This window comes from Schistocerca americana, chromosome 8, assembly GCF_021461395.2.
Source record: "Schistocerca americana isolate TAMUIC-IGC-003095 chromosome 8, iqSchAmer2.1, whole genome shotgun sequence".
Taxonomy (NCBI): domain Eukaryota; kingdom Metazoa; phylum Arthropoda; class Insecta; order Orthoptera; family Acrididae; genus Schistocerca; species Schistocerca americana.
The window spans coordinates 185330162-185391109 of record NC_060126.1 but is presented as its reverse complement, the minus strand read 5'-3'; the positions used below and the strand labels follow the sequence as shown (position 1 = coordinate 185391109).

General features: G+C 39.9%; 1 protein-coding gene across 3 annotated transcripts; it reads left to right on the top strand.

Annotated features, from left to right (window-relative positions):
• The first annotated feature begins 2247 nt into the window (after positions 1-2247).
• Positions 2248-57140, top strand: LOC124544774 (translation initiation factor eIF-2B subunit gamma). 3 transcript variants are annotated; one of them, XM_047123454.1, is made up of 10 exons: positions 2248-2266; positions 4182-4352; positions 6211-6365; positions 11669-11831; positions 24853-25048; positions 31404-31525; positions 33399-33592; positions 33750-33973; positions 56369-56472; positions 56563-57140. In XM_047123454.1, exons 2-10 carry the CDS (start codon positions 4196-4198, stop codon positions 56613-56615), a joined length of 1368 nt encoding a protein of 455 aa, XP_046979410.1. In that variant the 5' UTR covers positions 2248-2266; positions 4182-4195; the 3' UTR covers positions 56616-57140. The 3 variants fall into 3 exon arrangements, with proteins under 3 accessions (XP_046979410.1, XP_046979409.1, XP_046979408.1); XM_047123453.1 differs by lacking the exon at positions 2248-2266 and adding an exon at positions 2601-2737; XM_047123452.1 differs by lacking the exon at positions 2248-2266 and adding an exon at positions 2698-2835.
• The last annotated feature ends 3808 nt before the right edge of the window (positions 57141-60948 follow it).

The window sequence follows — 60948 nt, the reverse complement described above, 5'->3', positions numbered from 1 at the left end:
TTCCTGAAGCATTGGCTTGAAGAGAAATTTCCAAAAGAGTGAGGAGTGGAAAAATGGTTTGGTGGTAAAGCTCCCAAAAAAGGGATATTTGTCAGACTGTAACAACTGGCGTGATATTACGTTGTCGTCAGTGACTATTAAGGTCCTCACCAGTATTATTTTAAACAGAATTAAAAAGTATCTTGAAAATCTGCCGGTTTTAGGGCACAGCGCGGTTGTGTTTATCTTATTAACACTCTTAAGATCATTTTAGAGCAAAGCAAAGAATTCCAAGCAACCCTGTACCTGACATTCATTGATTTTCAAAAGGCCTTCGATTCTGCGAAACAAAAACTGATCTGGCAGGTGTTGCAGAAGTATGGTAAACCACAGCAACATCATAAAAGATCTATATGATGACTACAAATGTTGCGTACTCCACAAGGGAAATATGACAGAGCCCATAAAACTAACAACTGAAGTCTGGCAGGGTTGCATTTATCACCAACACTTTTCTACTTGTTGTAGACTCAGTTATGAGAATAGTCACAGTAGACAGGAGACAAGGAATTCAATGGGGGATCCATGAACGTCTGGAGGATTTAGATTTCGCAGATGACATAGTTTTATTAGCTCAAAAGCTGACTGATATGCAAGCTAAATTAAACTTGTTGAAAGAAGAGGGAGAGACTGTTGGCCTCAAGATAAAAATAGGCAAAACAAAGGAAATGAGAGTAAATTCGGGGAACATGGAGGTGCCACTATTACACTATTAATAGGGGAGCAGCAGGTGGAGACTGTCAACTCATTCCTGCATCTGGGTAGTATAGTGACGAAAGATGTTGGAGCTGGACATGACGTGAAAAACCGCATTAAAAAGGCAAATGCTGTCTTCATACAATTGTATCGAGTATCGTAAAATTTAAATATCAAGTACAAAACAAAAATCCGTGTTTTTAATAAAAATGTGAAGGCTGTCCTTCTGTACGTCAGTGAAAGCTGGAAAATGGATAAAAAGATAACATCCCGGTAATAAAGCTTCATAAATAGATGTCATTGATGCATGATGAATATTTGGTGGCCAGAAAAAATATGTAATGAGGAGCTCTGGCAAATAACAAACCAGGTACCTATAGAAGACCAGATACGAGAGAGAAAGTGGCGGTGGTTGGGCACACATTGAGAAACCCAGAGGGAGCCATCGAGAAAAAAAGCATTGGAATGTAATCCCCAGGGAACAAGGAAGAGAGAAGGACCCAGGGGCATATGGAAGACGACAGTGAAAGGGGAAGCAAAAAGTGTTGGAAAGACCTGGGCAGAACTGAGGCAAATGACCAAAGACAAAGGCGGATGGTGTGTTCTCCTGGATGCCCTATGCCCCCATAGGGGCCAAAGGAATTAAGTGAAGTAAATTATATATGAGATTCTGATTTTCACAGAGGAAGGGAGAAAGGTTGGGTTTAGCGTCCCGTCGACATCGAGGTAATTAGGGACAAAGCACAATCACGGATTGTGTCAAGGATGGGCAAGGAAATATGCTGTGGCCTTTCAAAGGAACCATCCCAGCATACGTGTGGAATGATACAGGGAAATTATGGAAAAACTAAATCTGGATGGGTGGACATGAATTTGAAACATTGTCTTCCAGAACGCGACGTGCAATGCACTAATGACTACGCCACCTCACTTGGCACAAATTTTTGAGGGCAACTGCTTATCTGCATCAGTAGGAGACTGGACATAGGGCAGTGACGTTATATATTCACAGACTAAAACTATACAAGGAACTCCGCGCTATATGGGCATGAAATTTATAAACATAACCTGGAAGGACAAGTGCGATCCAAATCTAAAAAATACTGAAGAAGACATAGAAAAATGTTTGAAAAATAATTGCCATTATAGTGTCGAAAATTTCTTGAGTGACGAGTATATAACATGGCATTATCTTTAAAAAAGTAGTAGTATTGTGATCATGGATTCTTTTTTAAATGATAACAATGTAAAATAACACCTACTTATCTGAAGAGGCAACAACATATATATTGTGTAGCCTTAGACTGATGACCTCAACTATTAAGCCCCATAGTGCTCAGAGCCATTTTTTTTCTTGTAACCTTAGATCAAGTTTATTAGTCTGTATTAAGTTTTAGGATTTGCAAGTCGCTTGTTTCACGATCTTTGATTGTAGGAGCCATTTTATGTGATAATAACAGTTTGATTTGATTTGAATCACCTAGTGCTCCGCACAGGCATCAAAACCGCTCCTCTCCTGAAGATATCTTCGGTAGATACGGCTGTAACTTAGTGTTACATAGCAGATCGCAAAAGACCATAGCATAATAGCCCGAAGTATTTTCGTAACTTTAACCTTTCTGTCTGTTAAAGTACGCAGTTATTCAAATAGTCTATGATATTTCCTGCTTCTTATATTAATATGTATCTTAACTGTCACAAACGCTTGAACGTTTACCTTCAAGATATGATCTATAGAAAATTTTAAAAATGTTAGACTGAATGAACGAGGTACGATAAAAAAATGAAGTTGAATGGCGCCAGCATCAACTACATGCGTGTCAAATGACAAAAGGGTCTGATAATCGATTATGGAACAAAATATCGATTGTTTGTGCCGGTTTGTTTATATTCGTTTGTAGCAGAAGAGCAGTAGCATATGTTGATGTTTACGTTAAATCTAGGGTTCGTCTTCTGAGGAAAAAAATCACAGTTTTCTTCACACTGTGGTTGAATTTACGCTGTGAGTTCTCGCGAGATTGTGTTGTTTCGATTTTATTGGGGTTTTTGATTTTCATGAGCATCTGTTCATTGTTTAATCCGTACAATAACGTGCAGCTGGTGAGAAGATTACGATTAAATATCTTTGAAAATCATACACAATTAAAATTTACGAAAAGATTTCAGAGTACAAATACACGTGTAATTCTTCACAATTCTTTTTATTAAGACTGAGTATTCTCAGAATTAATTTGGCAAATTTCTCACAATTTATTATATTTTGTACATAGTTTCATGTTAATATATTTAAAAAAAATTGTGGCATATATCCAGTGTGCTGTATCGCATATCTAAGTGGTCGTACTTTTATAGTAATGAGCAGTTCACGTGCACATTGTATCTGTGCTCTAATTTTCTTTCACTAAAAGTAGAAAGAGTTAATACTTTAACTCATCACCTCTTTGCTTTGAGGCTGACATTGTTCTATGCCGTTGTAGCTTGTATATGTCCAGCTGATTTCTTCTGCTACATAGACAATGTTTGTGCATTGAATGAGTTGACACATAAGATAATTCTTTTTGAGAGTATGCAAGCTGTTGTTTAGCTGCAAAGAATATTACTGATAGAGCAGAGATATAAATGTAGATATTCTGTTTTGCGTTTGTTGTTCCAGTATTTCCTTATTCATTCATATTTGCCGTATCATCACAGCTTTGATTACCTACCACCATGCTCTGAAAGTAGGGGCAGCCTACCAAGATCCTTCCTGCCCCTATTACAATGTCCTAAACATCCTAGTCCATCCCTATGCCACTCTCAGTCCCGAGCACTTGCCACAGGGATCATATCCCTGTGGAAGATCCAGGTGCTTTGTCAAATCCACCCAACCAACACTTACTATTCCAGTTCTCTCACAGGTTGGTTCTACCCCAACAGAGGCCAGGCCATCTGTGAAATCAGCCATGTCATATACTAGATCTGCAGTAGTCATTACACAATTTTCTATATTGGTATGATCACCAACCAGCTGTCCACCAGAATGGACAGCCACTGTCAAATTGTGGACAAGAGCAAAGTAGATCATACTGTGGCACAACACGCAGCTGAACGTAACATGCTTTATTTCAATGGCTGCTTCACTACCCACTCTCCTTTCTCACAAAATGTCTCTGTTAACCCACCAGTTATACATGTAAACAATACTCTGGTGGATCACCAGAGCTACTTAACCTATATTCTATGTAATTAATTCAATGCTTCTCTCATTTAAAGAAATGATTTGGTGAAAAGATAATATATATTGAGTAACAAAACCTTAATGAAATAGTCGCTGCAGTAGCAAGTATGCTTAAAATTTTAGTGTTTGTAGTAGCATCATGTAATTTCCGGCAATCTCAATGTGTTGCAGTATCGGGAGACACTTTTTTGTCATGAAAAGATTGAATTATTTTATTATATCTTCTCAGGAAACTAGAACAACATGATACCTCAAGAATTTCAAGTAGTCTTGCTTGCTGGGGGCAAAGGTTCTCGGATGACTGAGCTCACAGCCAGCAAACCTAAATGCCTTTTACCAATTGGCAATCGGCCTATGATATATTACCCACTGCGCATGCTAGAGAAAGCTGGTTTCAAAGGTAATGTATGTTTTCATACTTTCACGTTGCATGTTCACTGTCAAATAACCATGAGGTTGAGGAAAAATCAACATCAGTTATCCATATGTTATCATTAATCATTAGTTGCAGCAGACACATTTTACTTTGGTTCACCAAGGTGAAGCTAATCGTCTTTCACGTAATATGTACACCATGCAGACAGTGTTACTTTTTTTAAGCTGCAGACCACAGTTGATTAAAATTAGTAAACATGCAGCAGATGCATTATTTCATGCTCATCAAACAAGTCTTGGAAATTACCTTTGAAAGGCAAAATTAATAGTAAAGAAAAAATTGTTACTGCTTTTGGAACGATTAGTTTTTTTTCTCAATGAGGTAACAGGGAAAGGTTGGGGAATGTTAAAAAGGAGGGCCAGGTCATGAAGGCCCCAACAAAAGAGTCACACCTGTTGTGAACACGAGGGGACATAAGAGTCAAAGATTGTGTATTGGTAAGCACTGTACCAGCTTCAGTCTGGAGATGATAGCAAATTGAAAAATAAAGATGGATAGAGAAAGAGAAATAAATACTGACACAGGGGGGAAAGTAGATAAAACAGGAATTACAAAAACAACTGATTAAATAAATATAAAATAGTAATAATAACAAAAGGAATGAGAGGACTGCATATTGACGGATGTTTAACTCCAGGAGTGAAGCAGGCTGTGAGGATATGTTGGAAAACACGTTTCCATCATTGGAGTTGAGGGAAACTAGTATTGGGAGGAAGCATCCAAACAGTCCATGCAGTATAGGAGGCATAGAGGTGTTTTGTGTCATACTGCATAGAATTAATTGGGTACTGAGTGTCTATAAAACCAACATATTTCTATGTCCATTCATATGCTTAATCAGTTTGTAGGTGGTCATTCTTGTAAATTGCTGTGCAGTGAGCACATTTTAGTTGTCAAACAATGTGAGTAGTTTCACAGTTTGCTATACTTTTTATATTGTAGTATTTACCAATGGTCGGACTGAAGTAAGTGTTTGTGAGTGGGTCCATGAGGCAGGTTACACACTGGAAAAAATTGCAAAATTGAGAACCTAGGGGTAGGGATAATAGACTGGGAATTTCATATGGTTTGAAGAGAATGGTATAGAGGTTAGGAAGGCTACAGTGAATGGTGTGGGGAGAATATCGAAGAGAGAGGATCTTATTTCAGGGCATTATAATTCATTGTCACAGCAGAGTAATATATTGAGACGTTTAAGGTCTGGGTGGTTCTGTGTGACCAGTGGGGGATGGTGCTTCTGCCTTTTTTGAAAGTGGAACTAGAGAGAATGAGATGAGGTTGCTGCCTTGGAGATCTGGATATAGACAAGATGTGTGGGCTAGCTTTATGAAAAGAAAACATGGCAAATGTAGATGGTGTAGATGCTAAGTGGCTTGGTGGAGGAGCAGTTGTGTTTGCCTTGGTGCATATGCTTAGGAAAGGAAGTGTTTGATGTGAAAGGAGTCATAGCTGTCAGAGTGGAGAGTTGTTTATTGGTCGGCTATATATGAAATGACTGGAAGTGGACATAGAAATGGAGCTGATGATAAGAGGGGTTTTAACAAAAGTCAGATTCCTCATCATTTCTTTCACCTGAAGATTGGTATGAACCGTAAAACAACACCCATCTACATACTTCATATGTATAAAACATTATGAAACACAAATGTTCACTGCACATTTAATGTCCTAATAAGTGGTTATGTAGAGTTTTGGTGAAGTGGTAGGTTCTGCCAATGTTCAATATTATTGTTATTTATTTTTCATTCTTGACTTAACATTGTATTGCAGCTGATCTGTGGACTTAACATTGTATTGTAGCTGATCTGTGGGAATTTTTCAGAGGTTATTATTGTGGTACTAGAAACTGTGCGCCAGGAAGTTCAGACAGCAGTAGATCAGTGCGGTTTGAAGATCCACCTTGATTGGGTGGGAATACCAGCTAATGAAGACTGGGGCACTGCTGAATCTTTGCGACATGTTAGTGAGAAGGTGAAGGTAAGCCACATAACAGTAAAGTAAAAATTAACATTTGCTATAATTCTGTTTCTCCAGTTTCAGTGCCATGAAGCTGGTGGCACAGTGATGAGACATTTGACTTTCCAGGATAGCACTTCAGATCCCCATCCAACCATACGAATTTTCCGTACTTTCCCAAAATCGCTTAATGCAAATGTCAGGATGATCCCAGCTGGTTTCCATCCCCACCATTCCCCAATCTGAACTAGTGCTCCATCTCTAATGATCTCATCATTGGCAGGTTATTAAATTGTAATCATCCTTTTTTTCCAGCCAGAAACTGCATTATTTTTGCTCACTGCAGTTGTGGCATATCAAACATATATTGATCAACCAAAATGTTATCATCACTGCCCACCATGAGATTGAATGCCACAGGGTGGTGTTGCAGTCACATGACACATTAAGGTCATATCAAGATACACCCTCATCCTAGCGAATGGCTGCTCAAAACATGCATTGTGCTTCACATTCAGGCCAGTGGGAGCAGTATTGTGCTGTGGCGGCATCTTCTTGCAGGATAACTGTTCATGCTGCAATACCAGAACCATGCTACAATGATTTGAGGACCATTCTTGTGAACTGAAGTTGATGTCTTTGCTTGCCAAATCTGCATGGTCTAAACCCAGTGGAACACACCAGAATGCCAATTGTGTGACCTGAGTGTTAACATCTGGTATCACATACCGCAGGAAACCTACCAAGGATTGGTTGAATCCATGCCAGGCAGATTCTCTGCTGTATTGCTTTCCAAAATGTCAATCAACATGCCATTACACAAGTAGTTTTATTTGGCTGATCTGTATATGTAATTATGCCAATGTAATGTTTCTTGAGAAAGAATAACCAGGCATGATCACAAACCTTGTGACAGCAAAAAGGAAAATGCCAACAATGTAGAGATGAAGATGGAAAAGAAAATAAAGCCATTTGTGATAGGAAAGTAGGGAACACATAAAAGATCCAGTTTGAACACTTGTCTTAGTAACCCAGTTACCACCATTACACCAGTCCTGTCATTTGCCATGCTTGTCCAGAGGGAAGGCAACTTGTGAAAAAATGCATCTCATTTATGAACTGCTATGCATCTACATCTACATGGTTACTCTGTAATTCACACTTAAGTGCCTGGCAGAGGGTTCATTGAACCATTTCACACTACTTCTCTACCATTCCACTCTTGTATGGCGCGTGGGAAAAAGGAACACCTAAATCTTTCTGTTCGAGCTCTGATTTCTCTCATTTTATTATTATGATGATCATTTCTCCCTAAGTAGGTGGGTGTCAACAAAATATTTTCGCATTCGGAAGGGAAAGTTGGTGATTGAAATTTTGTAAATAGATATCGCCACGAAGAAAATTGCCTTTGTTTCAGTGACTGCCAACCCAACTTGCGTATCATATCAGTGACACTCTCACCCCTATTGCACAATAACATGAAACGAGCTGCTCTTCTTTGCACTTTTTTGATGTCCTCCATCAATCGTACATCTACATCTACATGACTACTCTGCAATTCACATTTAAGTGCTTGGCAGAGGGTTCATCGAACCACAATCATACTATCTCTCTACCATTCCACTCCCGAACAGCGCGCAGGAAAAACGAACACCTAAACCTTTCTGTTCGAGCTCTGATTTCTCTTATTTTATTTTGATGATCATTCCTACCTATGTAGGTTGGGCTCAACAAAATATTTTTGCATTCGGAAGAGAAAGTTGGTGACTGAAATTTCGTAAATAGATCTCGCCGCGATGAAAAACGTCTTTGCTTTAATGACTTCCATCCCAACTCGCGTATCGTATCTGCCACACTCTCTCCCCTATTACGTGATAATACAAAACAAGCTGCCCTTTTTTGCACCCTTTCGATGTCCTCCGTCAATCCCACCTGGTAAGGATCCCACACCGTGGAACAATATTCTAACAGAGGACGAACGAGTGTAGTGTAAGCTGTCTCTTTAGTGGACTTGTTGGATCTTCTAAGTGTCCTGCCAATGAAACGCAACCTTTGGCTCGCCTTCCCCACAATATTATCTATGTGGTCTTTCCAACTGAAGTTGTTCGTAATTTTAACACCCAGGTACTTAGTTGAATTGACAGCCTTGAGAATTGTACTATTTATCGAGTAATCGAATTCCAACGGATTTCTTTTGGAACTCGTGTGGATCACCTCACATTTTTCGTTATTTAGTGTCAACTGCCACCTGCCACACCATACAGCAATCTTTTCTAAATCGCTTTGCAACTGATACTGGTCTTCGGATGACCTTACTAGACGGTAAATTACAGCATCATCTGTGAACAACCTAAGAGAACTGCTCAGATTGTCACCCAGGTCATTTATATACATCAGGAACAGCAGAGGTCCCAGGACGCTTCCCTGGGGAACACCTGGTATCACTTCAGTTTTACTCAATGATTTGCCATCTATTACTACTAATTTCGACCTTCCTGACAGGAAATCACGAATCCAGTGGCACAACTGAGACGATACCCCATAAGCCCACAGCTTGATTAGAAGTCACTTGTGAGAAACGGTGTCAAAAGCTTTCCGGAAATCTAGAAATACGGAATCAACTTGAGATCCCCTGTCGATAGCGGCCATTGCTTCGTGCGAATAAAGAGCTAGCTGCTTTGCACAAGAATGATGTTTTCTGAAACCATGCTGATTACGTATCAATAGATCGTTCCCTTCGAGGTGATTCATAATGTTTGAATACAGTATATGCTCCAAAACCCTACTGCAAACCGACGTCAATGATATAGGTCTGTAGTTCTATGGATTACTCCTACTACCCTTCTTAAACACTGGTGCGACCTGCGCAGTTTTCCAGTCTGTAGGTACAGATCTATCGGTGAGTGAGCGGTTGTATATGATTGCTAAGTAGGGAGCTATTGTATCAGCGTAATCTGAAAGGAACCTAATCGGTATACATTGTGGACCTGAAGACTTGCCCGTATCAAGCGATTTGAGTTGCTTCGCAACCCCTAAGGGATCTACTTCTAAGAAACGCATGCTAGCAGCTGTTCATGTTTCAAATTCTGGAATATTCCATTCGTCTTCCCTGGTGAAGGAATTTCGGAAAACTGCATTCAATAATTCTGCTTTAGCGGCACAGTCGTCGGTAACAGTACCATCGGCACTGCGCAACGAAGGTATTGACTGTGTCTTGCTGCTTGTGTGCTTTACATATGACCAGAATTTCTTAGGATTTTCTACCGAATTTCCAACAGAGGACGGACAAGTGTAATGTAGGCTGTCTCTTTAGTGGGTTTGTCGCATCTTCTAACTGTTCTGCCAACAAAGCACAGTCTTTGTTTCGCCTTCCCCCACAATATTATCTACATGGTCTTTGCAGTTTAAGTTGCTCGTAATTGTAATTCCAAGTTATTTAGTCAAATTGACAGCCTTTGGATTTATGGGATTTATCGTATACCCAAAATTTATCAGATTTCTTTCAGTACCTATGTGGATGACCTCGCGCTTTTCTTTGTTTAGTGCCAATTGCCACTTTTCGCACCATACAGAAATTCTCTCTAGATCATTTTGTAATTGGAATTGATCGTCTGATGATTTTACTAGATGATAAATTACAGCGTCATCTGTAAACAATCTAAGGGGGCTGCTCATATTATCACCTAGATCATTTACATAAATCAGAAACAGCAGAGTGCCTATGACACTACCTTGCAGAATGCCAGATATCACTTCTTTTCTACTCGATGATTTGCCATCTATCACTATGAACTGTGACCTCTCTGAGAGGAAATCACGAATCCAATCACACAACTGAGACGATACTCCAAATGCACACAATTTGATTAATAGTCGCTTGTGAGAAACGGTATCAAAAGTCTTCTGGAAATCTAGTAATATGAAATCGATCTGAGATCCCTTGTCGACAGCACTCATTACTTCATGGGAATAAAGAGCTAGCTGTGTTGCACAACAACGATATTTTCTGAGTCCGTGTTGATTATTCATAATGTTCGAGTACAGTATGCGCTCCCAAATCCTACTGCAAATTGAGGTCAGTGATATGGGTCTGTAATTCAGTGGGGTACTCCTATTTCCGTTCTTGACTATTGGTGTGACCTGTGCTACCTTCCAGTCTTTAGGACCAGACCTTCCGTCAAGTGAGCGGTTGTATATGATTGCAGCCACTGTGCATCTTCGTAAGTGAGCATGATGATTATCAGAACTGGTCACATGGTTTAAATGTTGTTATCACACTGTACCGATGACACTGTCCACTGTCTAGCATCCGTTTACAAAGCAGGGTGCACAGCTCAGTGGAACATGCTAAAACTGTTTCAAAGATTGTTTCATCTATGTCATAGCTTTGCTTCCCCTCACCCCACCCCATTTTCTTGTCCAGTTCACAACCATGGTGCAGGGAGGAACTGAGCCATCAACACATCCCAAAGTAATGCTGCACTTATGGCCCTGTTCTCTATTGGACCCTGTCCACATATTAAGTGAGGTAGCACAGTATTTAAGGAATAAGACTTGCATGTGTAATGAGCAGCATTAAAATCCCCATCAAATTTTATGATTTCTGTCGTTCTGTAAATCAAGGAAGGCAGTTGTTGGGATCGTTCCTTTGAAAATGACCCTGTCAATTTCCTTCAGTATCCTTGTCTAACAATCTGAACTTGTTCTCCATCTGTATTGACCTTTTCATTGATGGAGCATTGCACACTGATCTTTTTCCTTCCTATTGTGTCATCTGTGTCTGCCACATTTTCATTCCTCTCATATTTTATATGACTTTATTTTTGTTCTTGCCTTGCCACGTACTTAAAATTTTGGTAACAAAACTGGGCAGAAGGGGGTGAGAGTACAATTCTGAAAACCCATCTCATCCTGTGAAGAACTGCACATGGAAAGAAGTGCTGATAACAAAGCATTTTGGAAGATATGATGAAAAATGGAAAAATAAATTCTGTGCTCTGCAGTAAATTGCTTGTAGGTATGTCTTTCAACCATGACTTTGAGAGCATCTGTAATATTGTTGATATCCATGAATACATAAATTAGTATACATTATTTTTTGTTTGTCAGCTGCTTTGAGAAAAGTTTAATGTGTTTAATTTCTTGGTGTAAAAACCCTGTGAGTGACTATTTGTTCTGGGCGCTTTAATTACAGCAGAAATTCAACTACTTAAGTATAATAAATGAAAATATTCCATGAAAAATAAAAGAATTGTTATTTTTATTCATATCCAAATACAACTAAGCTTCTTCATTTTTAATCTGTTTTCATTTTCTTGTTGCAGTCAGACATCATTGTCATGAGCTCTGATCTGGTCACAGACTTCAACCTTGAGAATGTGCTGGATGTTTTTAGAAAACATCAGGCTTCTATTGCCAGTGTGTTTTTCCAGTCACCTCCCGATGTTGGAGCACTACAGACTGGTCCGAAACAGAAATACAGGCCAGGTATATGACACTTGTATATATAACAACAAGGCACTGAAGGAGCCTGTCCACTCTTTTGGAGTCCCTGGAATGAATGTCAGTCATTAAGCAATGTGATGTGGTATAGTAGAGTAATATTAAAGAAAAAAGTGATCTACCAGCTTGCTTTTATGTATAAAGAGCCATGTAGTTCCCACACTTCTCCTTTGTGCATGTTTAAAGATTATGCACCTCACAAGATTGTGATGCATGTACAGGCATCTCAAGCATAGAGAAAAGTTTATAATCAAAAAGCTATATATGTTCTTGTGAAAGAACTGATACTTTTGCTCGTCCTATCTGGTGGCACATGGCCAATTAGAGATATAATTCTTTGAGTATTATCACAGTGAAGTTAAATCTTTGGACAAAATGGGTAAGGCGGCATGTTCTTCATTTGTTATAATTAACATAAACATTTATTTCCAGCTTCATATAATTGCTGTCCCAGATAAGACCTGATTTGATTATAAAATGTTATTTCTGTAATTATTCTCAATGACCATGAATTTCTTTTAATAATTTACATCTTTGAAGTGAAGGGATTGTAATGAAATGTTTACACATTGCTTTATATTATAACACATTTTTACTTTTAACACTCAGAATTATACACATACCTTTTTCTAAGCTGAGAATACTCTTCGAACAACTAAAAATGAGTGGTATTTTACAATGGTTGCTTTAACAGTGCATCCAAAGAGTTCATTAGATTTTGTAAATAAACATGATGACCTTGCGCACCATTATCTGAAATATCTGCAGTGTTCTTACACCATCAGCTTTACAGCAGTTGATGTCATTAGGCTCACCTGAAAATGTGCTAGGGGAAGGATGTGTTACAATTTTTGTTTCCTACATCTACATAATGCTCTGAAAGCCGCCATACAGTGCATGATAGAGGGTAGCCTGCACCACTGTTAGCCATTCTCTTTCCTGTTCCATTTGCAAATGGAGTGAGGAAAAACAACATGTCATTATCAGAATGAGATTTTCACTCTGCAGCGGAGTGTGCGCTGATTTGAAACTTCCTGGCAGATTAAAACTGTGTGCCCGACCGAGACTCGAACTCGGGATCTTTGCCTTTCGCGGGCAAGTGCTCTACCATCTGAGCTACCAAAGCACGACTCACGCCCGGTACTCACAGCTTTACTTCTGCCAGTATCTCGTCTCCTACCTTCCAAACTTTACAGAAGCTCTCCTGCGAACCTTGCAGAACTAGCACTCCTGAAAGAAAGGATACTGCGGAGACATGGCTTAGCCATATTATTATGCTTCCATACGAGCTCTAATTTCTCTTATCTTGTCTTCAGACACTCTGACACAAGTGCCAATTCTCTAGATTTACTCAGTAGTGTTTCAAGAAAAGAACATCTTCTTCCCTTCAGGGATTCCCACTGGAGTCCACAGATCATTCTGTTAAACTTGCGTGTTCATTGAACCTGTCAGTAACAAATCTAGCAGCATGCTTCTGAAGTGCTTCAATATCTTCCTTTAATTGGACCTGGTGGTGATCCCGAACACTCAAGCAGTGCCCAAGAATGGGTTGCGCAAGTGTTCTGTACACAGATTCACTAAATTTTCCTTGAATTCTTCAAAAAGTCCACCATTTGCTTTCCCTGCAACTGACTTTCATGTGGACACTCACTTTCAGCAATATGTCTGTATGTTTAATTGATGTGATTGTGTCAAGAAACACAGCACTAATACTGAATTCGAGCATTGCAGGATTGTTTTTCCGACTCATCTTCATTACCTTACATTTTTTCACATTTAGGGCAAGCTGTCATTCATCACACAAAACAGAAATTCTATCCAAGTCATCCTGTATCCTCCTAAAGTGACTCTAAGACTACACTTTCCTAAACACTACAGCATCATTGAAAAATACTTGCAGAGGACTGCTCACCCCATCAGTTGGATCAATTATGTTTGTCTGTCCCTGTGGCACTCCTGAAAATACCTTTATCTCCATTTAACATGTGCTCTCCAGGACAATGTACTGAGTTCTATTAATGAAAAATTCTTTGAGGCCTCTCATATTTGAGAACCTGTTCCAGATATTTGGACCTTTGTTAACATTCAGCAGAGTGTCACTGTGTTAAATACATTTTGGAAATATAGGAATATGGAATCTGCCTGTTGTCCTCCATTCATGGTTCATAGGATATCGCTTGAGAAAAGAGTAAGCTGGGTTTTGTGGGACCGATGCTTTCTAAGTACTTGTTGATGTGTGGATAGAAGCTTTTCCCTTTCAAGGAAATTTATTATATTCTAATTTATAATATGCTAAAGGATTCTGCAGAAAATCAAGATTAAGAATTTTAGTCTGTAATTTTTCTGGTCTGGTCTTTTGCCGTGCACTTTTTTCCATCTCTGCTGGCCTTCCCACTGAGCAAGGGGGGAATGGGGGAAACTCTTATAAAATCTACCATTCAGCAATTGCTTCAGTATCTGCTTTTATAGAAAGCAAATGAGACAGTGTATTTTGGCTTCAGTGTGTTATAAATCTTGAGGTACAGACACCATAATAATAGTGTGTGTTCTGCTCAACCTCCCTGATTTCAAAGACCCAGGAAAAAAGCCACAGTGAATATGCCAATGAAAAATGCATCACATCATAGAGCATCTCAAAGAATTTATATTCCCATATCAGAAGTGCCAAGTATCGTCGCCAGAGTGCAGTATGGTCGCATGAAGTGAAAATAGTGACTCCATAGCAGCGTGAGCAAGCAGTAGTGTGGTTTGCAGAAACAAAATTGCCGATTACTGTTCAAAGAAATTATCATAGTGTGTATGAATGTGATCCAGCTGATGTGAAAACAATTAAGGAATGGTATAGGAAATTTCTGGCAACAGAAAGTGTTCTGAAACATTCTGGTGGCGCACGTTATGGAGTTTCAGAAGAGATGGTGGAGGGCATCAGACAAACATTTCTCAGAAGCCCATGTAAGTCAATTTGTCAAGCATCTAGGCAACTTGATGTTCCTCGATCAACATTGCTTTATATAGTCCACCAGTGTCTCCATATGTGTGCTTACGAAGTGCAAATTCTGCAACATCTGAAGCTTAACGACAAAACATGCTGACAACAATTTGCTGCGAATATGCTGCAGCGTATTGATATGGATGCCAGCTTCCTGGAAAGATGTTTATTCTCAGATGAGGCAACCTTTCATCTATCAGGAAGGGTTAATATGCATAATGTTTGGATTTGGGGTTCGCAAAATCCGCACATTGTTACTGAACATGTTCGTGATGGCCCTAAACTAAACGTCTGGTGCGGGCTAATGCACGACAGGATTGTTGAATGTTTCAGAGCACTTCCTGTTGCCAGAAACTTCCTACACCATTCCTTAATTGTTTTCACTTTCACATCAAGTGGATCACATTCATACACACAACGATAATTTCTTTGCACAGTAATCGGCAATTATGTTTGTGCAAACCACACTACTGCTTGTGTGTGCTGCTGTGGAGTTGCCTTTTCACTTCATTCGACCATACTGCACTCTGGCGACGATGCTTGGCTCTTCTGACACGGGAATATAAATTCTTTGAGATGCTTTATGATGTGGTGCATTTTTCATTGTCGTATCTACTGTGTGTGTGTGTGTGTGTGTGTGGTTTTTTTTTTTTTTTTTTTTTTACATTAACAGTGGCGTTGTACTGTGGTATTTTGTTTAACAGCAGAGAATTTGTATAATGTCATGCATTGTAGAAGTCTACTGATGGTGTTTGTATCCAGAAGGAATTGTTTCAGACTTGATAGGGAAATCTTCTGTTAATCTTTCATTACGTTGCTCTGCAGTGGAGATAATGGACGAGTGCACCTCCATGTTTTTTATTTCTGTACTGGAATAGGCCATGACAAGGAGTGCTGGTGTGTAGGGAAAAAGAGATCCAAAGTCATCGAATAGTGTCATATAAGACAGTTTGCGGTTTGTGTATGTTACTTGCTACAAAACAGACAGTTTTTTCAACATTTTTTTCTGTGGTGGTAGAAAGTAGGAGAGAGAAAGAGGGAGGGGGGGGGGGGGAGAGAGAGAGAGAGAGAGAGAGAGAGAGAGAGAGAGAGAGAGAGGGATTAATGAAGTAACAAAGCCTTGAGCCTTTACGGAAAATTTACTCTTATGCGGATCTAAGAAGGAAGAGGTAGGGTAAAGTGTTTGTACTGTTAGGAAAAACAGTCAAAATAAGAAGTGACAAATTACTCAAACCTGCATATAAAAGAGTTGTTTGACCAAAGGAATGAAGAGAGGCAACCACATCCATACAGCTGAGACATTTTGCAGTGGATAAGCACATGAGCCAGAAATTAGATGTGAGCACATACACACTACTGCATTCTCCTGGCATTGCACCCAGAATGAGATGAAACTTTTACTTAGATGTATGGAGGGGATAAGGACTTAGGATTGGAAAAATATAGGAATACTATGCCAGAGAAAGCTCATCCCAGTTATGAGCTGAGGTAAATGTGTGGTTCACGGAGACCGAAAAAAAAGGCATATTTTATTTTTTGTTTCCTTTTTGTATCAAATTCTTTAAACTGGTGTCCACATTTATTTATTTGTCTACCTGCTGTTTTCTTTTAATTTTCTGTCTTGGTTTTAAAATAGGCTGCATGTTACACATAATGTTGTGTATATGAGTATAAAGCATCATACATTAACATAAAATTCAAAATGTGTTTATGTATCTCAGCATTATATTGTTTGGTGAGGTAAATGAAATCTGTAAGAGGGAAGAGGAAATGGCAGAGAGGGATTAGCAGTTACATGGTAAGAGAGAATAAAAAGATCTACAGATTACTCTGTGGCCACGTGGCTTGTAAGAACTCTATGAACTCAAAAACCACTGACAAAATTTCTGAAAATGTTGTCCCCTGCAGGTCCGGGGATTAGAATAGGCCTGAGGTATTCCTGCCTGTCGTAACAGGTGACCAAAAGGAGTCTCAAATGTTTCGGCCGTCTGTGAAGGTCCCCTGTAGGGTTTGACCTCCATTGTCCAAAATTTTTCTGAAGAGCGAGCCACTTGGGGAAGGGCGTCTTACATGGTGCATCATATACATTGTGCACTGAGATCTTTAGCATACTTTATCGTCCACTCATTCTCCAGCTGTTCGGCAAAGAATCCTTCCTGGGTGCAATTTCTTCCATCCACTGTGCAGTGTTTTCTATGATGGTGACGATCATGGACTTCTTTGCACCTCATATCCAGCACAGTAGCCACCTCATATCCAACACAGTAGCCAGTCCGTTGTGGTGGGGCCGCCATGTACCCTATGGTTGTAGCCCCATGACTGCACAGGGATTGCTCTGCTGATGCCTGTGGCATTAACTCCCCATGTATGCCAAGAAGTAGTTGCACATCTACCTGGGGCATCAGGACTCCCAGCAGTGGCCATCCTGCCAGGTGGCCTTTGCTGAGGTTGGATGGCACCCGTAGGGAGAGCCCCTGATCGGAGTGGGTGGCATACGACAGATGACATGCCATGAAGCAAACAATGTCATCTCTTGCTGGTGGTTAAATACCAGCGGCCTCTAAGCATTCTGAGGTCTCAATTTAATGCAAAGAAGTATGATCCCAAATTGTTCCCCATCCTGGCTACGCTATGGGAGGAATGCCAGGCTAAAGGTGGAAGCGAACCTTATTCGCCCCAGTACCTCATATGTACAAGACCTGATGGGGAATCCTTTATGTTGATGAAGCCTCAGTTTTTTGTGGAGTATTTAGAGGATAAGTCTGGGGAGGTGGAGCGATTGTCCAAAATGCAATCTGGGTCAGTCTTGATAAAAACAGCACCCTCTGCCCAGTCACGGGCATGACTCACTTGTGACAAGCTGGGGGATGTTTCTGTTTCCATCACGGCCCATAAGAGCTTAAATATGGTCCAGGGTATTATATTTCACAGGGACCTTCTTTTGCAGTCAGATAACTACCTGTGCGCCAGCGTGGAGCAAAGATGTGTTAATTTCATCTGGCGTGTCTATAGAGGTTTGAAGGATAATCATATGCCCACTGGGTGCCTTCATCTTGGCCTTTGAGGGTGATACATTACCTGGTGATGGTATACTGCTGTAATGTAAAGCCATATATCCCTCCCCCAATGCTGTGCTTTAAGTGCTAGAAGTTCAGCATTATATGTTGCAATTGTGGTTGTCCATCACATCCCAGTACTCAATGTGCCCCGTCTCCCATCTGTGTCAGCTGTAGTGAGCAACATTCCCCTTGCTCGCTGGACTACAGGATTCAACAGAAAGAAAGAAAAATAATGGAATACAAGACCCTGGATCAACTGACCTACACTGAGACTAAGAGGAAATTTTGAAAGGCCACATCTTGTGCGCATGACATCCTCTTGTTCCGCAGCTACAACAATGGTTCCAGCCCCATCAGTTCCACCATTTATAGTTGGCCCACAGGGCTGCAAACCTACACCTACCCCTACCCCCTTAATGGTGGTGGTGGTGGGGGGGGGGGGTGCACTTCTATCCCCGTTGCTCCCACACCATCTGCTTCGGGAGCAATGCCTCCCCGGCCATCGGGGATATCAGTGGGAAAGAGGCCACTTTCCAGTGGCTGAAGCACTCACAGGCAGCTGGTCGCAGGGCTTCAAGGTCCTCCTCAGTCCCTGAGACTGAATCAGCGAAGCCCTCCCAGCCGGAGAAACCCAAGGAGCAGTGAGAGAAATCTAAAAAGAAGATCCCAACAACAAATAAATTGCAGTGGCACCTGCACCACTGCTACCTACAAGCTCTGCATCTGAGGATGAGGTGGAGATTCTGGTGTTTGCAGAGGATCTAGATCTCACCGGACCCCCAGACACAGTGGATATAGAATGCACAGGTACTCAGTCGGTGGCAGCAGGTGACCCTGCTTCCTTGATCGCTTCGTGCCTTCCCAGCCTCACGACGACAACATCCTCCAGTGGAATTCCGACAGTTTCTTCCACCACCTGGCCGAACTACGACAACTGTTAAGCCTTACACCTGCTTTATGCATTTACCTCCACGAAACCTGGTTCCTGACAATGTGGACCCCTGCCCTTCGTGGCTATAGGGGATATTACAAAAACCGTAGCGAATATAATAGAGTGTCAGGTGGAGTTTGCGTCTATGTCCTTCACTTGCTAAGTAGCGAATCTCGAAGCTGTTGCTGTCAGGATTAGAACAACACAGGAAATAATTATCTGCAATGTATATCTTCCTCCAATGGTACCATACCCCTGAACATATTGGCTGCACTGGTTCGTCGACACCCTAAACCTTTTTTACTTTTGGGAGATTTTTAATGCCCATAACACCTTGTGGGGTGGCATCAAGCTTACTGGCCGAGGTGGGGGGGGGGGGGGCGAAAATTTACTGTCTCAACTCGACCTGTGCCTTTTAAGTACTGAGGCCCCCACACATTTATGTGTGGCTCATGGTACTTACTCAGCCATTGATGTATCTCTTTGCAGCCCAGGATTTCTCCCATTTATCCACTGGAGAGCCCACGATGACTTGTATGGTAGTGACGACTTCCCCATCTTCCTGTCACTCCCCCAGCATCATTCCTGGACACCTACACAGATGGGCTTTAAACGAGGCAGACTGGGAGGCTTTCACCTCTGCCATCATCGTTGAATCTCCCCCACACAGTAACACTGATGTGGTGGTTGAGCGATTCACCAGAATGATCATTTCTCCAGCAGAAAATGCGATCCTTTGTTCCTTAGGGTGCCCCTGGCCGGCAATAGCTGATGCCGTTAAAGAGCATAGGCGGGCTCTACAGCGACATAAGCGGCACCCTTTCCTGAGGCACCTAATAGCTTTTAAATGGCTCTGTGCCCATGTTCACCAGCTCATAAAAAGACAGAACAGGAGTGTTGGGAGAGTTATGTCTCGACCATTGGGTACAATATATCGCCTTCACATGTCTGGACGAAGATCAAATGTGTTTTTGGTGACCAGACGCCGACAAGTGTACCTGGCAATAACACCAATGGCTTGTTATCACCAACGCAAACGCAATTGCCAAGCACATTGCTGAGTACTGTGCTCAAGCCTCTGCGTTGGAGAATTACCCCTCCACCCCCCACCCCTCCCAGGCCCAGCCGTTTCACCCCCAAATGGTGGATGGAAGGGAAACCCCTCTCATTCACTGCACACCACAGTGAACTATATAACGCTCTAGTTACTGAGTGGGAGTTCCTCAGTGCCCTTTGCACATTGCCCCAACACAGCTCCTGAGCCAGATTGGATCCACACTCAGATGATTCAACATTTCTCGTCGGACTACCAGTGACATATCCTCGGTATCGTGAACAGCATATGGTGCAATGGTGTATTCCTGTTTCCATGGTGGGAGAGCACCACTGTTCTGGTGCTTAAACCTGGTAAAAACCCACTTGATTTGAATAGCTATCAGTCCATCAGCCTCAACAACATTCTTTTTAAGCTGCTAAAATGTATGGTGAGTCAGCAGTTGTGTTGGCTCCTGGAGTCATGGCGCCTGCTGGCTCCATGCCAGGGCGGTTTCTGCCAGGGACACTGTACTGCTGATAATCTAGTGTCCCTCGAGTTTGCCATCCAAACAGCCTTGTCCAGATGCCAACAGTTGGTTGCCATCTTTTTTGATTTAAGAAAAGCTTATGACACAACCTGATGATATCATATCCTTGCTACATCATATGAGTGGGGTCTCCGGGCCCCTCTCCCGATTTTTATTCAAAATTTCCTGTCACTCCGTACTTGGCATGTCCAAGTTGGTGCCTCCCAGAATGCCTCTCTATTTTTAGTGGCCATTAATGGTGTAGCAGCAGCTGTGGGGCTGTCCGTATCACCTTCTCTGTATCCAGACGACTTTTGCATTTCGTACTGCTCGTCCAGTACTGACGTTGCTGAGCGGTGCCTACAGGGAGACATCCATGAGACGCAGTCAGGGGCTGTAGTCCATGGCTTCCAGTTTTCAGCCGCGAAGTCATGTGTCATGCACTTCTGTCAGTATCGTACATTTCATCCGGAACCATAACTTTATCTTGATGATGATCCACTCACTGTAGCGGCAACATATTGATTCTTAGGACAGGTTTTCGATGCTCAATTGACTGGGCTTCCACACCTTCATCAGCTTAAATGAAAGTGCTGGCAGCACCTCAATGCCATGTGCTTCCTGAGTAACACCAACTGGGGTGCAGATCACTCTACACTGCTGCAGCTCTACAGAGCCCTTGTTCAGTTTTACGCCGCAAGGTTTTTCAGCTTTGGCGGACGTAATGGCATAGCCTTGGTATGCACAACAAACTGCATGCCATAAAGGAGGCTACAAATGTGTGGAAGTCCTCCATGTGGGCCTCTCGCAGGGACTCTGTGGTTCTCTGCTGACATCACATAAGCCATGCTTGGGTGACCCATGGCTATCTCCTGGGCCATGAAGACTCACCTCGGTGTCTGTGCGGTGGTCAGTTGACAGTGGCCCACATTGTGTTGCGCTGTTCTACTTTGGCTGCCCTGCAATGTAATCTTTATTTACCAGACTCATTACCATTAATTTTAGCTGACAACATCTCATGACTGATTTAGTTTTACGTTTTGTATGTGAGGAGGAGTTTTATCATTCTATCCAAGTTTTAGTGCATTTCTTTTGTCGGTCTGCATCTACCTTAGTGCTTTTAGGTTGGAGGTTTTAATGTGTAGCAGAGTAGCTGGTTTATCCTTTTTATTCTTGTGATCAGCCAGCGACAGTCATCTGCTTCCATGTTGTAATCCCTTCTACCTTTTTCTTGCGTCTCTCTGCGGCTTTCTTGTCCTATTTTTTTTTTCATTATAGTGTTTGTTGCCCTTCTGTCGTTATTTTGGTTTTTCTTTTCTCCTGGTTCTCTGGCCATAAGTCTCATTTGTTTTATTCTTTCCCTTGTGGAGTTGTCTTATAGGAACAAGGGACCAATGATCAAGCAGTTTGGGCCCTCCCCCCCCCCCCCCCCCCCCTTTATACCAACCAAGCAACCACTCTGAAAATGTTAAAGGATATTTTGATATTTGGACCAGTGGTCTGTGGGGGCTTATTATAGAGTAATAACATAATTATGGTTTATTTGATTTGTTGCCCAATTACCTTTATTTCCGTGCAGAGACCTTCACTGCAGGCAAAAAGCTTGTAATAGGCAATCATCAAAAGCACTGAGTAATGTGAAAGTATTGTGATGTAATTCCCATCATTGTGAGAGGAATTAAGCATAGCTTTATATTGACATTCTTCGATTGCTTTTAGTGAACCCATACATGTGGTAAATAACAGGCAGTTCATCAGTAAGCTTACCCATACTGCTGAGTATAACTGTCAACATAAATAAATTCTGCCTACAACCTAACCCGAGACAAAACCAAGCAGTACTGGATGCAAGATTAAGGTCAAAGACCAAAATTGGTGTTACTGCTATCAACAGCAAGTATTGTGAGTGAATGGAAAAGATTCATTTCCCAAACATGACACACAGCCCATACCATTGACAGTTCCACTGTTACACAGATATATTCAGTGCACTACAGATATCAAGATAAATGGGATAAGAAATCAAGTGAAATACAACTGACCTGTAACGAGTCACTGGAGATGATGCGTTCCCTTGTATCAAAATACTCGTGAAGTATTCGTGAGCAACCTCCCACATTTTTTCAGTTAGGCTCAGGTTCACACTGTGTGCTCATATGGAATCCAGAACAGATCCCAATGCTACATCACAGATTTTGCAATTTATAAATCTGCACTACACAGCACTACACTACACCGCAGTACCCTACACCGCAGTACCCTACACCATGGTACTTTGAGTCAGAAGTGAAAACTGCTTTTCTCAATTTTTGGGGATTGTTAGCTCTGGTGCACTGATATATAGTTTAGGATTCACAGGGACTGTGTTGCAATTCAATGTTTGTGTGTCTGCCCCCTTATGAGGTCATGATCTCAGAATATTCTTCATGGTCCTCCTCAAGGTTCATGTCCTCACTGCCTGCAGAAGGCTGTTCTGGTTGGATGTTCTGCCGTGTTGCATCTGATTGTCATGTCACATAGCTTCTTCTAGCCTCTCTCTTGGCTGGATTCCACAGCCTACATAAGGTTGTTGAGTTAAATCATTGTTTCTGTATTTGGCAGTACCAGTAAGTAGAAGGCTACACATCTTATGCAATCAGCTGATTTAATGTAAAGTGGCCATTTTCATATGACCTTTAATTACAGACTCATTTCACTCCTTCCAGTCTTTTCAAATATTTTTGAGAAAATGAGCTGCTATACAATACTTAACTCATTTATCAGAGCACAACTAGCCAGTGCCTCTCAGTTGAGATTCAGAATTTGTCCAAACAAGAAAATCTATACTCTTGGTGTGTTCTTTGACCATGCCAAAGCCTTTTATTGTATGGAGCATAAAATTCAACTGTGGAAACAAAAAATAATGGCATTCCTCTTGCATGATGGAAGTGTTAACAGATATATGAGGACCATATCGACCTTCTTCACCCCTTGCTTGAAACTGTACACTAAAGGTGCATAAATAAAATGTGGATTTCTACACATTTTGCAGCTTTGGGTCTGCTTCTGTTGTTAATAAAACTGAATGACTTTCCTATTACATCAGTGGGCTGTTCAAAAACTGTAGTGTTGACTGATGACAGAAGCATACTAATCTAGGGTACAAACTCAGTCATACAAGATGTAGCCCAGATAATAATTGCACAGGTTAGCAACTGATTGGCAGCAAACAGAGGTTCATATTATGCAGTGTGGCAGAGAAAATAGCCTGTTAGCACTATTATTGATATTAATTACCATATATTAAATGAATCAATGTTTAAAATTTTGTGGGGTCCTTTAGATAACAAGTTAAATGAAGTTAACATATTACACTAATAAAGAAGAGCATTTCATAATGTTTTGCACTTAGAAGTTTGGCTAATTTGGATGACTTTAGAGCCAAAGCACTGGTCTATTTTACCTATTTTTCACACAATGTTGTCTTGTAAGGCATTATTTTTCAAGACAATGGAGCTGATACAAAAAAAAACATTCATCCTATGAAAGTAGGCAGTAATAATTTTGTATAGATAACTGCACAATTTTCAGAGGCTCCTTAAAAGTTCTTGGCGGTCTCACACTCACATCTACTGGAACATTCACTTGTTTATAAGTGAAACAAGTCAGTGTCAGGTGAAATGTGATTTACACAGTTGCAATGTGAGAAACAGAAGTATTGTCCAAGGAGGCTTTCTCTCCCAGTGTAGGGATTCTGCATACTTTTACGAAGGTTCTCGATGAGCTCCCTTGTGACGTAACACAAAAAATTGAAAAGTTTCAATAAATACAAAAGAAAAATTTAAAAAGAATGGTTCAGCAGCCACTCTGTCTACATATTATTTGATTATTTAGACTTCAGTAGCAAATTAATTTTAGCTGCACCACATGTAGTGATGATCATTGACATTTAGGCCCCATTCTTATATTACATGGATACCTGTTATAATCTTTTATGTACCTTCTACATGTGTATTTCACAGAAAGATGCTCTCTCTCTCTCTCTCTCTCCCTTGGGGGAAGGGGTTGACTGGGTGGTATGGGTTGTAGGATAAGGGCTATTGGGGTTTAGTCTCTTTCCTAACCCATCTGTCCAGTCGATTCAGTATATGTCCTGATTTTTATCACCAACTTGTCACTTGTCATAATTCACTCTGCATTCCAAATTTAATTATTATGTTTGTGCTCTGAAGATGATTGAGGGTTTGTAAGACAATCTACATTTTTTCAAGCTCTTGGTTATGTGTGTATGTGCATATCTACATTTCAACTATTCTCTTACAAAGTGACTCATGTCTTTTTCTTATGTTATTTGTGTCCTACCCAAGTTTTTTTGAGTATTGTATTAATTTCAAGGTCATTTTTAATATGTTGTCATAAGCACAGTCATTGACACAAAATAGGTTCTACATATTTTAACTTAACTTCTGTCTCTTTTTTTTTTCAGAGCGTGATTTAGTTGGAATTGAAACAAAGACATCACGATTGCTTTTCTTAGCTTCTGCTTCAGATTTTGAGGACAGCGTAACTCTTCCTCGTGCACTGCTGAGAAAACATCCCCGGTTTTCAGTGTATAGTCATTTAATTGATTCCCATATTTATGTGCTGAAGAAGTGGATTTGCGATTTTCTCAAGGCAGAAAAGTAAGTTGTCTGGAAGGAAAAAAGTTATATTCAGTAGAGTGCTTGTGGCTCTGTGCATGCCATGTGATGCTGAATTATGTAAAGTTTTCATACTATGACAGAAACAATAAAACAAAATATTAATTTTAAATTATTTGAAGCTTAAGTAACTACTAATGATGTAACATATAAGTGTTGAAATATAACTGTTAGGTAGCTTTATTACCGTCTACATGGCAAGGTTAATAAATGCAAATACTCGAATGCTGTAGGCTTAAATAATACGTTGCGTATTTTCTTTCCCTTCACAATATGAAGGTACTTTTGACATGTGAATTCACAAATGGCAGTTAATTACAACCACAACCATACATGATACAAAAGGTTTTTTTATGTCCTGTTTTCTTCATACAAATGAATTGTCTATGGTGAATTTATTTTGTGCTATATAGTACTTTTTAATCATCAGCAAGAAGTTAAAACTCTGCTCCAGACTGAAACTAAAACCTGGATACGACCTGTGCCCTGTGTGCAAGCCCTTGAACACACTTCACAGATTGTTTCAAAGCTTTTACATTCCAGTCACTTGTTCTTTGTTTCACCTCATTCTCACAATAGGGGGTCACTCTTATCCTGGACTCTTGAGTGACCTGCTGCTCCTTGCTGACCTTCCCCTTGAGGAACATACTAACAATCTCATACGCATTTATCAAATGTGTTTATTGGTAGCACTGAAATTTCACCTTCTAAAAGTAAGTACTGGTCAGCCATTCTGTTTCTTTGTAGTTTTATAGTTCTCTCAATTGAATTTTCCTTTTTATGCAACTCATTGTATATTCCTATTCCTCAGAAACATTAGCAATGCAGTATTCATAGCAGCTTAATAAAATGTAGTGCAGTTCATTAGACTTATACAACAGCTAACTCCCAATTTTCACTTTTGTTAATGAGTCTGTGTCAGGACCAGAACAGAAATGAGCAACCTAATAATTATTGAAGTCTGACAGTTAAGGAAAGGAAACTTGTGTCAGGTATGTTAATATTTCACACAACCATGTGGAAAGGATCTAGAAAAGGAAACTTGTGTGAGATGTGTTGAAATTTCACACAATCATATGGAAAGAAACAAGAATGGGAAGCTGGTGTGGATGTATCAATATTTTACACAATCATAGGGAAAGAAATAATTGTTGATGTGAGTGGAAAAGAAAAAAAAAAAAAAAATTGGTGCCTAGTCTGGCACTGTAGGTTAAGTTTCAGATGCTGTCAAAACTGATCAACTAACTAATATGATGGAGCACTTCCAGACAGTCTATAAAGGAGACCACTTACAAATAACTTTTGTGACCCATTCTGGAATATTGCTCAAGTGTGTGGGACCCACACCAAATAGGACTAACTGGAGATATTGAATGTATACAGAGAAGGGCAGTGCAAATGGTCAGTGGTTTGTTTGACATGTAGGAGAGTGTCATAGAGATACTGAATGACACACTCATGAAAATAGATATAAACTGTCCTGACAAAGCCTGCTTACAGAGTTCCAAGAAATGGTTTTAAATGGTGACTAAGAATATACGAGGGCCGTTCAGAAAGTAACCTCCGGTTGATTTAAAAAAATACACCGAGTTAAATAAAAATATTTTAATATATACATCTTACAACTACATCTTTGCACTATTTTTCTACATAGTCTCCATAGCGATTGAGGCACTTATCGTATCTCTTCACAAGCTTTGAAATTCCTTCTGCATAAAAATCACCTGCTTGTGCTTGGAGCCAGCCTGTGACCGCATCTTTGAGCTCTTCGTCGTCATCAAACCGCTGTGACCCGAGCCATTTCTTCAAATGCATGAAGAGGTGATAATCACTTGGCGCCAGGTCTGGGCTGTAAGGTGGATGGTTGATAACGTCCCACTTGAAGGACTCAAGAAGGGCCGTTGTTCTGCGAGCAGAGTGAGGACGGGCGTTATCGTACAAAAAAATGATACCGGAAGTCAGCATACCACGGCGTTTGTTCTGTATAGCCCGTCGTAACTTTTTTATTGTTTCACAGTACACGTCTTGATTAATGGTCGTACCACGTTCCATGAATTCAACCAACAACACCCCTTTGGCATCCCAAAACACCGTTACCATCAGTTTTCTGGCAGAAAAATCTTGCGAGGCTTTTCTTGGTTTGGTAGGCGAATTTGAATGAGCCCACATCTTTGATTGTTCTTTTGTCTCAGGGTTCACGTACTTAATCCAGGTTTCGTCACCGGTCACGATTCTGTTTAACAATGGTTCTCCTTTGTCCTCATAACGTGACAGAAAGTCTAATGCAGAGGCCATTCTTTGAGTTTTGTGGTGGTCGGTAAGAATTTTGGGCACCCATCGTGCACAGAACTTACGGTAACCCAATCTTGCTGTCACTATCTCGTACAAGAGAGTCTTAGAAATCTGCGGAAAACCAGTAGACAACTCCGACATTGAGAAACGTCGATTTTCACGAACTTTTGCATCAACTGTCTGAACGAGTTCGTCAGTCACCAATGATAGTCTACCACTCCTCTCTTCATCATGAACGTTTTCTCGTCCACTTTTAAATAAACGTACCCATTCACGGACAACTCCTTCACTCATAACTCTTGGTCCGTACACGGCACAAAGCTCACGATGAATAGCTGCTGCAGAATATCCTTTGGCTGTAAAAAACCTTATGACAGCACGCACTTCACATTTGGCGGGGTTTTCTATTGCAGCACACATTTCAAACTGCCACAAAAACTAAACTAGCGCAGGTACGACGTTCACTCGACCACGGCTTGATGCCGACTGACCTGTTGGGTGCGTGAACGCACAGATGGCGTCGCTACTCCCCCCACAACCCGCACTGTGACCAATCGGAGGTTACTTTCTGAACCGCCCTCGTACAACCACCCCCTATTTGTCGCTTGGATGGGGATCTCAAAAAAAAAAGACCAAATTAATTTCAGCATACAAAGAGGTACTTATCATTCTTCCTACACTCAATACGTGCATCGAATGGGAAGGACGTCTAATAACTGGTAAAATGGAACATACCTTCTGTGATGAACTTCACAGTGATTTGCAGAGTATAGATGTAGCTGTAGAATACAATCATTGCCTTTTTAATATTTATCACAGTTTTGTCTTTATTTCATCATACTGTAATATTAGAAGTATAATGCCTAGTGAATTTAGCTAAGCAGTAATATATGGTAGGCCATGAAAACTAATTCACAGTGACTAAGTCAGGCTGTTCCAGCTCGTGGGCTCCGTTGTGAGCCGCGGAGCGCTCCCTGCTCCGGGGAGCCGTGTCGCTCGCTGTGACCAGTCAAGTGGGCCGGCACGTGGCATGGCTGGCTGAGGCAGGCGGCAAGGCAAGCGTTTTGATGTGCCAGCTGCGTCTTACAAGATCGACAACCTCACACTCTTAGCTGCTAAGACGTGGTGACGTACTACACCAGGAAATACGATCTTCAGGAAATAAATAAGAAACAAATGTTTTACAAGAAATTGCATACTAAATTTATTGGGCCTCTGTAGTTTGAAATTTTCTTTTCATTGCAAGATCGGAAATATCAGGCGTCAAAGTGTTCGCACCGTTAATGCGGAGGATGGCCTTCATTGTTGCATCCTGAAGAAGCGATCGTTCCTTACTTTATAACTGTTTTCATTGCTCAAAAAAGCTGCTCACATCAAAGTTCCATTTCCAAACTAGTGAGGTCTCGGAATCGTGTTTCAAACGACCTGATGAGCTGCTTTAAGTTTGCTTGGTAATCGCCGAAAGTAGTACCTTCATGTAGTTTTAAAGAAGCAAGATGATTGAAGAACGTTAGATGTCCATTACTCATCTGCCTCTCAAATAAACGTAACTTTTCCATGAACACTTTGATCTGGTCGTGCATGTCAACGATTAGCAGCCCTTTGCCCTGCAATGACAGATTTAAATTATTCAGATGCATAGTTATGTCAGCTAGGAACGCCAGGTCTGATATCCATTTTATATCTTTCAGACAACGCATTTCTTCCCCTTTCATTTCTAGAAAAGGGGTATTTCCTCACTAATGGCAAAGAAAACATCAAGAACTTTTCCACGACTCAGCCAACAAACTGTACTGTGGTAAGATATATCCCCATACTCCGCTTCCACATCTTTCAGGAATCCTTTGACGACGCACAAAATTCACACACTTCACGACATCTTTCATTACGCCACCTAGCTCTGCTGTTTCAGCACACAGTGCCTCTTGGTGCATTACAGAACACGAACTATGTTGCATGTTTTGATACCCTCCGTATTACGAATCCGTTTTTAAACATACGTCTACTGGTATGTCGTTCTTAAGCCTGGCTACCAGTTCTCTGCGTGTAACGCCTTCTACCTGACTGTATTTAATTCTGTATATTGTACCTCTTCGCAGAATTAAATACTTTATGACATACAAAACACTGCGGTCGACCATGCCTCTCAATGAATAGAAAGGTATCCTCCAACAGAGGTACAGGGCTCCCGCGGCTAGTCATAGCTGTCATTGAGCACGGATTATTACGGCTGCATGCGGCCAGGGGGCAGTGAGTTCGCTTTCCCCCTCCACGCGGGCTCCGAGCTGCTGCAGTGAGCACTCCGGAGCGCTCCGGCTCCCTGGAGCTCGTTTGGAACAGCCTGCACTAAGTGATTAGTACACAGCATGCTTATTGAACAGGAGTGGGGTTCTAATCTCTCCCCAGCATATCTTGATTCAAATTTTGTCTAAATCACTTCATGCAAATCACAGAATGGTTTCATCAACATTGCTAGAGCTGATTTCTTCCCCAGTTATCTGCTTTAAGGTTGTACCTTGCCCTTGATGCCAGTAGGGCATTAAACTCTAAATTTTCTGTCTCTTGCACTGCCTTGAAAAGTATGGCTTCTACTGAGGTTGCAGCCTTCTTCTGCCTTGCTTTTCTTATGAAGGGTTGGGAGAAAGGGGGGGGGGGGGGGGTGAGTGTTGCTTCTACTCCTGATTTATTCCATTTCTTTATAGATTACAAAGGTAAACCTAGATTTTTGCAGTCATGGCTGGTGTGATGAGAAACTGCCCTTCTTGTTGTACTGGAACTTCCTTAAGAGAAAACATGAACAGTCATGTAACAAAACTTTCCGGAAATCCTGCTGTTGAAATAGGTTACTATGTTAAAAATTTCCAAAGGAGCCTCTGTTTTGCAATATCTACTATCCTGTTCTTTTTATCACAGTACCAATTGAGTTAATGCAATGATAAGACACTGAATATGTGATTGCCGGAAAATATTTAAGGTAAATGCTGGGATGGTTTCTTCAAAAGTACGAGCTTGTGCAGTTTCTAATGACATCATTGTTGGTGGGACAATAAATTTTAATCTTTCATCCTCCTGTTTTTTAGCACGGTGATATTCACTGTGGAGAATGCACCTCTTACATCTTAAGTAGTGTATGCACATGGTTTTGTCATTCTCTCTTAAATATGATATCATGGGCTACAGTTATATCCACATCCCATAAGTTGCATCAGTTTCACATTGAGTTGATTTATTGCCTTGAATTGACAGGAATGTTCTTCAGTATTACCGGTTACCACACATTCTGCCTTTCAAACATGAAATTAAAAAAAGTAGTAATCAGCCATTGAAGTAGAGATTATGGTGGCCAAACAGGGTATATTTATGGGAGAGGATCATATTTAATTCTTTTGAGAGTGATTGTAGGAATCTCTTGATACTTAAGAAAAGAAACAAAACATTGTTTTCTGTGAAGAAGTAAGTTTATATCTACGTGCTTTTTGGGTTTTACAAAACAGAGAAAAATTAACAAGAGCTATGCGGATTGTTCCATTACATTCGCGATACACATGAATACAGCTACAGATAATGTGAAAAACAATGTTTACAAAGAATAAAGAGTATAATATTACTACAAAAAGATATTGAACATTGGGTGCACATGCATTCAGCATCTTGCAAGAGGATATTAAATAATGAGTGGTATACTGGACTTAAAAACTTTCTGCAGAGCAGCTCATACTACTACATTGAAGGATAGCTTTGCAAGACTGATAAAATTATCACATTTTAATGTAATTAGAATTGGAACTGTAATATTATAATATCTTATAAAATTAACCGATTCTACTACTTGCAAGTAAATAAAATGTATATCTTTGATTTATTCTGACATTCCAGACTCTTCCCTCTGTGGAACAGAATATGACCCACGTAATGTGATCTATAGAATTATTCCTTATTTTGGTTTGTCATTTCTTTACTTATATCTGTTGTATTTTTTAAAACTTATATTGTTTGTGCTCTTTTGGGAATTGAGAATTACTTCAAATACAGCTCTTTATTTCAGGTCATTCAGCACACTGAAGGGTGAAGTTATACCTTATATTGTGAAAAAGCAACTAGTAAAGCCATTATCGCAGACTGCTCCCGATCCAAATGTTTCACTAATTGGAATGGATGTTAAAAAAGGTAGTGTAATGTTTCCTACTATGGCAGGAAATCAATGTGCTTGAAAGTATTCCCTTTTACATATAAGAACTGGCATGACATGTAGGCCTGTCAGTATTGCAGCAAAACTTATACTACAAGTCAGGTAGCTAAATTTCTCAGAGGTAAAGAACATGTACAAATATCAAAATTACTGCAAAATTATGCAACACATTGAATTGTAATAATGTTGCTGTGGTTTGCAGAGATTTAAAAACCGGAGTACTAAAGGGATACAAAATAAATTCCAAGAAGTTGTCACAGAAGCATAGAATATTATGATAAACAATGCCAAACTCTGAAAGACATCTCATTTTGTTTCTACAGTCAACTCACACTTATTGTCTGAACATGGTAAAAACACACACACACACACACACACAAACACACACACAAGGCAGTAGAGAGCACCCTATTGCTGCACTCAGAGCAAAAGAAAATTAAATCTGTAGAGAAGTCTAAAATGTAAGTGATTGAAATCAAATAGACAGTTTCAGATACATTACAGTCTTGTAACCTCTGATTATGTCTACAAATCTGTTCTGATGAAGGAACCACCCTATCCCACTTTTTCTCTGTTGGCAAGACTAGAGCTCCAACCAGAGCAGAATGAAAAGGAGAGGAAATGAAAAACCTCAATAGATTGTCCCATTACTACAGTGGAACATAAACGACTTCGGTATTCATGTGGAGGAACTTATGTCCTTAGTGTAGAGAAGCTTTTCATGTAAATGTTTTGCAGAGACCAATTTCAACCCTCCAGTGAGACCAATTTCAACCCTCCAGTTAGAGGTACTCTGCAAGACAGTCTCCTTTTGTTCTGATTTGAATCAAGATTGCAGACCCTTTAAACAAAGAGTATATTTTCTGAACATTCCTAAACCAGAGCACATTTTTCCAGTCCTGTAGTTACCTTACTTGGAAGTATTTCTCCAGAGAGAAATGAATGACAAATGATGCTGCATAATAATTTCTCTGTATATATTTTATTGGACGTAAATTTTGTCATTTTTTGTACATGGGAAATATTAATGAACAATTTGCCTTTTCAGCATTCACATTAAGTTTCTGAATTTTATGACTGTAAAAAATCCCTTAAAGCCACAATATAAAAAAGTTCTTAGATGTTAAGTAATGAAAGCTTGTAATAAAGACAAGTAATGAAAGCCGTATTCACACCTAAATGTGGGGTGCAGTCAGAGAGAATTCAAAAGGAACCACAGAATTGTCAGCTTCAGATCTTCGTAAATCACAGGACAGAATGAGAAAGGGAAAATACTAGTCAACATAGAAGACTAGAAATTACATGGAATTAAGGATGGTAAATTATATGCAAGGCATAATGTGGGAAATTTTCACAATTCTTACTCTTGAAACTGACAACCAGTAACACAATGTGCACAACACTTTTTACTTGTGGAATTTGCCGTATACCGTTGCGTGTAATACAAATAATAGAGCTGTGGCTGTACTGGACTCTTTTGGTAAAATTGATTATACTGTAAATTATAATAGTATAAACCATATTGATTATAAATGTAGCACCATTAAAATTAAACCAGATCAATACAGTAACCATATTTTCATAAATTTTCGTATCACTCTTTTTTTTATTCCACAATGGTTGTGATGTATATCCTGCTGCAAGTGGTCATGTGTTCTGTGTACTGGACTGTGAAACTCAGAAATGTGAATTCATTGGTTAAGTCATCATTGTTGCCCTCTGTGTTCAGGTTAATTATAATTTATTCTTTTTAATTCAAGTTTGATAAGAAAAAGAGAAAATAAATCATATTTATCAAAGTTTTCTACATATAAAATATATTCTACATTCCTAGATCTCTTCTCTTCCCAGATATCCACCAGTTCTCAGCAGAGGATCAGTTAGTGAATGAAATTCGCAGCATGTCAACTTTCACAGATCATTGTGGAGACATGCAGCCACCATATCACGCAGACACCATTAGGTGTTATGGTGTTGTAATGTCCAAAGAAACCTTTGGCATGCGAGCCAATACGTTAGCAGGATATAGCTTCCTGAATCATAAGGTATAATTTTGTATTCATTTTTTTCAAGATTTCTTTTTTTGTGTTGAAATGGAATGCCACAATCCTTTCAGTCCTGTTCATTCCACCTAAAACATTCTTCAGTTTTAAGATGATTGACCTATAATGTAACATTAATTGTAATTTTCCATATTTTCAGCTAAATACTGTTTGGAATTCATTGAATGGAAACTTAAAGCTGTTAAGTCCTACCAGCACCATCAAATCAAATCATATTGGGTCAGAGTGTATAGTTGGAGATGCGACGGAGATAGCGGAGAAAACAACACTAACAAATTGCATTATTGGTTCAAATTGTATTGTTCAAACAAAAACAAAGCTGTTAAACTGTATTATAATGAACAATGTCGCAATTGAAGAAGGGTAAGTTTTCTTGGTTGTTGTTCTATGAGGCTTGCTTAAAAGTAATGCCACTGAATATTTTATTCTGTTCTCAACATTGACTAATGTATGACATGTCATGTATATTACTCAGTCAACTTTCCCGTATCACTGACCCAAGTTGCAACCTTCTGCTGCTAGAGGGCTCCAAATTGTAGCATGTAACATGGCATTGTTGAACATAAATATGTTGTGCGAGAGAAATAGCATGCTGTAATTGAGTTTTGATTTCAAAGAGTTCATTCACACATGGAGCACTCACCCCTTTCAGCACAACAATACCAAACCACACATGAGCACTGCAACATCTGCAACAATCCAGCGCCTCAGTTTCACTGCCACTAATCATCCTTCATACAACCCAATGTGGCGCCATCCAGTTTTCACCTATTTGCAAAACTTAGAGAACACCTTTGATGACTTCACTTTGATAGTGATGAAGTGTTGCAACCAGAGGTGAGACTGAGCCCTCTGACAACAAAGTCAAAAATTCTGCAATGAAGGTGTCAACAAACCGGTCTCTCATCAGGAGAAATGTATTTGCCACCAGGGTGACTATATTGTTGAGAAATAAAAATATATAGACATGAAGAATAAAGATATAGAGACAGACTTCCTGACACTAAAATCTATACTCGATGTTAACAAATTTCTTTTCTCCAGAAACGCTTCCCTTGCCGTAGCCAGTCTACATTTTATATGCTCTCTACTTCAACCATCATCAGTTATTTTGCTCCCATAATAGCAAAATTCATGTACTACTTTAAGTGTGTATTTCCTAATCTAATTCTCTCAGCATCATCTGATTTAATTCGACTACAGTCCATTATCCTTGTTTTACTTTTGTTGATGTTCATCTTATGTCCTCCTTTCAAGACACTGTACATTCCGTTCAACTGCTCTCCAGATCCTTTGCTATCTCTGACAGAATTACAGTGTCGTTGGCAAACCTCAAAGTTTTTATTTCTTCTCTCTGGATTTTAATTCCTACTCCAAATTTTTATTTTGTTTCCTTTACTGCTTGCTCAATATACAGATTGAATAACATTGGGGATAGGCTACAACCCTGTCTCACTCCCTTCTCAGCAACTGCTTCCCTTTCATGCCCCTCAACTCCTATAACTGCTATCTGGCTTCTGTGCAAATTGTAAATAGCCTTTCGCTCCCAGTATTTTACCCCTGTCATTCTCAGAATTTGAAAGAGAGTATTCCAGTCAACATTGTCAAAAGCGTTCTCCAGGTCTACAAATGCTAGAAATGTAGGTTTGCCATACCTTAATCTATCTTCTAAGACTGATCTTCCCCCAGGTTAGCTTCTAGTAGTTTTTGAATTTGTTTGTAAAGAGTTTGTGTTAGTATTTTGCAGCCATGTCTTATTAAACTGATAGTTCAGTAATTTTCATAGCTGGTGACACCTGTTTTCTTTGGGATTGGAATTATTATATTCTTCTTGAAGTCTGAGGGTACTTCCCCTGTCTCGTATATTTTGCTCACCAGATGGTAGAGTTTTGTCATGGATGGCTCTCCCAAGGTTATCAATAGTCCTAATGGAATGTTGTTTACTCCCGGGGCCTTTTTTTTTTGCTTAGGTCTGTTGGTGCTTTGTCAAATTCTTCATGCATTATCATATCTCCCATTTCATCTTCATCTACATCCTATTCCATTTCCATAATATTGCTTTCAATTAAATCGCCCTTTTATAGATCCTCTATATACTCATTCCACCTTCCTGCTTTTCCTTCTTTGCTTAGGAATGGTTTTCCATCTGAGCTCTTGATATTCATACAGGTGGTTTTCTTTTCTCCAAAAGTCTCTTTAAGTTTCCTGTAGGCAGTATTCATCTTACCCGTAGTGATATATGCCTCTACATCCTTACATTTGTCATCTAGCCATTCATGCTCAAACATTTTGTACTTCCTGTCAGTCTCATTTTTGAGATGTTTGTATTCCTTTTTGCCTGCTTCATTTACTGCATTTTTATATTTTCTCCTTTCATCCATTAAATTCAACATATCTTCTGTTACCCAAGGATTTCTTTGAGCCGTCATCTTTTTAACTACTTGATCCTCTGCTGCCTCCACTATTTCATCTCTCAAAGCTACCCATTCTTCTTCTAATATATTTCTTCCCAATGTACTTGTCAATCCTTCCCTAATGCTTTCTCTCAAATTCTCTACAACTTCTGGTTCTTTCAGTTTTTCCAGGTCTCATCTCCTTGAATTCCTACATTTTAGAAGCTTTTTCAGCTTTTAATCTGCAGTTCATAACCAATAAATTGTGGTCAGAGTCCACATCTGCCACTGGAAACGTCTTACAATTTAAAACCTGGTTCCTAAATCTCTGTCTTATCATTATATAATCTATCTGAAACCTTCCAGTGTCTCCAGGTCTCTTCCACATATACAACCTTCTTTACTGAGCGAGGTGGCGCAGTGGTTAGCACACTGGACTCACATTCGGGAGGACTACGGTTCAAACCCGTGTCCGGCCATCCTGATTTAGGTTTTCCGTGATTTCCCTCTATCACTCCAGGCAAATGTTTGGATGGTTCCTTTGAAAGGGCACGGCCGACTTCCTTCCCCGTCCTTCCCTAATCCAATGACACCGGTAATCTCGCTGTTTGGTCTCTTCCTCCAAACAACCCAACCCAACCCAACCTTCATTCACGATTCTTAAACCAAGTGTTAGCTATGATTAAGCTATGCTCTGTGCAAAATTCTACCAGGCGGCTTCCGCTTTCATTCCTTACCCCAGTCCATATTCACCTACTTCTTTTCCTTTTCTACCTTTTCCTACTACTGCAGGAAACATCCCAAACAGTCTCGCAGTCGGATTTTCGTAGTACATTGAAATGTTGCTGCATTCGAAGATGAACAATACAGAATTTGTATTTACTTTGTTGGATAATGTACGAAAATGCAGTGGTCGAAACTCGGTGCGGAGAAAAAAATTCATCTTCTACCTTGTTTTTAAATTTATTTCTTGACGCAGAGGTTTTTGCGCCAGTATTTATCTTTGTGCCTGCAAAGCATGCCCGTGTAGTGCTACATATATTCGACGGCAGAAGTTAGTTGTGGCGGCACCTACCAACATTTTTTCAGAACTTCCACTTACTTTGCACTCGATTGTAAGCCGCAGGCGGTTTTTTGGATTACAAAAACCAGAAAAAAAGTGCGGCTTAGATTCGAGTAAATACGGTACCTACTGTGAGTTGATGTGAAGAGCATAATAACAGAAAACAGCATTCACACTAGCTTTTGAGCACTAGTGGCCACAGGAGTGCACATTTGGGTGTCTTTGAGGTAGTGTGTGTGTGTGTGTGTGTGTGTGTGTGTGTGTGTGTGTGATGGCGTGTGCAGTTGCTGGAGAAAGCTAATTCAAATGCTGTTTTCTGTTAGTGTGTTATTGTGCTTCACATGCTGATCTGCTGTAGATGAGTTGTTGCTTTTTCCTTATTTTATGTATTGCTCCATTCAGGAATTTCCAATATTGTTAGATCCTAACATGAGACTGTATGGTGGGTCTGCTTTACATTGAGCCCTGCCCACACTTTGGTACATGATTTTCATTAACGATGTTCACCTTGAAAATCATCATGACATTGTAAAAGCATGCTGTCAAGGTTCCAAGTGCAAATGGTGCCCCACTCTGTATTTTAGGCTTAAATATTTCATAATTGAGCTGCTAAAAGCAGATATCGGAATAACGACTGACTTTGTATCATATTTTGTGCCAGATGGATATGAAAAAATTAAATAAATAAATCTAGGAAAAATCTAGTACATTTAATGGCCAACATGACAGTCAGAAATGTGTAACAGATGATCAGTAATTCATCTCAGTAACACACTACAGTCATCTAATGGTAAATATTTTGTTCAAAACCAGTTATGGCAAACAACCACAGATGACTTAAATATGTCACCTATTTAGTGGTTGCTTACTCTTTCACATATTTTCTTACCATACAGGCATAGTACCTTCATACACCAAATTTTTACAATATCTTTGGTATATTTAAATGCATTCTGCAATTTCCTTGAGGTAGTGCACCACTTATGAACTGTACTGATCTTCAGAAGCAGCTCTGCATGAATAATTTTGAGAAAGCCATGTTCATGTGCCACAAGGACCAGACACAGGGACAGGGATATTGTTGTTTAACAGTGTATTCCAGCCATTATAGTTTAATAGTACTAATTAAACTATGTAGATAGGTGCTCTGAATAACACATTCTTAGGGGGACTCAAATGATTAAAGTTGTTCTGTCATCCACCCAACCCACATAATGTCGTGGTCCACATATATATGCAAACTCATGCCACATGGGTTGCACCCTTGTGGAAGACACAGGTCCGCAACCTGCCTCATGCACTCATCTAACTCATCTTATTCCATTCCCATCACATGCCTGTCGTACTCTATCAAAAGAAGGGTCACCTATGAAAGCAGTTATGTTGTATACTCTCTCTGTTAGAAATTTTGCACATCTTTTATGTGAGCATGACCATTGTCCAAATGTCCATCCAAATGAACAGCCACATGAAAACTGTGGTTAATATCAGAATTGACTACCCAGTGGTAGAACACACTGTTGCACACAATATGCTTGACTTCATTGGCTACCCCACAACCAAAACCATGGACTCAGGAACCTACCCCTCCCCAGGCCACAACTTCTACAAATTGTGAAGATGTAAATTGTTTTTACAATGCATCCTTGCACACAGTCATCTTGATTTCAATATCTGCTATCCCATGTTTCACAAAAACTCCACCTCTGTGGGCATGCCTCACTTCACTGACTCTACACTCTCACTTTACTCTCTGCAGTCTCCTTTTTCATCTATTACATCTACACTTCCCAGACCGCCCAGTCATTTTGCTGTGTACCTCATGATATTCCCTCTGCCTGTGCCACATCAAACTTACTGATCATACATTTGCATCCCATGCACTTGCTGTACCTTTCCCTCCTGCCTCTCAGGCATCCTCTGCTACACCAGGTCTTCACTTGCATTCCTGGTTCTCTCTCTCTCTCTCTCTCTCTCTCTGTGTGTGTTTTCTACATTAACAATTAGTTCTGAAAATTACTCAAAAGCTTAGCAATGTTTTTGGTCTTTTATATGTGCCTATCATCCACTCAAAGACTTAACTATATGGTGAGGTGTTTACCTTTACTCCAGAATCAGAATCTTATTATCTCATTAAGTTCATACATAAATTATTGATTTAATGTTCAAGAGACTCATCAATATCAATAATGTAACTGAGATACAGACAATGTGTTAAAAGAAACCTAAAATTCATCTTAATTTACAAACATCAATACAAGTTTACTACAGTACTTTACATAGAAATCTTTATCATCATTTAAAAATTGCAACACTGAATAATTATTCTTAAAAATTTATTTACTGGCCATGAATTCCTTGACATTGGCTTAGATAGATCTACTGTCCAATAGTCAATCTGGAAATCTGTGCCAGACTAGGTCTCAAACCCAGATTTCCCACTTATTGTGAGTGGTTGCCTTAACCACTTCATGAGCGTGCACGGATAGCTGCAGTGGTTAGGGCGACTCCTCGCAATAAGCAGGAAATCTGGGTTTGAGTCCCCATCCAGCACAAATTTTCATGTGTCACTATTGGTTAGTAGATCTACACTAATACAGCTGATTTATAGGACTTTGCAGTCAGGAAATAAATTTTGAAGTATTTCATACAGCTGTGGATAATCAAAAATGCCCTGTTGGGGATCCATATTCTGAATAACAACATTTTTGCTCTAGGATGGCATAAGATTTTATCTTCAGTAAACCTAGTAGTATATTGTGAAAGTTTTTGACTTTTAATTTGTTATAAATTTTCATAGCCATGTCCTATTGTGTGCTACGTACGTTGAAATTGGATTCCTATAAATAATTCTGGATGGGTATGTATAAAGACAAACAATTAATAAATGTAAATACATGGAATAGTTAAAATTCTTATCTCCATGAATAGAGGTTGGCATGTATCTGTAGACATAATATTACACATATTTCTAAAAATAGTTTTTTCAACCAGTAATAGCCTATTTACAGTACTTGCATTCCTCCAGATCTTAAAATTCCATCTCATAAAATAGATTCAAAATAGCTTTGGTAAACAACTTTCCTAGTGTTCGTGTCACTTGCATTGGGCAATATTGTCATTGTGAATGTGAGACTGGCTTGTTTGCCAGGTAGCTTATACAAGAAGACCAGGAGACATTTTTTTTCTAGAAATATCCCCAGGAATTTGACAGAATCTGCTTCCCTAAGTTCCTGATTTTTATGGGTAATTTGGAAGTTACATAATTTTGATTGTTTGGTTTTCATCTGTGTTAGTTGGTTCTCTGTCATGTTTTATTGTGATCAGTTTGCATCAAACCAATGTTTTAAACTATTTATAATGTCAATGACGCTTTGGGAAATTTGTTATGTGTCTCACTTTCAGTGACTACATGTGTGTCATCTGTAAATAAAATTGAATAGGGTGTTATATTTAGAGGTAAATCATTTATATAAGATAAAAACAGAATTAGGCCTAAAATGGAATCTTGTGGTACTTTTTGTGAAATAATTATCATTCTGAGAAATAGTTTCCTGTACCTGATGTTACAACTACTACTTGCTTTCTATCTGTTATATATGATTAGCTTAGCACCCGTTGCTTTGCTCACTTAGCCTATATGGCCTGCAGGGCTTTTCTTTTTATTTTTTTGTTCGTATTTAATTGAATTTTTATATTGTTCACAAATTGCAACTCCTTCTAAACTTTTCATGCTAATTAAGGCCATATAAGCATGATCTTTTCTGAATGTACTCCTGACTAAAAAGTGATTCTGGTAGCTGGAGTCCTAGGTTTTTCTTAATCATGCTGTTTGCATTCTTGTGGGGATATTTTCATAGCAACTATCATTCCATAACAAATATTTCTTCATTTCTAATCGAGAAGTGAAATACCACTTTTCATAAATTTAACTTTATATTTTTTAATGTAACAAAATATTTTATTAGACATTTTCATAGTCTGTTGCACTCCCTTAGAGGTTGAACTTCCAGAAACACTGAAACACATATATTTGCACTTATAACTGAGAAGTCAAGTACCAGTTGTTATAAGTGTAGCCTTAAAAATCCTTTAGTAGTTCTTTTGCAATTTTTTATTTTCAAAAAAAGTTTTCACCCACTATTTTACCCCTTTGTGGCTGAATTTCCAAAAATGCTGAAACACATATTTTTTTATTTTCTGACTGAGAACCCAAATACCAGTTTTCGTAATTCTAACTTCAGAATTCCCTGAATAGTGAAATACTTTTAAAAAGCCTTGCATCCCCTATTTCATCCCGTTAGAAGTGGAATTTTGGACAATCCATTCTTAAATGATGCCTACAGTGTAAGATTCCCACCCTCTCTGAATTTCAAGTTTCTATACTTAAGTGGTTTGGGCTGGATGATAATTGATTCAGTGGATCAGTCTATCCCTGTTTCACTCCATTAGGGGTTGAATTTCCATAAACAGTGATACGTGTGTGTTTAATTTCTAACAGAGAAGACAAAAACAAATTTTCATAGATTTAGATTCAGTAATCAGGGTGTATACGACCCGGGACAACAGGGAGATCTGGGAAAAACTCGGGATTTTTTTTGTCCAGGAGATAAACCAGGGAAATTTTTTAGAATTTTGGGAATTTTTCACATTTTTAGTTTTCAGTTAAATTTTTGTAATTTGACTGGTAAGAATCAATACTCTAACAAAGGATGTTATTGTATCTCGCTGTTGCAGAATAACACTGCACCAATAAAACATGAATGAGAGAAGAAAAAAAAAGAAAATTAAACCTAAGTTGCAAAGGAAATGCGGTATATACAACAACAAGACACAGTGCTCATACTAGCATCTGCCAACAGAAAAATTTGTTAAAGGAAGACTATGCAATACTTCATAACAACAAATTGCCTCCAATGAGCGTGACGTCACAGCTGTTAACATTAGATTCATTTGAGCAGTTGAGTTGCATATGAGTAATACTTTCTTCCGCTTTTGGCTACAGAAGTGTGGCTGTTAGCCATACAAGCAACAGCAGCAAGCAGCCAGCATCCTGTATTTCAACTCCTTAGGGATGGAATTTTGAAAAATTGCTTCATAAATAATATTTCAGTGTAAGATCCATGCCTTCTCCAAATTTCAAGTTTCTATCCTTAGCAGTTTGGGCTTGGGTGATGATGTGCGAATGAGTGAGTTGGTCAGTCAGTCAGTCAGTCAGTCAGTCAGTCAGGCCATTACCTTTTACATATAGAGATTTGAACCAGTTCAAAGCACTACTGTTTATTCCATATCTTTCTACTTGCCTTATATTGGAGATGCTGAGTTGCAGATAGACACAACAAAAAGGCTGTCACAAAATGAGCTTTCGGCTGACAAGGCCTCTGTCAAGAATAGACAAAAAACACAATTCACACATACCTGACCATAGTCTCTGGCAGCTGAAGCCAGACCATGAGCAGCGGTGAATGATGGGAGAGGCAACCAGGTGGGGATAAGGAGGCGGCTGAGGTGGGGAGGAGGAGGGATAGAAAGGTGGGGGTAGGGGACAGTAAAGTGCTGCTAATGGGAGTGTGCAGGGACAACGTTCAGAGAGGGTAGGGCAGATAGGCACAGTCGGGAGGTTAACGGATGCTAGGCAGAGAGGGGAGGGGGGATAGAGAAGTAAAAAGACTGGTTGCGTTGGTGGAGTAGAGGATTGTGTAATGCTGGAATGGGAACAGGGAAGGGGCTAGATGGGTAAGGACAGTGTTTAAAGAAAGTTGAGAGCACGAAGGTTAGGGGGATGTAGGATATATGGCAGCAAGAGTTCCCACCAGCACAATTCAGAAAATCTGGTGTTGGTGAGAAGGTTCCAGATGGTGCAGGCTGTGAAGCAGTCATTGAAATAAACGTTGTGTTTGGCGGCATGCTCAGCAACAGGATGGTCAAGTCGTTTCTCGGCCACAGTTTGTCAGTGGCCATTTATGAGTTAAGGCAGCTTGTTTGTTGCCATGCCCCACTTACAGTGCAGCACAGTGGTTGCAGTTTAGCTTGTACAGGGTGTATACCACCCGGGACAACCGGGTGATCTAGGAAAAACCCGGGAATTTTTTCATCTGGGAGAAAAGCGGGAAAAACTCAGGAATTTTTTTAGAATTCCGGGAATTTTTCGTTGTTTTAGTTTTCAGTTAAATTTTTGTAACTAACTGGTAAGAACTAGTACTCTAACAAAGAATATTACTGTATCTCACTACTGCAGAATAATACTGCAGCAATAAAACAAGAATGAGAGAGGAAAAAAAAAAGAAACTTAAGTTTCAAAGGAAATGAACCATATACAACAACAAAACACAGTGCTCATACAAGCATCTGCCAACAGCAAAATGTGTCAAAGGTGTTAGGAAGACTATGCAATGCTTCATAACAACAAATTGCCTCCGATGAGCGTGACGTCACAACTGTTTATATTAGATTCATTTGAGTGGTTGCAAGTGAGCATATGCGCATGTGTAGTTTAGTTGCATATGAGTAGTACGACAGTCTAACATAGACTGTGGTAGTACCTTATCCCGCTTCTGTCTACAGAAGTGTGGCAGTTAGCTGTATAAGCAAAAGCAGCAAGCAGCCAGAAGCTATCCAGAAAAATTTCACTGGTGTGTCTAAGCCATCAGATTCACATATGTGCAACAGGCCCGGAACTAGGGGGCGGGGGCAAACAGGGGTACCTGCCCTGGGCGTTTCGGGAGGGGGGCGGGGGGGGGGGGGGGGGGGGTGGGGCCGCCAAATTCATATTATCGAGAAAAAAGATCTTGTTCCACATTCACAAAGCGCCTGGCATCCAGCGTATGTTGGTCTATCGATAACTCATATCATTTTGAACGCATCCCTGTTGGTTTTTGAACAAATTGTAAGTTGATTTCTGAATGAATCATAAGTTGATTTTTGAATTCGTGCATAGTGTACTTGATGTCTCTGGCAGGGGAATCCCCGCCCATGTAGAAGTAAACTTACCTGCAGACAAAAGCGGACGGGTCTATACGAGCTGAGCAGAATAAAGCCGGACGGGTGAATGCCAATCGCTGTTTATATAGTTGACTGGGTTTGCAAATGATCAGCGTTGTTATAATTACTAGCAAAATCCATAGATTCAGACTACCAGAGTGGAAATAAATGACTAACAGGAATATGTATTGTCTTCTCCGTGTATCCAAGAGAATGAAATTTTGACAGAAAATTTTTGGCCAGACCGCTACACTACTAAGGGCCAGTTATACAGTCCCCAGCTAGCAGCCGCTAAAGTTCTATTGTGGGAGTAGCGCGGAAAACATGTTGTATGAACAGGTAATAACGCCTAACCGGAGAATAAATGCGGGATATTAAACCGGTGATTGTGGTAGGGTTAGTGAAGTTAACCAGAGAATAAGTTTTGACACTGGCAGGAATAGTTACAGAATTAGTGATGACAAGATTGTTTGTTAGACAGAGGAAGGAGGAGAAATGGGGACTCACACAAATTACGGAAGAATATGACGATTCCAAATTTATATAAAAATTTCGTACTACTACTCTTCGATCTCATGCGTCAGAAGCTAGAGACTATGAATGAAACGTGAAACTATTTCCTAACATAAAATTTTTTGCTTTTAGAAGGCCTGGTAGACATATGATATTGGTACTTCGCGAATTATATTCTGTCATGTTATAAAGATGACTATTTGTGGCAAAACAATCTTGTTTATTTGGTGTGTGTAACAATTGTTGCAATATTAGGTGGGCTTATTTCGTTTTATCTAGCAGACAGTGACAAAATACACGTAATCAGATCGGAAAACCACACCAGTCTTAGGTACTATTTGTATTAACAGCTTTTCTAGTATTAGACAACGACATTTCATTTTTTATGTAGCAAAACGTTCACGAACTTTGATGAGGTAATAGATTCTTTCCCAGAAAGGAAAGTACACCACATAAAGCTGTGGCAAGATAGAGAGAAAAAAAAGCTAGGACTTAAAGATTGAAGAAATGTATACTGTCTTGCTTGTCTCTTGTCTTTACTTGTTTTATGTGTCCTGTATTTAATTTTATGTCACACAAAACAGCAAGTTATTAGATAATAGGCAGTACAAAGTGCAAATTTTCTGATCAGTTCTTGTTCTCCCGATTACAAATAATCCCATTCACTATTAATTGCAAGATATTTTTTATTTGTTTATTTATTTATTTTTTAAAGAGGGGCAGGCTGTCACACCGGCCGACTGGGAGCAGGATAAGCACCACAGGAGATTTTAATTTCCACTGGCCTAAGTATAGTTTGATGCCACCCTTCACAAAATATTACATGTTTGAATTCCACAGAGCGAAATACAGAGGCGTGTGATGGAAGAATGCTGTGTGAAGAGGCGTGACACTGCACTTCAGCACACTTACGACCAAATAACGTGTCTTACGTTCCCTCGAACATATATGTTTTGTGTATCAGACTCTTCAGAAAGATGTGAGCTACAAAATGAAGATATTTTTGAAAAGTCGATTTTTTAAATTTTTGGTGTCCTACCTCAAATGCTTGAGGGAGGGGGAGCGCCACTATCTAATATTGCCGCAGTTCAGAAATAATATAGATCCGGAGCTGATGCACAGAGCAGTCTGAGCTGTAGTGGGGAGGTGGTAGTCTCCCGTGTTTATGTTAAGTGGTTTTGCTGTTTCCTCTTCGTTTGTTGCTCTCACATCAAATGAAAACAAAACGGATTTCTGCGGCTGGGAGCTATCAAGTGAATTAAAATACATTCACTTAATTATTGAAGGGTCTCCTGAATCGTCCCCTATGCTCCTCGGAGTATGGGACCTCATCATCATCATCAAAATATGTTATTTGTTTCAGATTTTATTTTGTTTCTACCTTTCTGACAGTCAAGTGTTAATCACCTTGCAGAACAATGAAGTTATTTTTTGTCGGTTTTTTAAAGAAATTTGACTTTTATTAATCTTTTCTGCTAAAGCAATCAATTTATTTGAAGTGTTTAATTCCACACTATTGGCTAGTTTCAACTGTTCGCTATATTTCAAGTTCAAGTTTTCATCTTCTAGCAAGTATGGCATTGTTGTTGTTGTTGTTGTATTCAGTCCAGAGACTGGTTTGATGCAGCTCTCCATGCTACTCTATCCTGTGCGAGATTCTTCATCTCCCAGTACCTAGTGCAATCTACATCCTTCTGAATCTGCTTAGTGTATTCATCTCTTGGTCTCCCTCTACGATTTTTACCCTCCATGCTGCCCTCCAATACTAAATTGGTGATCCCATGATGCCTCAGAACATGTCCTACCAACCGATCCCTTCTTCTAGACAAGTTGTGCCACAAATTTCTCTTCTCCCCAATTCTATTCAATACCTCTTCATTAGTTATGTGATCTACCCAACTTATCTTCAGCATTCTTCTGTAGCACCACATTTCGAAACCTTCTATTCTCTTCTTGTCTAAACTATTTTTTGTCCACGTTTCACTTCCATGCATGGCTACACTCCACACAAATACTTTCAGAAACGACTTCCTCACACTTAAATCTATACTCGATGTTAACAAATTTCACGTCTTCAGAAATGCTTTCCTTGCCATTGCCAGTCTACATTTTATATCCTCTCTACTTTGACCATCATCAGTTATTTTGCTCCCCAAATAGCAAAACTCCTTTACTACTTTAAGTGTCTCATTTCTTAATCTAATTCCCTCAGCATCACCCGACTTAATTCGACTACATTCCATTATCTTCGTTTTGCTTTTGTTGATGTTCATCTTATACCCTCCTTTCAAGACACTGTCCATTCCATTCAACTGCTCTTCCAAGTCCTTTGCTGTCTCTGACAGAATTACAATGTCATCGGCGAACCTCAAAGTTTTTATGTCTTCTCCATGGATTTTAATTCCTACTCCAAATTATGCCATAATATATAAAGAACCAAACTTGAGATAATACAGCACTGGTACTCCAAGAAAATTTACATCTGAATCTGGACATACGAATGTGCACTTTAAACCGAATTATGCATTTTAGTATGTGTCCACAAAATTCCCGTGCTCTTGGAGTATCCTCTAATGTCTTGTTTCTTTTATGACATAATTTAAGATGTTTTAATGTTTTAGACGTACGAACATATGGGCTTCCTACGCCATCGTAGCTGTGCAAGTGCGGCAACGCTCTGGCAACTGCTGATGCAAATCTGTTTCTAACAGGTCGCGGGAAAATATTCTGAATGGTTGTTTGAAAAGCATTACTTTCAAAGTAAATTTCCTTTTATGCAAGATGAACGCTGTGCACGAATGTCTGATGAATTACTTAAATCATAGAGCGTTTGACTCCCATTCAAAAATCAAATCTTTGAGGATGACCATTTAGAATATTTTCTAGCCCAGAAGATCAGACGTTTATGTCGTCGTTAAAAATTTTAGTAGCACATCTGTGTGATGTATCTTAAAGCGTAACACGCGCAAAAAATATCAACATTATGTGTGAAAGCTTAGCTTCCCTTGCAGCTTATTAATCTTACAGACCAATATTATACATCTACATCTACATGGTTACTCTGCAAGTCACACTTAAGTGCCAGGCAGAGGCAACATTATGTATATTAAGTTAAACAATTACCTTTTCCTATTTGTGTGTTCGCACTACTGAACAGTGATGTTGCTATTGGCTGACTACATCACGTGTCCTATGCTCTGAATATTCTCTGTCATCGGCTGGTGAGATGGCTTGACACGAGCTGCGACTGGCTTAAAACAGCGCATCGCAATCTCGATTTTGAATTCGAATTTATACTTTTGTAATACGAAAATATGCAGTGTACATGGTGCTGCACATCAGACAACTTTTCAAAACGTGTTTTTTTCCCTAAGTTTTCTAATGTGCAGGGAAATTCTACGCCGGTATATAAAGCCACAACCATTGAAAGAATTGATAAGTTTTACAGTTCCGAGGAAGAGTATTGTTACTTAACATGAAAAAAGTGTATTTTCATCCAGGAGAAAGTGTATTTTTAACCGGGAAATCTTCGTCCACGTATACACCCTGTTGTAGATCACATGACTGGTTTCACGGGCAGCCCTGCCTTTGATGGGATAGGTGATGTTTGTGACTAGACTGGAGTGGGTGGTGGTGGTGGTGGTGGTGGTGGTGGAAGGATGTATGGGACAGGTCTTGTATCTAGATCTATTACAGGGATAAATGTCATGAAGCAAGGTGTTGGGTGCAGGGGTTGTGTAGGCATGGATGAGGATGTTGTGTAGCTTCAGTGAGCAGCAGAATGCCGCCGGGAGGGGCAGGAAGGATAGTGATTAGGACATTTCTCATTTCAGGGCACGGCGAGTGATGTCAAAACCATTGTGGAGAATGTAATTCAGTTACTACAGTCCTGGATGGTACTGAGTGTAATGCTGCTCTGTGGATGTGTCGTGAGACTTTGGGAAGTAGTGGGTGACTGTTTTTGTACAAGGTTCAAGGGATAATTATGGTCTGTAAAGGCCTCAGTAAGACCCTTGGTATATTTCGAGAGGAACCCCTCATCATTGCAGATGCAATGGCCATGGGTGGCTAGGCTGAGTGGATGGGACTTCTTGGTATGCAATAGGTGGCAGCTGTCGAAGTGGAGGTACTGCTGGTGGTTGGTAGGTTTGATATGGGCAGAGGTACTGATGTAGCCATCTGTGAGTTGGAGTTCAACTTTGAGGAAAGTGGCTTGTCGGATTGAGTAGGACCAGGTGAGCCTAATGGGGTAGGTGTTGAGGTGCTTCAGGAATGTGGATATGGTGTCCTCACCCACAATCCAAGTCATGAAGATGTCATCAATGAATGTGAACCAGGTGAGGGGTTTAGGGTTTGGGTGTTTTGGAATGATTCCTCTAGATGGCCCATGAAATTGGTTGGCATAGGATGGTGCCATGCAGGTGTTCATATCCTTACCGTGGATTTGTTTGTAGGTAATGCCTTCAAAGGAGAAGTAATTGTGGCTGAGGATGATAGTTGGTCATGGCGACTAGGAAGGAGGTTGTTGGTTTGGAATCCATTGGATGTTGGGAAAGGTACTGTCCAATAGTGGAAAGGCCATGGCATTAGGGATGGTAGTGCAAAAGGAAGTGGCATGAGTAGTGACAAGCAGGGCACCATGTGGTAAAGGAACAGGAACTGTTGAGATTCGGTGGAGGAAATGGTTGGTATCTTTATATAAGAGGGTAGGTTGTGGGTAATAGGCCAAAGGTATTGGTCTATAAGAGCAGAGGTTCTCTCAATAGGGGCACAGTAACTGGCTAGGTGGTTGGGTTTATGGACTTTAGGAAGCACCCAACCGTGATCCACCTCCACTGCCCCCAGATCACCCTCTGTTAACTTTCTAGAATTTTTTTTACATCTAACTGTGCCTCACCATCATCCCCAAATCCCTCAACATGAAAACTAACTTTACATCCACAGAAAAAAGCACAATTCACCACCTAAAAACTGATTCCACTCTTATAATCCTACCTGCTGACAAAGGCTGCACCACTGTTGTATTGAATCAAAGGATTACATGGCACAAGGACTCTGCCAGCTGTCAGATTGACCCACCCACAAACACTGCCACAGTGATCCTGTTCTAGAAATCCAGCAGGATCCTCAGTTTCTCCTAAAATCCTTAGGTCTGTCCCAGAACCTTTCCACAGAGTCCATCTCTGTCCTCACCCCTACCACTCGCTGCACTTCTACCTTTTAAATGCTTCCTGAAGTCCATAAACCCAACAACCCTGGATGCCCCATTGTGGCCAGTTACTGTGCCCGCGCTGAGAGCATCTCTGCTCTCGTAGACCAACCCCTTTAGCTTATTACCCACAACCTATCCTCCTATGTGAAAGATACCAACCATTTACTCCACCAACTCTCCATAGTTCCTGTTCCTTTAACATACAGTGCCATACTTGTCACTATTGATGCCACCTCTGTTTACACTAACAGCCCTAATGCCTATGGGGTTACTGGTGTTGAACACTACCATTCCTGATGCCCAATGGATACCAAGCCAACAACATCCTTCATAGTCACTATGACAAGCTACATCCTCACTCAAAATTACTTCTCCTCTGAAGCCATTACCAACAAACGAACCAGGCACAGCTAGGGGCACTTGCATGGCACCATCCTTTGCCAACTTATTCACGGGGCATCCGAAGGACTCCTTCCCAAACACTCAGAATCCTAACCCCTCACCTGGTTCAGATTCACCGATGACATCTTCATGATGTAGATCAAGGGTGAGGACATCCTATCCACATTCCTCCAGAACCTCAACACCTACCACCCCATTTGCTTCTCCTGGTCCTGCTCAACCTAACAAGTCACCTTCTCGTGTTGGCCTCCACCTCAAACATGGCTAAATCAGTACCTCTCCATATCAAACCTACCAACCACCAGCAATACCTCCACTTCGACAGCTGCCACCCATTCCATACCAAGAAGTCCCTTCCACACACAGTCTAACCACCCATGGCCATTGCATCCGCAGTGATGAGCAGTTCCTCTTTAAATATATCAAGGGTCTTACTGAGGCCTTTACAGACTATATAATTATGGTCCTTGAAGGCCTCAGTAAAGCCTTGTACAAAAACAGATCTCCCACACCTTATCTTTCCAGTTATTCACCACCTCCAAAAGTTCCACTATACGGCCACTGAGGAGCATTCCCCTTGTGACTCAGTGCCACCTAGTACTGGAGCAACTGAAATACATTCTGTACTGGATTTTTGACTACCTCTCGTCATGCCCTGAAAATGAGAAATGTCCTACCCTCTATCCTTCCCACCCCTCCCACAGTGGCATTCCGCCACCCACCCGAGCCTACACAACCCCTGCTCCCAATGGCTTGGCTCATGGCTCTTATCCCTGTAATACATGCAGATACAAGAACTGCCCTGTGCATTCTCCCACCACCACCCACTCCTGTCTGGTCACAAACATCACCTACCCCATCAAAGGCAGGGCTGCCCATGAAACCAGTCATGTGATTTCTAAGCTAAGCTGTAACCACTGTGCTGCATTGTATGTGGACCTAGCAACAAACAAGCTGTATGACAGCATGAATGGCCACCGATAAACTGTGGGCAAGAAACGAATGGACCACCCTGTTGCTCAGCATGCCACACAACACGACACTCATTTCAACGACTGCTTCACAGCCTATGCCATCTGGATCCTTCCCACCAATTGCTCTGTTGGGAACTCTCCCTGCAATATATCCTACATTCCCCTAACCCTCCTGCTCTCAATTTTTGTTAATCACTGTCCTTACCCATCTAGCCCCTTCCCTGTCCCCATTCCAGCACTGCACAGCCCTCTATTTCACCAATGCACCCAGTCTTTTTACATTTCTCCTTTTCTGATGCCCCCCCCCCCCCTCCCTCTCTCCTCTGCCCTCCACCTAACCTCCCGACTGCATCTATCTGCCCTACCATCTCTCCACCTTGTCCCTGAATGCTCCCACTAGCAGCACTTTAATGTTTTTCACCTCTCTCTTCCTCCCCATCCCAGCCTCCTCCTCCTTACCCCCACCTGGTTGCCTCTCCCATCATGCGCTGCTGCTCGTAGTCTGGCTTCAACTGCCAGAGACTGCGGTCATGTGTCTGTGAGATGCATTTGTGTGTGTGTGTGTGTGTGTGTGTGTGTGTGTGTGTGTGTGTGTGTGTGTGTGTCTGTGTGATCTATTTTTGACAAAGGCCTTGTTGGTTTAAAGCTCATTTTGTGGTAGTCTTATTGTTGTGCCTATCTGTGACTTAGTATCTTCACTATATTGTGAGTAGCAACTATCATTTTCATAATATTATTACATTCTATTCTGGATTTTCCATAGTATAATTTGTGGAACAGTAGAGAGTTGTTTATACAATCGAAAGCCTTCAGAATCTCACATAAAATTCGTGTGACTCTTCAGGATTTGCCCAGAGATAAGCAAATCTTCTCAGCAAGTCTGTTGATGGCACATATTGTACTTGTCCCTTTCTGGAAGCTGAAGTGATTTAATGTGATCTTATTGGATTTCACTGTGAAATTTTGTCTTTGGATTGCAACACTTTTTTGAATACTTTTGATAATATTGGGATTAGATGTACTGGTCAGTATACATCTTTCTTTCTGCCTTCACTGAACAATGGCTTTACTAGTGCATACTTTTAAACATGTGGGAAGCATTCTTCTTCAAATTACTGGTTGTTTTTGTTGTTGTTGTGGTCTTCAGTCCTGAGACTGGTTTGATGCAGCTCTCCATGCTACTCTATCCTGTGCAAGCTTCTTCATCTCCCAGTACCTACTGCAACCTACATCCTTCTGAATCTGCTTAGTGTATTCATCTCTTGGTCTCCACTACGATTTTTACCCTCCAAGCTGCCCTCCAATACTAAATTGGTGATCCCATGATGCCTCAGAACATGTCCTACCAACCGATCCCTTCTTCTGGTCAAGTTGTGCCACAAACTCCTCTTCTCCCCAATCCTATTCAGTACCTCCTCATTAGTTATGTGATCTACCCATCTAATCTTCAGCATTCTTCTGTAGCACCACATTTCGAAAGCTTCTATTCTCTTCTTGTCCAAACTATTTGCCGTCCATGTTTCACTTCATACAAATACTTTCAGAAATGACTTCCTGACACTGAAATCTATACTCGATGTTAACAAATTTCTCTTCTTCAGAAACGCTTTCCTTGCCATTGCTAGTCTACATTTTATATCCTCTCTACTTCGACCATCATCAGTTATTTTGCTCCCCAAATAGCAAAACTCCTTTACTACTTTAAGTGTCTCATTTCCTAATCTAATACCCTCAGCATCACCCGACTTAATTCGACTACATTCCATTATCCTCGTTTTGCTTTTGTTGATGTTCATCTTATATCCTCCCTTCAAGACACCATCCATTCCGTTCAACTGCTCTTCCAAGTCCTTTGCTGTCTCTGACAGAATTACAATGTCATCGGCAAACCTCAAAGTTTTTATTTCTTCTCCATGGATTTTAATACCTACTCCGAATTTTTCTTTTGTTTCCTTTACTGCTTGCTCAATATACAGATTGAATAACATCGGGGAGAGGCTACACCCCTGTCTTACTCCCTTCCCAACCACTGCTTCCCTTTCATGTCCCTCGACTCTTATAACTGCCATCTGGTTTCTGTACAAATTGTAAATAGCCTTTTGCTCTCTGCATTTTACCCCTGCCGCCTTTAGAATTTGAAAGAGAGTGTTCCAGTCAACATTGTCAAAAGCTTTCTCTAAGTCTACAAATGCTAGAAACGTAGGTTTGCCTTTCCTTAATCTTTCTTCTAAGATAAGTCGTAAGGTCAGTATTGCCTCACGTGTTCCAGTATTTCTACGGAATCCAAACTGATCTTCCCCGAGGTCGGCTTCTACTAGTTTTTCCATTCGTCTGTAAAGAATTCGTGTTAGTATTTTGCAGCTGTGGCTTATTAAACTGATTGTTCGGTATTTCTCACATCTGTCAACACCTGCTTTCTTTGGGATTGGAATTATTATATTCTTCTTGAAGTCTGAGGGTATTTCGCCTGTTTCATACATCTTGCTCACCAGATGGTAGAGTTTTGTCAGGACTGGCTCTCCCAAGGCCGTCAGTAGCTCCAATGGAATGTTGTCTACTCCGGGGGCCTTGTTTCGACTCAGGTCTTTCAGTGCTGTGTCAAACTGTTCACGCAGTATAGTATCTCCCATTTCATCTTCATCTACATCCTCTTCTATTTCCATAATATTGTCCTCAAGTACATTGCCCTTGTATAGACCCTCTATATACTGCTTCCACCTTTCTGCTTTCCCTTCTTTGCTTAGAACTGGGTTTCCACCTGAGCTCTTGATGTTCATACAAGTGGTTCTCTTATCTCCAAAGGTCTCTTTAATTTTCCTGTAGGCAGTATCTATCTTGCCCCTAGTGAGATAAGCCTCTACATCCTTACATTTGTCCTCTAGCCATCCCTGCTTAGCCATTTTGCACTTCCTGTCGATCTCATTTTTGAGACGTTTGTATTCCTTTTTGCCTGCTTCATTTACTGCATTTTTATATTTTCTCCTTTCATCAATTAAATTCAATATTTCTTCTGTTACCCAAGGATTTCTACTAGTCCTTGTCTTTTTACCTACTCGATCCTCTGCTGCCAACACTACTTCATCCCTCAGAGCTACCCATTCTTCTTCTACTGTACTTCTTTCCCCCATTCCTGTCAATTGTCCCCTTATGCTCTCCCTGAAACTCTGTGCAACATCCTGTTCTTTCTGTTTATCCAGGTCCCATCTCCTTAAATTCCCACCTTTTTGCAGTTTCTTTAGTTTTAATCTACAGGTCGTAACCAATAGATTGTGGTCAGAGTCCGCATCTGCCCCTGGAAATGTCTTACAATTTAAAACCTGGTTCCTAAATCTCTGTCTTACCATTATATAATCTATCTGATACCTTTTAGTATCTCCAGGGTTCTTCCATGTATACAACCTTCTATCATGATTCTTAAACCAAGTGTTAGCTATGATTAAGTTGTGCTCTGTGCAAAATTCTACCAGTCGGCTTCCTCTTTCATTTCTTAGCCCCAATCCATATTCACCTACTACGTTTCCTTCTCTCCCTTTTCCTACACTCGAATTCCAGTCACCCATGACTATTAAATTTTCGCCTCCCTTCACTATCTGAATAATTTCTTTTATTTCATCATACATTTCTTCAATTTCTTCGTCATCTGCAGAGCTAGTTGGCATATAAACTTGTACTACTGTAGTAGGTCTGGGCTCTGTATCTATCTTGGCCACAATAATGCGTTCACTAAGCTGTTTGTAGTAGCTTACCCCCGTTCCTATTTTCCTATTCATTATTAAACCTGCTCCTGCATTACCCCTATTTGACTTTGTGTTTATAACCCTGTAGTCACCTGACCAGAAGTCTTGTTCCTCCTGCCACCGAACTCCACTAATTCCCACTATATCTAACTTTAACCTATCCATTTCCCTCTTCAAATTTTCTAACCTACCTGCCCTATTAAGGGACCTGACATTCCACGCTCCGATCCGTAGAACGCCAGTTTTCTTTCTCCTGATAAAGGCATCCTCTTGAGTAGTCCCCACCCGGAGATCCGAATGGGGGACTATTTTACCTCCGGAATATTTTACCCAAGAGGACGCCATCATCATTTAATCATACAGTAAAGCTGCATGCCCTCGGGAAAAATTACGGCCGTAGTTTCCCCTTGCTTTCAGCCGTTTGCAGTACCAGCACAGCAAGGCTGTTTTGGTTATTGTTACAAGGCCAGATCAGTCAATCATCCAGACTGTTGCCATTGCAACTACTGAAAAGGCTGCTGCCCCTCTTCAGGAACCACACGTTTGTCTGGCCTCTCAACAGATACCCCTCCATTGTGGTTGTACCTACGGTACGGCTATCTGTATCGCTGAGGCACGCAAGCCTCCCCACCAACGGCAAGGTCCATGGTTCATGGGGGGGGGGGGGGGGGGGGGGGGAATTACTGGTACAGTATTTCATATATGGCTCCTGATATAACACTAGGAACTGTTTTAATTACTCTAATAGGTGTTTCATACAATCCAGTTGAATTTTTTATTTTTAAGGGATGATACTACTTTTTTTCTACATCATTTACTGTAATTTGCTCAAATTTGGTTCGAACTTTGCTGTTATCCTGATTCAAACTAAAGTGTTTGACATTGCCTAGGTAAAGTACATCAACAGCTGATTTTGATACATTTGTAAGAAACTCATTGAAATATTGTGATACTTCTGAAGAATTTCCAATGGACTTGTCACCTGTCTTAATTTTGGAGATTTGTGGAATGCTGACTATGACACCAAGTTCAGATTTCACAACTGATTATACTTCCTTTGATTTACTTGTATGGTTCAGAAAGAATTTTTGTGTCATTTCTTTTACTTCATTTGGCATCCTTCTAAACATAGTTTTACATGTGTTTACATAGTTTGTAAGATGAAAATGTGTACTACTTTTCAGGTCATTATACAACTGTTTTTTTTTCCAGTACTTTACACTTTTATAACAGCAGTTAATCATTTCAGTTTGCTTGTCATTTTTATGACTTTGTCTGCCAGTATTGCAAGGAGATGAATATAGTAATTGAGACTAGTGGTATTTTGTATTTAAGAGTTGGCCAACTTTGAGAGAAGTTAGTCAAAAGCTTGAGTTATCACTCAGACGTGATTATGCATCTAGACAACTAAGAAAATTTTGTACAAGATTATTATTATTAAAAACTATAGTTACATATACATGTTTCTGTGTGGTTTCTGCAGGTCCAGCCTGTCAAACTGTATATTGTGTGATGGAGTAAAGATTGGTAAGCAGTCTGAGCTTAAAGACTGTTTACTGGGAAGTAGTCAAGTCATTCAAGCAGAAGGTAGGTTCTCATTCTCAGATATAATTATTGTTGTACATGTTGTATACACAGTTTTGTGTTTATTTTCAATGTTGTCTTTTTTCTTTTTAGCAAAACACTCAAATGAAGTACTGACAGATACAAAGAGGCTGATGGAAATATGAAGATCGTATACTTGTAACATGAGATAAAGTTGAGACAGTTTCTTTGCGACTTGGAGATTTTATGAATGCCAATGTTTTGGGACCATGAAATCGACTTGAATAATTACATATGTGACTTGTGAAAGGTTGGGATCAGTATGTAAAGAGCAATGAACATTTCATGTTTTCAAATTAATGTCATATGAAATTATATACGTATTTATGGAAGTAAGCAGATTTTTATCAGAACAGGATTGAGAACGGGATGATCATAACTACCCCGCAGACAGCAAAAATGTTCTGTGTCCGACTATCAGGATTGTCGCTTTTCAAATGCATGTGTGTTGCATGAGAAACAGTGCATAGAGAAGTCAACACCATATTATTTTTTTAAATAATATAAAACTGATGTTTGGTATGTTCATTTCTCTTATTCAGTCCAGTAATGTGGCTACATTATATTATGGCACTTTGCCAAGATATTAATTTTTGTATTATTTTATTGTTTCTTGTAATTAAAATAAATCATTGTTGATCCTTTTTAAACAGCTGGTGTTACTTTTTCCACTCTGTATGCCACTTTTTATAATTTATAATAGTTGCTTTAAGTCTATGAATATAAGAACAATAGCTGACTTATTGTGTAACTTCTGTAGTATGGTGTGGTGGCTCTAAAGTTTTTTTTTAATCTTAGGCTTAAGATGCTTTCAGTTTATAATGATCATTTTAACTTTAATATCTATTTTAACTTTACCCTGTCAAGCAAGTCAGGCCATAGTCCATAATCGAGTGCCGGAAAAGAAACACCTGAACTAATATTCAAGCCAAAGCACAACACCTTAAATTGATAGCTTCTACCTGCATAGATAATTTTGTTAATAGCTTTGGTATGTAAAACTAATTTAACATTTACTTCCAGTTTCCCCACTGGAAATGGCAGTCTAAAGGGCTCCTGGATGATTTGATTATGTTAATCCAGCATTTTGGAATTTCTTTGGTGATCACAGGTATTTTTACCCAGGGAATGGAGTGAGAATTGTGACAGTAAGTCTTGTGTGGTATGACAAGACAATACCAAGTCTTTATTCAAGAACGCCTGAATATTGTTAAAAAGTCCTTGTTAGATCAGACTGCTGATTATTGTTCAAATATTTAGACATGGTTATTTTATTCATAATGTGCTTTGTAATATAAGGAACAACAATTAAGTCACATTGGTGCTTATTTTTATATACTCTCACCCTGATGATAAAGTCTACTTTGATGGCTTGGCAAAATGTACTGTAGTAAATGTCAGTTTTTATGAGCTCCAGAGATACTTCAATACCACGATGTAGAATGTGGATTTTTCCGCAATAAATGTCATCTGTTTATCTCTTTCCTATAGGATTCCATGTGTAATATATAGTCCACCATTAAACAATCAACAAATGTGAATGTGAATTCCATTCTTTCATTTCCCAGTTCAATAGACAGGCAGGCCTGTAACTTTATATTACAGGATATGGTGCCTATGGCTCTCAGAATCTTGGAGGTGCTGATGGGAAAACTTGGTACATTTACATTTTCTCATACTCTCTTGAATAGATCAGTGGAAACCATGTTAACGGCAGAGCCTTAATCTGAAATTACAATGATTTATATCATAGTAAAGCTCTAACATCACCCATTACTACAGTGTACAAGCAATACTGATAATGCTTTGCAGTTGCTAAATATGTAGGGGCACTGGATATCAAATTGTTCAAATGGCTCTGGGCACTATGGGACTTAACATCTGTGGTCATCAGTCCCCTAGAACTTAGAACTACTTAAACCTAACTAACCTAAGGACATCACACACATCCATGCCCGAGGCAGGATTCGAACCTGCAACCGTAGCGGTCACGCGGTTCCAGACTGAAGCGCCTAGAACCGCACGGCCACACCAGCCGGCTACTGGATATCCCTGGGTATTGTTTCAGGACACAAATTTTGATTCCTCGTTGTGAATTGTCCACTTCAAAAGGTATAGAACTCAAATTTATAACAAAACATTAGAATATGAATGAAAAAGAACTGTTTTTGTTTTTGGTTTTTAGTGTTTTAAGAGTTTTTTTTTCTTTTTTCTTTCTTTTTTTATCTTTGTACACAATATAATACAAAACTTCAGAATACACAAAATTTTTCATTTGTTGGATGCTATGCTGTTTTCTTAATCCAGAGGCAAATTAGATTTATCTGATAACTGAAATATACTAAAGAAAATTTACCTTAGACGTCGCCTCACTGGGTGAACTGTTGCTCCATAGACATGTATGTACATCGTAGTCTTTGGCGATAGATGATGACTAAATGGTGTCAGAAAAAAGACTGGGAGAACTTTTCACTTTTCTGAATTTGTATGGGAGAAACAATTTGTCTGATTGTTAAACTGAGCTGCTACCATAGTTAAATCTGACTTCAGGGAGGAAAACAAAACAACACATTGTTATGTATACAATATTTATTAAAAGTTATATATATGGAGAAGCAAACTGTCTGATTGTTTAAATGCCATGCTATCATAGTTGAAACAGGCTGCAAGAAAGAAAACTAAACCACACATTTTCATACCACAGCATTTTCTTTCTTGCTGTTTGTTTTAACAGAAAACCTGTTCACTGCTGTTTAAAAGAATATACAGCCTTTGTCTGTCTGAAAGTTTATTAAAGACAGTGTAAAAGTCTAAAGTAAATTAGGCAAATACTCTTTGAGATTTTTGCTTAAAACATTTGCACTATATATATATATTTGTCTTTAAATATGTCTGCTTGTGTCTGTATGTGTGGATGGATATGTGTGTGTGTGTGTGTGTGTGTGTGCAAGTGTATACCTGTCCTTTTTTTCCCCCTAAGGTAAGTCTTTCCGCTCCCGGGATTGGAATGACTCCTTACCCTTTCCCTTAAAACCCACTTCCTTTCGTCTTTCCCTCTCCTTCCCTCTTTCCTGATGAGGCAACAGTTTGTTGCGAAAGCTTGAATTTTGTGTGTATGTTTGTGTTTGTTTGTGTGTCCATCGACCTGCCAGCGCTTTCGTTCGGTAAGTCACCTCATCTTTGTTTTTATATATATATTAGTATGGATTAAATGAACTGAACTATCACAGCCCTTACCCCTCTCTGTGATCATATTCTTGGGGCATAATGACATCAAAGTTTTCCTGCACAGAGGTGGTCAGGCAATTCTTTTCACTTCCACACTCCTTTCACATGTCTGATTATGCTAATTATGGTTGGTTTGATGATTTTGTTATCTATGGTACCACAGATTATGCTCATTGCTGGTATAGCTAAGGCTGTATATATCATACTGTCATCTCTATAATAGAGGGAAACATTCCACGTGAGAAAAATTATATACAAAAACAAAGATGAGGTGACTTACCGAACGAAAGCGCTGGCAGGTCGATAGACACACAAACAAACACAAATATACACACAAAATTCAAGCTTTCGCAACAAACTGTTGCCTCATCAGGAAAGAGGGAAGGAGAGGGAAAGACGAAAGGATGTGGGTTTTAAGGGAGAGGGTAAGGAGTCATTCCAATCCCGGGCGCGGAAAGACTTACCTTAGGGGGAAAAAAGGACGGGTATACACTCGCGCGCACACACACACACACACACACACACACACACATATCCATCCACACATGCAACAATATTCAGGTGGCTCTGTAGCCCAGAGGGGAGCATCCCCTTGAACATAGCCTAGTATAAAACCTATTCCTCTACATCAAACCAAAGCAGAATTATCTGATGGAAACCATAGGATAAAGACTCTTTTTTTCTAGGATAAAACATTGGAATTGTCAATGTCTTGTTAAATTTTCTTCAAGCAGTTTAGAAGCAAAGATTGTTGCAGTTCGCATAGTATATGCTGATTCATGCACTATTGAACCGTAAGATCACATTACACATGCTGCTGCCAATTATACATTGGTTCAGAAGCATGGACATTTTCCCAGTCCTGTGCAACCTATTGATAAGCATGCACCAACTCCTTTATTTCAGATAATTCACTTTCACTGTTACATTTGCTCACTTATGGCAACATGCATCATGCCATAATGAAAAAATTGTTCCCTAATTTATCTGTAACATGGCTGAAATGGCTGGCTAAATGGTCCATTCAGACATAACCTCATTAGTTATTTAGTAAACTGGTGCTTGGAATTTTGTAGCTCTGATTTCTGTTATTCATGTGTCCTTTTCAAACATCCAAGCCACAAATATGACTGTCTCTGTAATTCAGCTTGATCATGCATAATTTTTTCTTGGTCGGCAGCTATATTATTTACTCTTCCAGAAAGTTGACAAACAGTTTCAGATAGCGCA

Bases quoted from the DNA above. Each gene is read 5' to 3' on its own strand.
- LOC124544774 (XM_047123454.1), top strand. From the start codon at position 4,196: ATGATACCTCAAGAATTTCAAGTAGTCTTGCTTGCTGGGGGCAAAGGT. The intron at 6,366-11,668 runs GTAAGCCACATA...TTCTTGTTGCAG, and splicing joins ATGTTAGTGAGAAGGTGAAG to TCAGACATCATTGTCATGAG. The intron at 56,473-56,562 runs GTAGGTTCTCAT...TTTTCTTTTTAG, and splicing joins TCAAGTCATTCAAGCAGAAG to CAAAACACTCAAATGAAGTA.